Source organism: Ranitomeya variabilis, chromosome 1 (assembly GCF_051348905.1).
Source record: "Ranitomeya variabilis isolate aRanVar5 chromosome 1, aRanVar5.hap1, whole genome shotgun sequence".
Classification (NCBI taxonomy): Eukaryota; Metazoa; Chordata; class Amphibia; order Anura; family Dendrobatidae; genus Ranitomeya; species Ranitomeya variabilis.
The window spans coordinates 440,728,750-440,800,838 of NC_135232.1; the positions used below are offsets into that span (position 1 = coordinate 440,728,750).

General features: G+C 46.0%; 1 protein-coding gene across 4 annotated transcripts; it reads right to left on the reverse strand.

Moving 5' to 3' along the window:
- Positions 1-17,556: 17,556 nt before the first annotated feature.
- On the reverse strand, positions 17,557-53,126 carry LOC143764002 (uncharacterized). 4 transcript variants are annotated; one of them, XM_077249323.1, is made up of 3 exons: positions 52,914-53,126; positions 38,087-38,379; positions 17,557-18,972 (listed from the first exon to the last, which is right to left on the reverse strand). In XM_077249323.1, the coding sequence occupies exon 3, from the start codon at positions 18,950-18,952 to the stop codon at positions 17,693-17,695; it is 1,260 nt and encodes a 419-aa protein (XP_077105438.1). In that variant the 5' UTR covers positions 18,953-18,972; positions 38,087-38,379; positions 52,914-53,126; the 3' UTR covers positions 17,557-17,692. The 4 variants fall into 4 exon arrangements, with proteins under 4 accessions (XP_077105438.1, XP_077105439.1, XP_077105440.1 ...); XM_077249324.1 differs by lacking the exon at positions 52,914-53,126 and adding an exon at positions 50,707-50,884; XM_077249325.1 differs by lacking the exon at positions 52,914-53,126 and adding an exon at positions 50,198-50,327.
- Between the last annotated feature and the right edge of the window lie 18,963 nt (positions 53,127-72,089).

Sequence of the window (72,089 nt, forward strand, 5' to 3'; positions counted from 1 at the left end):
GATGCACTGCTGCACAAGGTCCGCCTAGAGTGTGCTCACTTGCGGCGTTCCAGCACGGCAAAAGCGCGCATTGCGGCTCTGCAGCGCCGACACCGCCTGCCGGAACATCGCATCATATGTGACCTACCTACCAGGTGGAATTCCACGTTACATATGTTGGAGCGGTTGTGTGAGCAGCAGCAAGCTGTAATGGAGTACCAGCTGTATCAGGCGCAAAAAAGTCGCAGTCAGCGCCGTACAGACTTCACAACCACAGAGTGGGCCACTATGAAGGATGTCTGCCAGGTTTTGCGTCCCTTTGATTATTCCACGCGGATGGCGAGTGCAGATGATGCACTAGTCAGCATGACTGTCCCCCTTATCTGCCTGCTTGAAAAATCACTGCAAGCGCTAAGGGATGATGTTGTGGAAGAGGTGGAGGATGAGGATTCACCACTTCCATCATCTTCTGGACAGTCAGCGCCACGTGGTTCCTCACAAACGCGTAGGCAGGGGACAGTTTGTGAGGAGGATGAGGAGGAGTCAATGGAGGAGGAAGACATCCGTCCAGAGGAGGGAGTTCCCGAATTGTCCAGTACTCAGTGTGTACAGCGAGGGTGGGGTGATGACGAGCGGGCAGAGATCACGCCTCCAGCTGGGGACAGCGTTTCTTGGGCAGTTGGCAGTCTGCAGCACATGGTGGATTACATGCTGCAGTGCCTGAGAAACGACCGCCGCATCGACCACATTCTCAACATGTCTGATTATTGGGTGTTCACCCTCCTCGATCCTCGCTACCGGGACAACGTAGAAAGCCTCATCACACCGTTGAACCGGGAGCGAAAAATGCGGGAGTACCAAGACACACTGGTCAGTTCCATCATCTTCTCCATTCCAACTGAGAGAAGTGCTGCTACTGCATTCCAAAGCAGCTCAGTGCGTCCAGGCAGTGGTGGAGGCTCTGCACAAAGAGGGAGCAGAAGCAGTGCCTCTGCCCAAGGCAAGACCAGTATGGCCCAACTGTGGCACAGTTTTGTGTGCCCCCCACAAAAGTCTACACCATCACAGACGGCTCCAGTCAGCAGGAGGCAACGGTTCCGTCAGATGGTGACAGACTACATGTCTTGCCCTCTTGCTGTACTCCCAGACGGCTCTTCCCCTTTCAAGTTTTGGGTCTCAAAGCTGGATACATGGCCAGAGCTAAGCCAGTATGCATTGGAGGTGCTGTCTTGCCCTGCGGCCAGTGTATTATCGGAACGTGTCTTTAGTGCTGCAGGTGGTGTACTAACTGACCGTCGCATGCGACTATCCTCCGATAACGTTGACCGGCTTACTTTCCTGAAAATGAACAAGGCCTGGATCTCGCAGGAATTTGCCACTCCTCCTCCTGATTAAATAATTAGGTCACTGTATACGTTATCCAGGTCTCCTGTTGTGTTCATCTTTCTACCACCTGAACTTAAATTCCTGGGCTCCAACACCGCCAGTTGAGGCTCAGACGTGCCGTCTGCACAGTCAAAACATACGACCCAGTGTTATTGGGTTTCAGTAACGTCAGCTGATCCCCAGCTGTGTAGCCGGCAATGTGTCATGCGACCGCCACGCTGACACAACAACTGAAATGTAAGGGAATCTGTCCCCCCCCCCCCAAGGCGTTTGTTACTGAAAGAGCCACCTTGTGCAGCAGTAATGCTGCACAAGGAAAAAGGTAGCTATTTTGGTTTTGCTCCTTGCACACGCAAAACTTAACACTTATAAAATGTGTCCACTGATACCGTAAAACCGTCCCGGAGGTGGGACTTTCCTTCGTAATATGACGCAGCACAGCCGTCATTCCTACCCCCCCGGCGCCGCGCCCCGGCTCCTCAGCGTTGTTTGATTCCGTCCCGGAGCCTGCGCTGTTATGTTATCCCGTGGCCAGGCACACTTAGCGCTGCCCGTCTTCTGGCATCATTTGGTGTCAGGCTGGCTGCGCCTGTGCGGCCACGCTGGCCGAGAGCCCACCTCGCAGTGTCTTCTGATTTAATCCCACTGGGGGCCTGGGATCTATGGACATGCGCAGTGCATATCTGAACCTCCACCTCTCACTCATCTCCCTATGGCTTCTTCAGACTGTTCGGTGTCAGCTGGTCCCTAATAGCATGCCACGGCCGTGACACCGCACAGTCTGGAAAAGAAGCCGTAGGGAGGGGAGTGAGAGGCGAGGATATGCACTGCGCATGGCCATGGATCCCAGGCCCCCAGTGGGATTACATCAGAAGACACTGCGAGGCGGGCTCTTGGCCAGCGCGGCCGCACAGGCGCAGCCAGCCTGACACCAAATGATGTCAGAAGACGGGCAGCGCTAAGTGTGCCTGGCCACGGGATAACATAACAGCGCAGGCTCCGGGACGGAATCAAACTACGCTGAGGAGCCGGGGCACGGCGGCGGGGGGGTAGTAATGATGGCTGTGCTGCGTCATATTACGAAGGAAAGTCCCACCTCCGGGACGGTTTCACGGCTTCAGGGGACACATTTTATAAGTGTTTAGTTCTGTGTTTGCAAGGAGCATGATGAAAAGAGCCACCTTTTCCTTTTGCATCTTTTGTGCTGCACAAGCTGGCTCTTTCAGCTACAAACGCCTTGGGGGGGGGTTAAAGGTTCCCTTTCGACTTTCTCAGGCTTCGGCCTACATTGTGTTCCTCTGCTTTTCCACCTGCCCCTGGGCTCCAACACCGCTAGTTGCCGTCCAGAAGTGCTGCACGCACAGTCAACAGTCGCTCCTCTGTTATTGGGGTTCAGTAACGTCAGCTGTTCCCCTGCTGTGTGTGTGGCAATCCCTCCTACCTCCTCCAACCTCCTCCAACCTCCTCCTCCTCCACCTGTCCCTGGGCTCCAACACCGCCAGTTGCCGTCCAGAAGTGCTGTACGCACAGTCAACAGTCCCTCCTCTGTTATTGGGGTTCAGTAACATCAGCTGTTCCCCTGCTGTGTGTGTGGCAATCCCTCCTACCTCCTCCAACCTCCTCCTCCTCCACCTGTCCCTGGGCTCCAACACCGCCAGTTGCCGTCCAGAAGTGCTGTACGCACAGTCAACAGTCCCTCCTCTGTTATTGGGGTTCAGTAACGTCAGCTGTTCCCCTGCTGTGTGTGTGGCAATCCCTCCTACCTCCTCCAACCTCCTCCAACCTCCTCCTCCTCCACCTGTCCCTGGGCTCCAACACCGCCAGTTGCCGTCCAGAAGTGCTGTACGCACAGTCAACAGTCCCTCCTCTGTTATTGGGGTTCAGTAACGTCAGCTGTTCCCCTGCTGTGTGTGGCAATCCCTCCTACGTCCTCCAACCTCCTCCTCCTCCACCTGTCCCTGGGCTCCAACACCGCCAGTTGCCGTCCAGAAGTGCTGTACGCACAGTCAACAGTCCCTCCTCTGTTATTGGGGTTCAGTAACGTCAGCTGTTCCCCTGCTGTGTGTGTGGCAATCCCTCCTACCTCCTCCAACCTCCTCCTCCTCCACCTGTCCCTGGGCTCCAACACCGCCAGTTGCCGTCCAGAAGTGCTGTACGCACAGTCAACAGTCCCTCCTCTGTTATTGGGGTTCAGTAACGTCAGCTGTTCCCCTGCTGTGTGTGTGGCAATCCCTCCTACCTCCTCCAACCTCCTCCAACCTCCTCCTCCTCCACGTGTCCCTGGGCTCCAACACCGCTAGTTGCCGTCCAGAAGTGCTGTACGCACAGAGCCAAACACCTCGCCAATGTGTTAGTGGGGTTCAGCACCGCCAGCTGTTCCCCTGCTGTGTATACGGCAACGTGTACTGCGACCGCCACGCAGACACAACAAGTTAAATGTAAGGGAACCTGACCCCCCCCCCCCCAGGCGTTTGTTACTGAAGGAGCCACCTTGTGCAGCAGTAATGATGCAAAGGGAAAAAGTGCCTCTTTTCGTGATGCTCCTTGCACATGCTGAACCTAACACTTATGAAATGTGTCCCCACACAGCGTTAAACCGTCCGGTAGGTGGAACTTTCCTTTGTCGTGTGACGCAGCACAGCCATCATTTTTACCCCCTTGGCGCCGTGCGCCCCCTCCTCAGCGTTGTTTGAATCTGTCCCGGAGCCTGCGCTGTTAGGTTAGCCCTTGGCCATGCACACATGTTGCGCTGCCCGTCTTCTGACCTCATTTGGTGTCAGGCTGGCTGCGCCTGTGCGGGTGCGCTGGCCGAGATCCCGCCTCGCAGTGTCGTCTAATGTAATCCCACCGCGGGCCTGTGATCCGTGCCCGTGCGCAGTGCATATCCTCTCCTCTCACTCCCCTCCCTACGGCTTCTTCAGACTGTGCGATGTCAGCTGGTCCCTAATAGCATGCCACGGCCGTGACACCGCACAGTCTGAAAAAGCCGTAGGGAGGGGAGTGAGAGGAGAGGATATGCACTGCGCACGGGCACGGATCACAGGCCCGCGGTGGGATTACATTAGACGACACTGCGAGGCGGGATCTCGGCCAGCGCACCCGCACAGGCGCAGCCAGCCTGACACCAAATGAGGTCAGAAGACGGGCAGCGCAACATGTGTGCATGGCCAAGGGCTAACCTAACAGCGCAGGCTCCGGGACAGATTCAAACAACGCTGAGGAGGCGGCGCACGGCGCCAAGGGGGTAAAAATGATGGCTGTGCTGCGTCACACGACAAAGGAAAGTTCCACCTACCGGACGGTTTAACGCTGTGAGGAGACACATTTCATAAATGTTAGGTTCCGCATGTACAAGGACCATAATTAAAAGAGCTAAGTTTACCTTTTCCAGCATTAGTGCTGTACACAATGGCTCTTTCAGCTACAAACGCCTGGGGGGGGGGGGGGGGGTTAAAGGTTTCCTTTCAACTTGCTCGAGTGCAGGCTTCGGCCTACACTCCGCTCCCCCTGCTCCTCCTGCTGACCCTGGGCTCTAACACCGCCAGTTTTTGCCCAGATGTGCTAGCTGCACAGAGAAAAACACCAGCCAATGTGTCAGTGGGGTTCAGCACCGCCAGCTGTTCCCCTGCTGTGTAGCCGGCAACGTGTCCTGCGACCGCCACGCAGACACAAGAACTGAAATTGAAGGGAACCTGTCCCCCCTCCCCCAGGTGTTTCTATGTTTTACAGCTACCTTGAACAGCAGTAATGCTGCATGTGTTCAAGGTGGCTCAGAAACTTATTCTCCTTGCCCATGTTGAAGTGAACACGTCTAAAATGTGTCCTCTGTGACCATTAAAACGTCCCTCAGGTGTGATTTGACTTTGTATTGACACACGCAACAAGCTCCTTGGTAACGCTGCCCGTCTTCTGGCATCATTGTTTGGCTGGCTGCGCCTCTGCGGCCGCCCTGACCCACACAACGCCCCTCGTTGTCTTATTTAATGGGACTGCGAGGGTGTGATTCATGGGCAGGATCAGTGCATCAGTTCGCCTGTCCCTCCTCTCCTTCCGCCTTCTTCGGACTGTGCGGCTTCATGGCCGTGGCATGCGATAAGGGATCAGATGACGCCGCACAGTCTGAAGCGGGTGTAAGGACCCGAGTGTGAGAGGCCAACATATGTGCTGCGCCAGGCCCTGAATCCCAGCCCCGCAGTGTTTTAACAATGTTAAGACACTGCGGGGCTGGGATTCATGGGCATCGCGAACCGCACCGGCCGACATTACATGATGCCAGAAGATGGGCAGCGCTAACGGCGCTAGGCCAGGGGATAACACGACAGCGCAGACTCCTGTACAGCAAATAACAACGCTCGGGAGGCTGCACCCAGCACCAAGGTGGGATTCTTGACACCTGTGCTGCGTCTCATTACAAAGGGAACTCTCGCCTCCATTACACAGTTTGACTGTATAAAGGGCTGAATGTTATACGTGTTCCATTCAGCGTGTGCAAGGAGAAAAATTACAAGAGCAACCTTTGACTTGCGCAGCACTGCTGCTGCATAAGCTGTGGCTCTTCTACTTTGTAACCCCTGAGGGGGGGTTAAAGGTGACTTTTGAAATCGGTTCAATTAGGCTTCGGCCTACACTCTGCTCCACCTGCAGAGCCCGGGCTCCAACAACGCTAGTTGCTGTCCGGAAGTGCTGGCTGCACAGAGCCAAACACCTCGCCAATGTGTCAGTGGGGTCCAGCACCGCCAGCTGTTCCCCTGCTGTGTAGCCGGCAACGTGTCCTGCAAAAGCCACGCAGACACAACAGACCCAAAGCTGCCGCCAGTGCAGGCTTCGGCCTACACTCCCCTCCCCCTGCTCCTCCTCCTCCTGCTCCTCCTCCTGCTGTCCCTGGGCTCTAACACACCGCCAGTTGGGGCCCAGATGTGCTAGCTGCACAGAGAAAAACACCAGCCAATGTGTCAGTGGGGTCCAGCACCGCCAGCTGTTCCCCTGCTGTGCAGCCGGCAACGTGTCCTGCAAAAGCCACGCAGACACAAGAACTGAAATTGAAGGGAACCTGTCCCCCCTCCCCCAGGCGTTTTTACGTTATCCAGCCACCTTGTACAGCGGTAATGCTGCATGTGTGCAAGGTGGCTCAGAAACGTATTCTCCTCGCACATGTGGAACTGAAAACACGTCTGAAATGTGTCCTCTGTGTGACCATTTAACCGTCCCGGTGGTGTGACTTTCCTTTGTAATGACACGCTGCAACCCCCTTGGTAGCGCTGCCCGTCTTCTGGCATCATTGTTTGGCTGCCTGCGCCTCTGCGGCCGCCCTGACCCACACAACGCCCCTCGGTGTCTTATTTATTGGGACTGCGAGGGTGTGATTCATGGGCAGGATCAGTGCATCAGTTCGCCTGTCCCTCCTCTCCTTCCGCCTTCTTCGGACTGTGCGGCTTCATGGCCGTGGCATGCGATAAGGGATCAGATGACGCCGCACAGTCTGAAGCGGGTGTAAGGACCCGAGTGTGAGAGGCCAACATATGTGCTGCGCCAGGCCCTGAATCCCAGCCCCGCAGTGTTTTAACAATGTTAAGACACTGCGGGGCTGGGATTCATGGGCATCGCGAACCGCACCGGCCGACATTACATGATGCCAGAAGATGGGCAGCGCTAACGGCGCTAGGCCAGGGGATAACACGACAGCGCAGACTCCTGTACAGCAAATAACAACGCTCGGGAGGCTGCACCCAGCACCAAGGTGGGATTCTTGACACCTGTGCTGCGTCTCATTACAAAGGGAACTCTCGCCTCCATTACACAGTTTGACTGTATAAAGGGCTGAATGTTATACGTGTTCCATTCAGCGTGTGCAAGGAGAAAAATTACAAGAGCAACCTTTGACTTGCGCAGCACTGCTGCTGCATAAGCTGTGGCTCTTCTACTTTGTAACCCCTGAGGGGGGGTTAAAGGTGACTTTTGAAATCGGTTCAATTAGGCTTCGGCCTACACTCTGCTCCACCTGCAGAGCCCGGGCTCCAACAACGCTAGTTGCTGTCCGGAAGTGCTGGCTGCACAGAGCCAAACACCTCGCCAATGTGTCAGTGGGGTCCAGCACCGCCAGCTGTTCCCCTGCTGTGTAGCCGGCAACGTGTCCTGCAAAAGCCACGCAGACACAACAGACCCAAAGCTGCCGCCAGTGCAGGCTTCGGCCTACACTCCCCTCCCCCTGCTCCTCCTCCTCCTGCTCCTCCTCCTGCTGTCCCTGGGCTCTAACACACCGCCAGTTGGGGCCCAGATGTGCTAGCTGCACAGAGAAAAACACCAGCCAATGTGTCAGTGGGGTCCAGCACCGCCAGCTGTTCCCCTGCTGTGCAGCCGGCAACGTGTCCTGCAAAAGCCACGCAGACACAAGAACTGAAATTGAAGGGAACCTGTCCCCCCTCCCCCAGGCGTTTTTACGTTATCCAGCCACCTTGTACAGCGGTAATGCTGCATGTGTGCAAGGTGGCTCAGAAACGTATTCTCCTCGCACATGTGGAACTGAAAACACGTCTGAAATGTGTCCTCTGTGTGACCATTTAACCGTCCCGGTGGTGTGACTTTCCTTTGTAATGACACGCTGCAACCCCCTTGGTAGCGCTGCCCGTCTTCTGGCATCATTGTTTGGCTGCCTGCGCCTCTGCGGCCGCCCTGACCCACACAACGCCCCTCGGTGTCTTATTTATTGGGACTGCGAGGGTGTGATTCATGGGCAGGATCAGTGCATCAGTTCGCCTGTCCCTCCTCTCCTTCCGCCTTCTTCGGACTGTGCGGCTTCATGGCCGTGGCATGCGATAAGGGATCAGATGACGCCGCACAGTCTGAAGCGGGTGTAAGGACCCGAGTGTGAGAGGCCAACATATGTGCTGCGCCAGGCCCTGAATCCCAGCCCCGCAGTGTTTTAACAATGTTAAGACACTGCGGGGCTGGGATTCATGGGCATCGCGAACCGCACCGGCCGACATTACATGATGCCAGAAGATGGGCAGCGCTAACGGCGCTAGGCCAGGGGATAACACGACAGCGCAGACTCCTGTACAGCAAATAACAACGCTCGGGAGGCTGCACCCAGCACCAAGGTGGGATTCTTGACATCTGTGCTGCGTCTCATTACAAAGGGAACTCGCGCCTCCAACACAGTTTGACTGTATAAAGGGCTAAATGTTATACGTGTTTCATTCAGCGTGTGCAAGGAGAAAAATTAAAAGAGCAACCTTTGACTTGTGCAGCACTACTGCTGCATAAGCTGTGGCTCTTCTACTTTCTAACCCCTGAGGGGGGGTTAAAGGTGACCTTTGAAATCGGTTCAAGTAGGCTTCAGCCTACATTCTGCTCCCCCTGCAGAGCCCGGGCTCCAACACCGATCGTTGCTGTCCGGAAGTGCTGGCTGCACAGAGCCAAACACCTCGCCAATGTGTCAGTGGGGTCCAGCACCGCCAGCTGTTCCCCTGCTGTGTAGCCGGCAACGTGTCCTGCAAAAGCCACGCAGACACAACAGACCCAAAGCTGCCGCCAGTGCAGGCTTCGGCCTACACTCCCCTCCCCCTGCTCCTCCTCCTCCTGCTCCTCCTCCTGCTGACCCTGGGCTCTAACAAACCGCCAGTTGGGGCCCAGATGTGCTAGCTGCACAGAGAAAAACACCTCGCCAATGTGTCAGTGGGGTCCAGCACCGCCAGCTGTTCCCCTGCTGTGCAGCCGGCATCGTGTCCTGCAAAAGCCACGCAGACACTTGCTCTTGTACCTTCTGCTCCCCATCCTGGTTCCAGTACCGTCAGCTGGTTCCGGGCAGAGCCTTTGGCTTAGGTGCCTCCCTCTGGGTATCCGAGTTCCACCAACGTCAGGTGGTCCTTGGTAGTGCTTTCAGGCACGGGTACCTCCTGCTTAGTAACCGGGTTCCAGTAACGTCAGCTGGTCCTCGGTAGTTCCATTGGCTCTTGGACCTTCGGCTACCCATCCGGGTTCCAGCACCGTCAGCTGGTTCTCGGCAGTGTCTTTTGCTCTTGTACCTTCTGCTCCCCATCCTGGTTCCAGTACCGTCAGCTGGTTCCGGGCAGAGCCTTTGGCTTAGGTGCCTCCCTCTGGGTATCCGAGTTCCACCAACGTCAGGTGGTCCTTGGTAGTGCTTTCAGCACAGGTACCTCCTGCTTAGTAACCGGGTTCCAGTAACGTCAGCTGGTCCTCGGTAGTTCCATTGGCTCTTGGACCTTCGGGTAGCCATCCGAGTTCCAGTTCCATCAGCTGGTTCTCGGCATTTTCTCAGCCTTCTTGTACCTTCTGCTACATTTCCAAGTTCAAGAGACTAAACACAATGACCCGGAAGACCACCCCTAAGATGACGACGACACCAGAGACGACAACCACCGTGATGACGACGACCCTGGAGACGATGACCCCGAAGACCACCCCGATGACGACGACCCCGGAGACGACGACCCTGAAGACCACCCCGATGACGACGACCCCGGAGACGACGACCCTGGAGACGACGACGACCTGGAAGACCGAGAAGCAGAAGAACAAGAGGCTGCAGAACAAAGAGCAGAAGGACATTAAGCATAACACAAAATATCAGAGCAAAAAATATTATGTAAATTATAAGCAGAAGAAGACTAAGCAGTGTATGGGGGTGAGTCCGTTCCTCCTCGTGGTGCCCCTGGATAAAGCCTGATGCTGCAGGCCAAACTGAACGCGGACAAATGTAACTGTTTTGTGACAGGCAGAACGGAAGGTGTAATCTTCAAACTTTTATAGATAACAACTACGGGAATGCCTGTCACAAATAAGAATATGATGAAGAAGTTGAATATGATGAAGATAATAGTAAAATAAAAAGAATATGAACAATGTAACCCAAAAAATAATAGGTAGAAGATGAAGAAGAAGATGAATAAGGTGAAGAAGTTGATGTCAAAGAAGCTGATGATGAGGATAATTAAGAAGAAAGCGTGGGAGAAGTAAAAAAGAAGGTGAAGGGCGTGGAAGTAGTGAAACATCAATATCTGACATAAAAAAATAAAAAAAAACATAGTCAAATTCTTTCTAACGCCGAACTTCATAAAAAAAAATAAAAAATCCTGCTATTCTATTACATTGGGCTAAACCTCTGTCCCTTTAATATCTCCGCCACGTCCCCCAATACATCCTACAATATTCTTAGTTGTTTTCCTTCATGTAGAATGAACCTACAAGTGTATAAAGGGTTTATTTTAATTCCGATATTTTCGTCCCATTGACTTGCATTGGGATCGGGTATCGGTATCGGATTGGATTCCGATACTGTGACGGTATCGGCCGATACTTTCCGATACCGATACTTTCCGATATCGGAAAGTATCGCTCAACACTAAGCGCCAGTAATTCAGGAGAGGTGCACGTGCGCAGAGAGGTGCTGGAGCGAGAAGTGCACCCGCGCACCCGCCGAGAACCAGGAAGAGGGCGTGCGCCAGCAGGAGGAGTGCGCCACTGTGGGTGAGTAGAAGCGGAGGAGACGGCGGTGGACCCGGCACCTGGAGGAACAGAAGGAGCGCGCCAGAGCAGGTAAGTATGGGCTGGAGCGGTGGTGGACCCGGTGGCAGATACGGCGAGAGGAGAGGCGGCCGTGACATAATCCCTGCAGCGTGATTGAGTCTCTAAAGTCTGCCAAAAATGGTGGGTGGAGACCTCACTTCCCACAGAGTAATTCCGGAAATGCTCAATGCTCGCCGAGTAGACCGAGCATAGTGATTCTCGGGCGAGTAAAGAGTAGTGGCGAGCACGTTCACTCATCACTAATTCTGACAGGACGCCTTGAGATTCTTTGTGGCAGGCAGATTAAGATGTTGGAACTGAAGCTTGTGTGTCTCGGTTTTCCATCAGCCTGGAGGAAGAGGTCCAGTTTTCTCGGAATAACGAGCAGAAGTTGAACCCAGTGAGGGTGTCTTCAATTCCCAGGTGGCCGGTTGATGTAGTTGTCAAAACGGAAGTTTCCAAGTCCCTGCTTTCCATCAACCTGGAAGAAGAGGTACAGGTCATTGTATCTTCTGTGGTGAGATCTGACTTCGTGGGGCACAGAGATTTGGCATTCCAAGATTCCTGATGTCACGCCTGCCCCTTTCTACCCGAAGGATGTCATGGTGGGCTGGACTGTGTGTGGCACTATACTTCTGCAGATCATCTTAGCGGGCTTGAAGAAGGGGGGGCGTAAAGGGGGGTACTGTAACATCCCTCCCGGCATCACTGCATGGCTTCCCATCTCCCTTCTTACTCACCACTCCAAGCCATGCTGTGAGTTCTGTCCTCTGCTGGCTCCATGCTCTGGGCCTCATGTCCTTGCTTGCTGAACACTTTCTCGCTGTATGTTTAGGGTGGCAGCCCCGGCACTTCCTGTTTCTTATAGAGACTGTGTGCACCTTCCTAAGGGTACCGTCACACAGTGCCATTTTCATTGCTACGACGGCACGATTCGTGACGTTCTAGCGATATCGTTACGATATCGTTGTGTCTGACAAGCTACTGCGATCAGACATCACGCTGAGAATCGTACGTCGTAGCAGATCGTTTGGAACTTTCTTTCGTCGCTTGATCACCCGCTGACATCGCTGGATCGTTGTGTGTGACACTGATCCAGCGATGTGTTCGCTTGTAACCAGGGTAAACATCGGGTAACTAAGCGCAGGGCCGCGCTTAGTAACCCGATGTTTACCCTGGTTACCAGCGTAAACGTAAAAAAAACAAACAGTACATACTTACATTCCGGTGTCTGTCCTCCGGCGTCTCAGCTTCTCTGCACTGTGAGCGCCTGCCGGCAGGAAAGCGAGCACGGCGGTGACGTCACCGCTCTTCTTTCCGGCTATGGTGCTTACACAGTGCAGAGAAGCAGAACGCCGGGGGACAGACACCGGAATGTGAGTATGTACTGTTTGTTTTTTTTACGTTTACGCTGGTAACCAGGGTAAACATCGGGTTACTAAGTGCGGCCCTGTGCTTAGTAACCCGATGTTTACCCTGGTTACCCGGGGACTTCGGCATCGCTCCAGCGCCGTGATTGCAAAGTGTGACCGCAGTCTACGACGCTGGAGCGATAATCATACGACGCTGCGACGTCACGGATCGTGCCGTCGTAGCGATGAAAATGGCACTGTGTGACGGTACCCTAAGGTGTCCCCAACCAATTGTCAAGAGGCCTCAGGTACTTAAGACTTCCCACCCCTAGGGGGATGCCTGAGCAACGCATTTACACAGTGTCTTGCTGCTGAGTTGCCAGGTCCTGTTTTGCTGTGTCTCGCATTTCAGCCACCCAGGGGGGCTTTATACCCTGGCCTGTACCTGTGTCTCTCGTTTCAGCCACCCAGTGGGGCTATGAACCCTGATCTGCATCCTTGTTTCTGTGCCTTGTCCCGTACCTGACCCTGTCTGAACTAAGTCCTATACCTGTGTCCATTTGCATCCCTTTCTGTTGCCTTTCCTATCCCGCTGTTTCCTTGTGTTCACCCCTTCTGCCCTTTGCTCCACATCCTGCGGCTCTGCTTTTTGCTCTGCAATCTTCGGCTCTGCCCTTTGCTCTGCAATCTGCAGCTCTACCCTTTGCTCTGCATCCTGTGGCTCTGCCCCTTGCTCCCCATCCTGTGGCTCTGCTCTTTGCTCCGCATTCTGCAGCTGTCCTTTGCTCTGCTCCTGCAGCTCTGCTCTTTGCCCTGAGTCCTGCAGCTCTGCTCTTGGCTGCACACCTTGCAGCACTTCTCTGCTCAGCCTCCTGCGGTTCTGTTCTACTCCGCCTCCTGCGGTTCTGCTCTGCTCCGCCTCCTGCCATTCTGCTTTGCACTGCTCCTGCTCCATGCCCTGTATGTCCTTTTCCTTCTAGTCTGTTCCTCCAATCTGTACTGGTACCTGCTCCCTTATCCTACTCATACCTGCCTGTGTTTCTGTGTCTTCTGAATCAGTTCCTGTCCCTCTAGTCTGAACTGGTTCCTATCTGTTCTCTACTCGTACCTGCCTGTGTTCCTGCCTTACCCGTTACCATCGTGATTCCTTCAATGTGTTCCATGCCCACCTGCCTGCCTAGAGTGCCAGCTGTGCCTGCTTGCCTAGAGTGCCAGCCATGCCTTCCTGTCTGCCAAGAGTGCCAGCCGTGCCCACCCACCTGCCTGCCTAGAGTGCCAGCCGTGCCCGCCTTCCTGCCAACAGTGCCAGCCACGTCTGCCTGCCTGCCAAGAGTGCCAGCCATGCCCACCTGCCTGCCAAGAGTGGCGGCCGTGCCTGCCTGCCAAGAGTGCCGGCCATGCCCGCCAGAGTACAAGTCTTGCTCATCTGTAGTTGCTTGCACCTGTTAATAGTGTTCAGTCCCTCAGTGGGATCAGCTGCTACAGCCAGACACCACCCTGGAGTGGTACCTGGCAGCTACTTGCCACACAAGCCTGACCTCACCGTCAGAGGCTCCAGTGAACACCAAGGTAGCTGCTTAGTCATGCCCCTTCCAGGGTAGTCTGGTTTGTGGCACAGTGGGGCCACAATCCCCTTGCTCGCGCCACCCAGTCAGAGTGTGAGCGTAACTTTAGCGCTGTGAGATTCCCACATTAAAGATTGTTGATCGCACATCTGCCAGTTCATGCATGTAGTTGTCAAATTATTGCAATTTTTGCCACTACCAAGTTTTCTTGCATTATATGCTATAAGGGGGCTGCATTATACTATATGAGGGCTACATTGTATTTTAGGATGGGTGCTGCATTATACTATATGAGGGGGCTACATTATATTCTATAGGAGGTTGCATTATATTCTATGAGGGGACTGCCTTATACCCTATGAGAGGGCTGCATTATATTCTATGAGGGGGGCTGCATTATATTCTATGAGGGGGACTACATTATATTCTATGAATGGGCTGCATTATCTTCTATGAGGGGGGCTACCCCACCCCCGGTTTATTTAATTGAGACGTGTGCTACCTTATATTATACCCTGATATTAGTGTGCTTAACCGCACAATTGGTGGTCTTGTATTTATTTCTATGTAGCTACATAGTGTACCCCAAGAATGATTTTCTCTGGTGGGCCCAAGGTGCTCAAGTCCGACGCTGGCTATCAGTCACCTGTCACTAAATGAACAATCACTATTTTCATAGATAGATGTAACAATGTTGTTTAGGCACACTAATGATTTTTAAGTGGAAATCTGACCTTCTGATTTGTCCCTGAAACACAGTTTTATCACAAACGATTTGGAGTAGCAAATAGTGCCTACAGAGACTGCCACAGTTTTTAAACAATCTAGTTAGATGCTGGAAGTTCGATTTCACACAGGACAGGATCCTATCTAGCAAACTGACAAGTTCACTTGCAGCACTATCAGGAGCGACTTGTCTGCACTATGACACTGAGCAAATGATGCCGGCAACACGATGTCCGCTTTTTATATTTTCACATGTGACACAGGCAACCAAGACTTCGGAATCAACACACAAAGTTAAAGGAAGAAAAAAAATGGCGCCCCATTCCTCTAACCTCTCCACCCCCCCTCATCAAACACGTAATCCTGCCCTCCCATCCCCCCCCGGCCCAATCATCATAAAGCGCCACTATCCTAGCCAAAGTAATAAAGCATTAGTGGAAACGCGATGATTTACCAAAGTTTTCCTAACAAGTTTGCTCATCTCTAGTGACTGCAACATACTGGGCACTGTAATGGCAGTTTGCAATTTTCACTCAGCAACATCCACTGCTGCTTGTTTCTGGAAAACACCCATAGAGTCAAAATCGTCACTACATCTGTAGAAAAATTCTCATAGACTACAATTTCCAAAATTGGGTAACTTGAGGGGGGATTCTACTCTTCTAGCACTTAGGGGCTCTGTATATTAAGTCTGCAAACTATTCTAGCAAAATCTGCTCTCCATGAGGCAACTAGCGCTCCATCCCTCCCGAGTCTCGCCGTGTGGCTAAGCAGTACTGTACAACCACATATGGGGTATTTGTACATTCAGCAGAAATTGTCAGACAAATTTTAAATGTGATGATACCCCATATGTGGTTAAAAACTTCTTTTTGGGCACATGGCAGTGCTAGGAAAGAAAGTGTGCTATTTGTCTTGAATAGATTGTGAATGTCATGTCGCGTTTGGAGAGCCCCTGATTTGTGAAAACAGCAGAAACCCCTCACAAATGATCCAATTTTGGAAACTAGACCCCCTCAAGATGGAAATATGATAGTTTAGTGGTACAACTGTAATTTTTGTATTTGCCAGGCACACAAGGGTGAAACTAGTCTCCATAATTTATTGTGCAATTTTTCCTGCGGTGCTGCTCCACATGTCATCAGAAATTACTGTTAGGCCACATGTTAGGCCTAAGAAGGAAGAAGCGCTATTTGGCTTTTGGAGCACAGATTTTGCAAGAATAGTTTGCGGGCGACATTTACAGAGACCGGAAGATGCCAAAGCAGCAGAAAAACCCCAAAAGTGATCACATTACAGAAATTGCACCTCTCACTTAATTCATCTACGGCTGCAGTGACTTTTATAACATCCACGCTGTACTTTTTTTCTGAAGAATTGCAAATATGCCAGTTTAGGGCCCATACATTGTGCCCCCATACAGTGTAGAGCCCTCGTATATTGTAGCACCCTGTACATTGTGCCCAGCTTGTGCTTTTGCCGATACGCACCCCATAAATTGTTACGTGCTCTCTCCTGACAACAATAATGTCAAATGTGTCCGCTTACTGTGGCTTAGGCACAGTTGGGCATTTGGATTTTGGAGTGCAGAATTCACTGGATTTTATTTTTTGGGGGGGACCATGTTGCTTTTCCTTTGTTCTACCAGTAACATGGGAACCCCATATAGTTCCAGTGACAGATGATGGACCTGACTGGGGGCTGGTTTTGTGTGGAATAAATTAGGGATTTTATTGGTAACTTTTTGGGGTACATAATATTTTTTGAGAATAAGTCTAGGATCACATTCTCGTGTTCCACGGTGAGCACTTAACTTGAGGTTTCCGTGTAAATCCCACAACAACGTGATTCAGACGGAACCATCCACTATAATGAGGCAGATGGAGACACTTTGGAGTGTTTGGTGTCTGATCTGGTTGAATCCTTCTTTTTAGGAGTGCACAGATCTGTGTTTGACCATAATTGTGTGCTAAAAAGACGCTTCAAATGATGGGACACCGCCGAAACACAGACCAGTCCAAGTTAACTCCATCTGCCTCAGAAGTGAGTAGTTCCATCTGGGGTTTTTTGTCTGAACTGTGTTTTGGGGCAATTTACACGGAAAGCTTGACATAAGCGCTCCACGGAGAGCGGGAGAGCGCTGGATAAATGTAAGCTGAGCATTATTCAGATTTTTGGAAGGTAGAATGAACAAAAAGGACAGTAGTACAGTTGACATCCGCTGGAATTGCATTTGCCGTGAGAAGATATACACTTATTCCTCAACGCTAAGGAATAAGGCCCCTTAACGGCAACCGTTAAATGGCGTATCAGAGATTGTGAATTAACCATATGTAAACACTAAATTTAATGTAAATACAACTGCTTTATTCATAAGGTATTAGCTTTTGGCATCTTATAGATTTTTACCGCGTCTTTGCTGCTATCGTCTTTCTTTTTAAATTTTAGATATAAAATAGTGGCTACTTCCAAGCAAAAGCCACCTGAAGAACGGTAAGGTTGCTTCTTTTGGCCACTTCATGACTTTTGAAGCCTGAAGCGATTGAAAGAAGTCGCAAAAGACTGAACCTGTGCAAAGCAGGCCATTTTGATCATTGCAGTGCATATAAAACCAAAAAACACAGGTAGCACAACTGTTAGTTTAAGTGTAATGTGTAGGTGCATCCTGGGGCCTTTAACAGACAAATATTACTAATTATTATTAAGTAAATAAGTAGTAAGGCCGGTTTCACATTTGTTTTCAGGAGGGCTGCGGATGGCTGTGTACTTCCTCCATGAAGCTCCGCCTACACAAATGTACCCTATGTTTTTCATATGTTACTACTTATTTACGTGCTGCAGTGTATCTACATATTTTTATTCTAGGTAGTATACTGCGGTGCCTATGTTAATTTCTTAATCCTTTTTTAGCACATTTTCAGGTGGAATCCACTTGAATGAGACACCATATACACATACCGATTGATGCAAATCACCAACAGCCAGATGCTATGCAGATCACAAACTTTTGAAATCTACTCTGGGAAAGGTAATCATAAATTTATTTTTTTATTATTGAAGGGATATTAAAACTTTGAATACAAACATATTTGCATAAAGCAACTTCAAACAAAAAAAATTACAACCTTTTTTTTTCACATACATTCTCTTGTATCCGAGCTAGTCCTTTGAGAAAAGTTTTTGAACAACATCATTAACTTTAGGCACCAAGGACCTATTGTATCTTAAAATGAAGTCATCTTTGATCCAATCTTTCTCTAGAATGTTCTTGTTTCTGGTATTTTTACAATGGAATACAGTAGCATCTCGTCTTAGAAAAAATGCTGAATATCCTTTAGCCTTTATAACAGAGTGGATTGAAGTGTGAATGACTTTTCGTGGATTCATGATCATTTTTGGTGCAGTTCTGGTCATGTTATTAATAGGTTCTCTATACAAATGTTGAAGAATATTATCTCCGGGGATATGATTCCATAAATTTAATCCAGATGATTGCTCTGAAGATAGAAAAATTTGGTTTTCAAAAATGAAGACATTTACATATGGATAACGTTTTTGCAGATTCCTCATTAAAGTTGGCCAGTCCCAATATTTTAATGGAATGATAATCTCATCAATGTCGTTTAGGAGAACATATTCACTTTTAAACATATTTCTGTACATGCAGTCATTCAAAGATGCAATTTGTCCATAGTAGCCAATTTCACTGTCGAGTCCTTTAACATATTTCCATTTTTTGGAGGTTTTCAGATATTTGTCTATTGGCCAGGGTACTACCTCTAAAACACCTTCTTGAATGTAATGTCTCAAAACCTTGTCCACATTGTCACCACAGCTCGTGTTATAGATGGTGACTCTAGAAGCTCCAAGTAATTTATACATTTCAATAGCCTGAATCATTTGCAAAGCGTTATCATATTTCCCATAAAAGGCAGAGATACAAACAGTAAAATTGGCAGAAAATGGCCCTATTGGATCTTTTGAGATCTCAAACACTGGAATTTTGCTTAGGTCTTTTGTGCGGTTTGTGTAAACAGAGATGTAGTTAAAATCACAATCAGGTGGAATTTTACATAGGAGATTTGCGGTCTCATAAGGGAATCCAAAGCTGTCTCGAACAATATCAATTTCTGCCGTAACATGCACATAACCAAACTGCTTACAGTAGTACAGACAGAAAAAGTTGTTTACTGTGTGATGGACTATAGCAAGTATTCTTATTAAACTGGATTCTCTGGGATCATAATACGGAGCAATGATGAGGGTCTTGTTATCCTCTAATGGTATTAAGGGCCCGATGGCAATGTTGGAAATGTAGCTTATTTTAGCATCCTGGGGTTGTAGCAGATAAAAGAGCAAGATGAAAAAGAGCACCAATAAATTGCATGCAATGAACTTCTGTTTTAATGAGCAGGACATCTTTTCATCACGAATACCGACTGTAAAAAAAAAAAAATAAAGTATAAAACATTATGTTATTGCACTGATAAAACATAAAACATCCTCTTATGAGTCAGACAGTTTTGCAGAATTTCATATTGCAGATAATCTGCTCACAAACTGAAACAATTTGGTATAACAATGTTCTTCAAGGTCGTTACTGACCACATACCATAGAGGCAGGCAGTGAATGGGTTCCTTGAAGACCAAGGACATAGGATGGTGGGTCCATTCCCATTGTCTACTGAGCTGTAAGAACCATAATAGGGAGCCCATTTTGATATTGATTATGGGACCATTTTGACACTTGCACCACCCTTATAAATATCAGTTTGAAATAAAATACTATACTTTTTCTCCAGATTTTGGTTAAATACAAAGTACATTTTTTTCTAGTTTAGCACTAACATTCAAATGTCTGGAAATATCTTAAATGTCATCAATATTATGATGGTAAATATAGAGAAAAGTTAGGGAAGAAATGGAAAAAAAATCAAAAAGATGTTAAATAATTAAAAATCAGCAAATTGATTTGATGTTAATTGAGCTCATGCTGAATTTTATAAAATGTGCAAGTCGCAGTCAATTCAAACACTTGATTTGCACAAATCATCAAAATCAATTCTTACAAAGTGTGAGTGTCCAAAACAATTTTCCTTTTTTTTCACATACATAAGACACCGATACAGCGCTCTGTTGCAGATGCTGGCTTTTTGGAAGTATAGCTACTGCCTACCTAGAAATTCTTATTATGTCATTGATCGGAAGTGGGTTAAATTTTCTTAAAAAAAACTTCTAGAAAAAAAAGGTTTACATATAACTGCATGTCTTATTGCACACCTGTTTTACTAGTCTAATTTGGCATCTGTACACAGCACAACTATACTCGGCCACATTTAGCATTTCTTATTTCATGACTGTTGGTATAGGTTGAATAAATTACTCAATAGATTGGATTTTGACTATTAGGTCTTGCTCCCACTTGCGATGAAATCTGATGAGTGCAATCCAATAAAAAAAATAAAATCACTTTGCAGTCGCTGAATGTTAACCCATGGGGACAGCTTACATCTGCAATTACTTTCTCATGTAGATTCGGCATGCAAAAACAATCGCAGCATGCTTCGATTGCATCCATGAATCAGATCGCACGCACCCATATAAATCTATAGGTGCATGTGAAACATGACACTGCACTCAGATATCATCCGAGTGCAGTGATATTCCTGCGGACGCCTTCAATGGAAGAGATGAAGAAATTAATTTATCCGTCTCCTCCGCATCTGTGCTCCGATTCTCTCATGCGAGAGGATCGGAGCACAGAGCATGAACACTAAGGCTCCCGCTCGAGGCAGAGCAGGAGCCGAGTGTCATTAACATATCACATCCAATGCTCTCGCATCGGATGGGATACTCTAGTGTGTCTCTGGCCTTATAGTGTTGTATAAAATATATATTAAAAGAAAAGGTTGTAATGCCATTAGACACAAGTGTAAAAGAAAAAAAGATAAAAACAAGCGTATTAGTGGGGCAGAAGTGAATACCATCATGAAACATATATGTCATATCAGTCTTCTTCGCACTTGGATGATGCCACTTCTGTCAGCGACATCGTCAGTTTCAATCAGTGCTCGTCACAGACCACAAATGACTAAGAGGGTTAACTTTTTTTTAGTTTTTTTTTTTTTTTAATTTAAACATGATAAGCCCCTCAGTCTATTTTTACATAGGATGTTATTTCTAGGTTACCTTAATTTTCTGCTTTGAGGTCAGGTAAAGTCCTAGGAGACCGCCAAAAGCTAAGCCTCATTCACACATCAAAATGTTTGCATCAGTGCTTGCATGCCAAAGCCAGGAGTGGATTGACACCTGTTCTGTATTTAGGAGATACTTCTGGTTTTGACATACAGATACTGATGAAATGCTGATGCAAAAATACTGACATGTGAATGAGACCTTAAACACATTTTGAATTTTTGTGATTCAAAGCAAATTGATTTACTGCAAGTCAAATATTTTGGAAAAATTCATCAAATCTGGTAAATTCAAGTTTCAGAAGATTATCTATAATGGAATTAACTAATGCAATAAAGAGTAGATTTTGAACACAGGATAAAGGTTTTGACAAGTATAAGTAGCATAAAGATAGATGAAATGTTGGAGAATGTGTTACACTCATGGTCAAAAATAGTTTTTATATATGGAAAGATAAACATTAACTATAATAACTCTACAGAAGCTGGATATTTAACATCGTCTTGTCTTTGCATGGTTTGCTCTTGATGATGGCCTCATTAAAAGGGATTGTCTATGGCTTTCTACAGAATTTCTGTTTGGACCTAGGTTTCTGAATGCTGACAGTTTGTAATATACTCACTATTAGCATCTGCATCATTGCCTAGATGCCAAACTTGGCATGTGACCAGCCTCACTCCTGATTCTGGAGAAGTTGGTCGCACCCCGACTAGAGTTTTCCTGTTCAGAGACCAGACATTATGCCTAGTCTCCTGAAGGCCTTCCTCCTTCCACTTTGCTTCTACTGCGCAAGTGCTGGAAGTGATTCTAGCACTTGTGCAGAAAGCTGTCCAGCTGTGAGGAGGAGGGACATTTCAAGTATATTCACAATCAGCTGATTGGACAGCTCAGTCCAATCAATGTTGGCACCTCCTTTATAGGAGCTAGCGTTGTGTCAGGGTTGGTATAATGGCTTTGGCAGGGAGGCATTTGCTTTGGACCAGAATGGCTAATTTCCATATGTCACCGACAACCTCACCAGATTTCCAGCAGAGCTCCCAGTGTCTACCACACTCAGCCAAGAATAGGAGCAAGGAAAGTGCAAAAAACAGTGAGAGGAGGTGGAAGGGGCTAGGGCACTGAGCACTGATCTACTCCTCCCATTGCAGCTATCATTCCTCCCTCTGTTGTAATGTTACCAGGAGCTTAGCAGGAGTCAAGAAAGTTAGGGAGGATCAGTGCTGAGACAATGCAAGACTAGCAGCAGGACAGAATGGCTCAGGCCTGCATATACAATCCCTTCTGTCCTCATACCTCTCCCACTCCCTCTTCAACCACTTACAATCTGGCTTCAGATTTACCTCTCTAGACCAAATATCACCTCCTTACTAACCAGAATCCCACAATGTCATCTTTCTTCTCTGCTAGATTTCTAAAACTTAACATGGATAAAATAAAATTAATCATATTTCTCTATCTCACTCAACCACTTCCAACAGATTTATCCATCAAAGTCAATGGCTGCTCACTCTCCCCAGTTCCTGAAGCTCCCTGCCTCAAGTTAACCCTTGACTGTGATCTCCCCTTTAAACCACATATCCAAGCCCTTTCCACTTCATGCCGACTCCAACTCAAAAATATGTCTAGCGTGAGACTGGCGAGCGACTGGCTTGAATGCACCTAGCGCCCACTAAATCCGTCCCATCAGTTTCAGTGCTGGCATAGCACTGTATAAATGCATAAATTCTGTAGAAGGATTGAAATTTCAAGTATTATCACTGCACTGGCTCCCATGCAGGGGATGCCATCTCTGAAACAGTTCATTGCCCCTTAACTAACGCCAAAACATTTTTTTACGGCAGCCGTTAAGCGACCTTATTCCTCATCGCCGCTTTTTCATGCCAGAGAAGTAAATGTATAGCTCCTCCAGTGGGCAAAAATCCAGGGGATGAGAGCTGCATATGACAGTGGTCGCTGGTGTAATTACATTGCTGCTTAGTCTGCTGGTGTGAGTGGTGACCACTCCCACCATCCTTCAAAAGGTCACCTGATGCATCAGCTGACTGTTGGTTATACAGGTCCTTCTGGAGACCAACCTAGCCGGAGAAGGAGCTTGCTGAGTGATGTGGTTCTTCAGCTGAATACTGATATCTGGTGCCTTACTCTGCTGTGTGGTGTATTGCAGCAGAGAAAGCCAAGTGTCGTGTTTATTGTTTCTTTGTCCCTTTGTTGTCTGTAACTTTCCCCTGTGTTGTATTAGTGCAGCGGTGGGACCAGTGCTCTCACCTGCCAGTTCCCTACTTAGGGATAGGAGCAGGGCAAGTGAGGGATTAGGTATCCTGCTCAGTGATGGGGTGAAAGAACCCATATAAGGGATGATAGTAAGAGCAGGGCACATCCTCAGGTGAGTGCAGGAGGTGTCCAATTCCCCGTTCCCTACTGACAGGGCCCACCATTGTTAAAGTGTCCCTGGTGTACCCTTGTGTGTTTCGCCGTTTTGTGACCGTCCCCTCGTCGGGTAGGGTCACGCTAGAACAATCACTTCATGACAGCAGCATTGGCCCAGTCCAATTTTTGAAATGATCGAGCCTGTTTAATGTCTTAAATGATGCTGTCAATCGCAACAGCAGCATCTAAGTGGTTAAAGGGGGTTAAAACATCTCTAGCACTACTGGACCCCCGCAATCATACTCGCAGGTGCCGATAGTGGCCATCGCATCTCGAGGTCATCTGATGACCTCAGGGTACGGTGGCCTGTTACATTTCATGCACTGCAATGCATAAGACCAGCAACCAAAGTGAAAAATATTCATGTCACACAGTGAGACTAAGTGAAAAAAAAAGAAGGTAAAATATGTAAAACAAAGTAATTAAAACACATAAAAAGGAACACTTCACGAAAAGACAATTAGTAAAAATGCAGCTTTTCTTTTAAAACCAAAAAAAGTACACATTTGGTGTTGGCTTCAAAACTGTCATGTTATCAAATCCACGTGGTAAACACCGTAAAAAAAAAGAAAAGAAAAAAGCGATTAAAAAAAGAGGTAGAAATGAAAATTACAAATTGTCCCACAAAAAAGCAAGCACCAATATGGCTCATTCAGCAGAAAAATATAAATAAGTTACATCTCTCAGAATATGGCAACAAACAATTATTTTACTGTGCGATTGCAGCAAAACATGAAAAAATTAAAATAAATAAAATCTGGTATCACTATAAACTCACTGACCCAAAAATAAATCAGTTTTATAACTTACAACGCAAGAAAAACCAGCATAAAAATAAATAGCATTACAAGTAGTGATGAGAGAGCACTAAAATGCTCGGGTCGAGCAAATTGGAATACTCGGGGACTTGGCCAGACCAACGAGCCCAATGTAAGTCTATGGGAGACCCGAGTATTTTTACCGCGATCCCCCCCCCCCCCCGTGGGTCCTTTTAAGGTCTAAAGACGTCTGCAAAATGATGGAAACACTGCTCAAATGACACAGGGACATCCTGGGGATCGCCCCTGGAAGCATTCCTGACTCCTAGTTCACAGCTTTAATAATTTTTTTCTGAGATTCATGCCATTTTTCCCGGTGCCACAAAAGACACATTATAACAAAACCAAACCGGGTTTTGCTTGGAAATATGTGAAGGTACATCCTTTGCAGGTTAATGACTTGCCTGTAAGGTCAAATATTTAACCCCAGACCAAAAATTTCCTCTCCCACTTAGGCTTAGTTCAGACGCTACGTTTTTGAAGCGTTTTTCAACTTTAACATTGCTTTCAACCACTACAAATGCATTCACTGGGAAATGTCATTGTAACATTTAACAACCCTAGCTGGCCATGTGGTGGTGACACATAAGCAGACCCATCTTGCTTCATTTATGAAGGAGGGACTCTTAAAGTCACAGAGCCTATTTTTACTGGTGCATCAGGCGGCATTAATCTTCTTAAAGGGCCACTATGAAACAGTGGGTCTTATATAGTGATTTACACTATGTAATAACTCTAGGTTCACCCACACCTTCAAGTGGCCACTTTTCAAGGTTGGATGAAACTGAGATATCATGGACTCATCAGACAAGGGGCCATAAACCCCTAGAAAATAAAAGCCACAAGGATTTAGATCAAACCACCACAGGCAGAGTTTCAGTAAACCTTAGGCTGCCATCACACTAGCAGTATTTGGTCAGTATTTTACAAGAGTATTTGTAAGCCAAAACCAGAAGTGGAACAAATAGAGGAAAAGTATAATAGAAACATATGCACCACTTCTGCATTTATCACCCACTCCTGGTTTTGGCTTACAAATACTGATGTAAAATACTCACCAAATACTGCTAGTGTGATGGCAGCCTTAATGTTTTACAATGACAAACAGCAAACATATAGAGGTTTCGAACTGTTTGTGAAGTGAATAAACAAACATTTATCAAGATTGTGTCATTATGAGCACTGTCTGTCACATCTGTAAATGTTTTACAAGACATGCAGCTATGTGATCTACTGGCAGGTACAGGACAGATTGCAGGAGACCAAGTTAAGAAGTAGGTCCAATGTACTGTCATGCCCGATTCCCCAATGTGTTGTCCTTATTTTAAAAAAATAGAAGACTGCCATCACAGCCCCCTTGGCCAACATGCACCGTACAGAGCACGTTCACCCTGGTGATCTTCTGGCAGGTACAGGACAGATTGCAGGAGACCGAGTTAAAAAGTAGGCCCAATGTAATGTCATGCCCAATTCCCCAATGTGTTGTCATTTTTGTAAAAAATAAGAGTGCCATCACAGCTTCCTTGGCCAAAATGCACCATACAGACCACCCTGGTGATGTAGTTGTTCTGGATGAGGAGGATGAGGATAAGGAGGAGAAGAACAAACAGACCAAATCTGGAAGCATATACACATGTGTGGTTGTGAAGAGGTGCATGAGAATACACCTCCCCAAAAGAGAGAATGTATTCAAGGTTATGTTTCGCTGTTTTCACTTGGTGGTGTACAGAAGTCTTTCCCAATCCAGGCCTTGTTCATTTTTATAAGAGTCAGCCTGTCAGCTTTTTCAGTTGACAGGTGGATGTGCTTATCTGTTATAATTCCACCAGCGGCACTAAAAACCCTCTCTGACAGAACGCTAGCAGCAGGGCAGGCCAGGACCTTAAAGGCGTAGAGAGCCGGTTCATGCCACGTGTCCAGCTTGGATACCCAATAATTAAAAGGCAGAGAGGAATCACGGAGGACGTTTGTACGATCTGTAAGGTACTCCATCACCATCTTCTCAAACATTGCACTTCTTGTGACAGCACCCCTTGCCTCTGTGCCGCCACGATGGGAGGGTCTGAGAAAACTGTCCCAGAACTTGGCCATTGTTCCCTTGCCTGAGCTGGATTGTACTTCTGTCTCTCTCGCTTGGAGTCCTTGGTTGTACAACAAACTTTGACATCTGCAGCCTGCGTTCTCACATGGGAATTTTCTAAATTATTCCGCTACAAGGGCCCTGTGGTACTGCAACATTTCTGTACACATCTCTGCCTCAGACAGAAGAGATTGAAAGTTCTCCTTGTAGCGTGGGTCTAGAAGTGTCACCAACCAGTAATGAGTGTCACCCAAAATTTTGATAATCGGAGGGTCATGTGAAATGCAGCGCAACATAAAGTCAGCCATGCGTGCCAGACTGCTAAGAGGCAAGACTTCCGTGTCCTCACCAACAGGATGACTGACCATGCTGTCCTCCTCATCCTCATCCTCCCTGCCCTCTGGCCATCCCCGCTGAACAGAAGCTAATACAGATGTGTTTGTAGTACCGTCTATAGCGCATGAAAATAGATCCTGTTCTTCCTCCTTCTCCTCATTGCTTACCAATCCACGTTGAGAAGACATGAGGCTGGGCTGAGTGTAATCCCCCTGTATGTTTCCTTGCTCCATTTCCTCATGCTCCGCCTGCAATGCATACTCTTTGATTGTGAGCAGAGAGTTTTTCAGAATGCTGAGAAGCGGGATGGTGGTGCTAATTATGGCATCATCGCTCCTCACCATCTTGTTGCAGTCCTCAAAGTTTTGGAGGATGTTACATATGTCTGACATCCATGTCCACTCCTGAGGTCTTATATGTAGAGTCTGACCTGAAATTCGATGGCCTTGTTGATGTTGGTAGTCAACAACAGCCCTCTTCTGCTCACAAATCCTTTCCAACATATGCAGCGTAGAGTTCCAGTGCGTGGGGACATCACACAACAGTCGGTGAGCTGGAAGCTGAAAATGCTGCTGAAGCATGGCAAGGGCGCTGAAGCTGTAGCTGACTTTCTAAAATGGGCAGACAGACAGCGTACTTTCACTAGCAGATCCGGCAGCTACGGGTAGCTTTTCAGAAAACGTTGAACCACAAGGTTAAGCACATGGGCCAAGCAAGGTACGTGTGTGAGTTCACCTTGCCTTTAGAGCCGCCACCAGGTTACGGCCATTGTCACACATGACCATGCCTGGCTGTAGGTTCAGCGGTGTCATCCAAACATCTGATTGCTCTTTCAGCGCTGTCCACAACTCTTCTACATTGTGCAGTTTGTCACCTATGCAGATTAGCTTCAGCACAGCCTGTTGCCGCTTGGCTGAGGCAGTGCTGCAGTGCTTCCAGCTTCTGACTGATGTGTTGATTTCAGAGATGGAGGATGAAGAAGAGGAGGAGGAGGTGCAGGAGCTGTAGACTGGGGGCAACCCTGATTGACGTAGGGCCAGCAATCCTCGGTGTGGGGAGGATGTGTTCCATCCCAAGGTCTGACTGGGTCCCGGCTTCCACTATGTTAACTCAGTGTGCCGTCATTGAGATGTACCGTCCCTGCCCACAACCATTTGTCCACGTGTCTGTGGTTAGGTGGACTTTCCCGGTGACAGCATTGTTGAGGGCACGGGTAATGTTGTGGGACACATGCAGGTGTAATGCCGATACGGCACACTGGGAAAAATAGTGGCGACTGGGGACCGAGTACCGAGTACCTTGGGAAGGCCGCCGCTGTCAGGTTGCAGAAAGCTTCCCTCTCAACATGCCTAAAAGGCAGCATTTCTAGCGCAAGCAGAAGATAAATATTAGAATTGAGGACTGTGGCCTGTGAGGCATTGGCTGGGAATTTCCACTTGCATTCCAACGACTGGGTTATAGACAACTGAATGCTCTGCTGGGAAAAACACATGGACGGGCTTGCTGATGGTGCTGCTTGACTGTGGGCCACAACAGGTGCAGGGCTAGAGGCATCTTAACATGCACGGTGTACTGGGGATAGGCTTCTAAGCAAAACAGTGGAAGAAGCAGTGGTGTGACCAGCAGGCAGTGGTCCTGGAGCCTGGGGTTCAGCCCACAATATTCGGGTGCTTTGCTTGCATGTGCCTGATCATGCTGTTGGTGGTCAGGCTGGTTGTTTTGCTACCCCTGCTGATATGGGCATGGCAGGTGCTGCAAATGGCCTGTTTTGGGTTATCGGCAGAGTCTTTAAAAAATAGCCAGACTAAGGAAGATCTCACAGGTGGAATGGCAATTTCACTCATGTTGGTGTTACTGGGAATGGATGCACGCCTTCTGTCTGTGGCCACCACACTGCTTCTTCCTGACTGTTGGGGGGATATGCCTCCTTCCCCATTTGTGCTGCTGTCCTCACTATGCATGTCCTCCTGCCAGGTTGGGTCAGTCACTATGTCATCCACCACCTCGTCTTCCACATCTGCACCCTGATCCTCCTCCTGACTTTCTGGCAATTGTGCTCATCATCATCCACCTCTTGTGACACTTTCCCACCATCGCCTTCGTGTGACCGGGGCTGGTCAAAGCTTTGGGCAGCTCTACATGCAATCTCATCTTTCCCCACTTTAAGTTGACCAGCAGATATTTCTGAACCTTGAAATGGAAAACTGAACAGCTCTTCAGAGTGTCCAAGTGTGGGATCAGTTGTCTCAGGGCACTCGGCATGGTGGGAGGAAGGAGGATCAGTGTGAGGAATATCCTGGCCACACTCACAGCTACTCAGACTTGACCGTGTGGAAGACAAGGTGGTGGTGGTGGCTAAGTGACTGGAAGCATTATCCGCTATCTAACCAACAACCGTTTCACACTGCTCTGGCTTCAATAGTGGTGTGCTGCAGTCCCCTAGAAACTGGGACAGGAAGGTCAAGCGAGAAGATGTGGGTCTTTGTTGTTGCCCACTATCACCTTGCTCACGGCCTCATCCTCTGGATGCACCATCAGCATCATGTCCACTTCCCCGTCCCTTGCTTTAACCATTTTAAATGGACTACTGCACTATTTCAAATGCTCAACACAAATGTCTTTATTACTAGCGAAATAATATGTGATCAGTATGCCTGCAAATCTACGATTTTTCAAACCCAAACACCAGGCAGGCCTCAGCCTGACCTAGCAGACTCTATTAATTTTTTTTTTTGTTTTGTTTTTTAAAGTTAATTTATGTGAAATAGTGCTGTATAGAATTTGAGTATCACACAGCCAAAAAATAAGTACGCCGGCCTCCAATGCCCAAACTTGGAGCACAGAGATATATGACGGCTGTAACGGAAATACTACACTGGCAAATCTGTGGCCTTTGAATTTTTTTTATGCGAAATAGCGCTGTATAGAATTTGAGTATCACACAGCCAAAAAATAAGTACACCGGCCTCCAATGCCCAAACTTGGAGCAAAGAGATATATGACAGCTGTAACGGAAATACCACACTGGCAAATCTGTGGCCTTTCAATTTTTTTTATGCTAAATAGCGCTGTATAGAATTTGAGTATCACACAGCCAAAAAATAAGTACCGTACATAGGCCTCCAATGCCCAAACTTGGAGCACAGAGATATATGACGGCTGTAACGGAAATACCACACTGGCAAATCTGTGGCCTTTGAATTTTTTTTAATGCAAAATAGTGCTGTATAGAATTTGAGTATCAAACAGCCAAAAAATAAGTACACCGGCCTCCAATGCCCAAACTTGGAGCAAAGAGATATATGACGGCTGTAACGGAAATACCACACTGGCAAATCTGTGGCCTTTCAATTTTTTTTATGCTAAATAGCGCTGTATAGAATTTGAGTATCACACAGCCAAAAAATAAGTACACCGGGCTCCAATGACCAAAACTTGGAGCACGCAGATATATGAGGCCTTTTTCGGTGAATTTAAAGCACCAAAAAAAAAAGGGGGCACAAGGGTAGCACACACAACTATGCTACGTATGCCTGACAAACTATAACTTTTCAACAGGCCTCAGTCTGACAGAACAGACTGTATATTTTTTGGGGGGGGAATGTTTGGAAAAAAAAAGGTATATAGACAGTAAATAAGCTGCAGCAGCAGCAGGCAGTTATGGAGCTTTGGGAAGGATGCAGTGGGACCAATGAACGCACATACAGTGCCTGCAGACCTTGCCCTGATGTGGATATGCTGTGCCCTGCCAACCTAGCGCTGCAATATTGGGACCCACAAATTAGCCCTAAAAAGGACTTTTAGTTTCTGAGGAGTTGTGGATGTAAGAGTTGCAGACCTACACTAACTATAAAACCACAATTCTGACCCTATCTCGGCAGCAGCTCTCCCTACTCTCGCTGAAACAGGAACAGAATGCGGCGAACAGGTCCAGGTTCCAGGTCTCTTATACTCGGGATGATGCTGTACGGCCCAGCCAATCACTGCACGACCACAACAAAGATGGCTGCGGAATTTCATGGCCTGGCAGACAATCCCTGCACCGTGATTGGGTCTCTAAAGTCTGCCAAAACTGGTGTGTGGAGACTGCAGTTACCGCCAAATAATACCGAAAATGCTCGCTGCTTGCCGGGTACGCCGAGCATAGCGATACTCGGGCGAGTAACGAGTAGTGGTGAGCACGTTCGCTCATCACTAATTACAAGCATAGTTTTTATTTGTTGATTCCACCTCACAAAAATTACAGTAAGGCTTGGTTCACATTTATCCTGTGCTCTCCGCTGAGTGCCTACTTTGTGGTTTCCGCGTAAATCCCAAAAACCACTATTCAGAAAAAACCCCAATGGAACCACTCAGTATAATGAGACAGATGAGACAGATGGAGCTACTCTGGACTCAGTCTGGTCTATGTTCCAGTGGTGCCACGTTATTTTAGACGTCTTTAGTGCACAAGTGTGGTCGAACTGTGAATGCCTCAAAGATGGATACCACTGGAATAGACTCCAAATGAAGTCGAAAGTGTCTCCATCTGCCTCATTAGGCTATGTGCACACGTTCAGGAATTCTTGCAGAAAATTCCTGAGAAAAACCTGAAATTTTCTGCAAGAAATCTGCATGCGTTTTTTACGCGTTTTTGATGTGGTTTTGATGCGTTTTTTTCCGGACATTTCCCAATGCATTTTTAGTGGGAAATCCGCAAAAAAACCCGCAAAATTAATGAACATGCATTTTTTACCGCGATGCGTTTTTTAGCGGTAAAAAAAAACACATCATGTGCACAAAACATGTGGAATTCATTCTAAATGATGGGATGCATATTGTATGCTGGTTTTTTGCCGTTTTATAGCGTTTTTATAGGGAAAAAACGCGAGAAAAAAGCGAAAAATCAGCAACGTGTGCACACAGCCTTAGAGTGAGTGGTTCTGCAGCGCCCCAGAGTCCTGGTCGTTGCAGTAGCATGGTTCAGCCACTAAGGGGGGCCATGCTGCGTTCGATGGCACGGAAGGAGTTCTCTGAGCAGGTATCACAGTCACCAAGACATTTCACAGCTGGGCCTCCGGGGGGAGCTAAGGGTGCTATTCATTAGGCCACTCCCCACCATAGTGGGTAAACTGGGGGTCAGGCAGGAAGTTAGAGAGAACGCTGACGGGATTGAACAGAGCAACACCTGGTGGCAGAGGGTGTTGTGAAGGGAGAGACTGTAGGGTCTCTGCCAGGGGTGGGATCCTGGCAGAGGCTTGGCATGGAAAGAACGTAAAGGGACCGTGCCTGCTCAGCATAGCGGCGGTGCCCAAGGAAGGACTAAGAAGCGAGATAGATTGTGCTGAGTGAGAAACGAAATCAAGCGAAAGGAGATACCAGTGAGGGTTGTGCTGAAAGAGGCAGCACCTTACTGAGGCGCACTACCGGTGGCCGGAACGCCGAGGAGGTAAAGAGTTTCAAGCCATACCTCAGACCTACGGCAGGGCAGTTAGCTTGAGGCGGACTGTCTCACGCATCACCCAGGAAGGCAAAGGGGGGTACCAACAGGAGAGGGGCGCAGATAGAGTCCCGGAAGATCTCCGAGCCTCCCCGTCATACGGGTGCGTTCCTACCATAGTATCTGGAGGGACGAGGAAGATCATTGCGAATTAAGTTGTTGTGAGGGAACACGAGAAACAGACACAACAGTTGTGGGGTACTTTCCGTAAGCACAGCAGGGAAGGACTACAACACATAGCGCTAGAAGGAAGGCACCGATTTCCACCTGCAAGGAGAGCTCTGGAAGTGCCATTGGACCGGCCGGACTTGCGCAGCCTGGTGAGCCGTATTCCGGACTGAGGACCCAGAGAGCTTCAGTAAAGAGGTAAAGAGACTGCAACCTGGTGTCCTCGTTATTTACCGCGACCTGCACCCCACAGCTACATCGCTACCATTACTACCACCTATTGCACCGGACGTCCCCCACTGACGGACAGGGCCACGGACCGGGTCTAGCCACCGTGACAACCCCGAGACTGAGACCCAGAGGCCCGGCTCCGGGTACCCCTCGGCCCTGCGGCGGTGTGGGGGCGCGCCGCAGACTTGGCGTCACGAACAGGATCTACTTAAGCCTGAAGAATCAGGTCATGTGTGCCTTGGAACTGTGATTTATAGTGCTTGGACTGTACTTTATTAGAAGGGCCGTGTATTGCCGCTTGTCGCCAGAAGTTCCCGCCAAAACCGCCGCCATTACAGCGCTAAGGAGAGCGCAGGAGAAGAAGAAGGGCGTGGAAGTGGGCGTGAACAAGCTGAAGAGCGCGAAAGACAATGGCCGCCCAGTCTAAATATCTCGGCCCCTTGAGGATGTGTCCGTCAGCAGCCGAGATCCGCCTCCTGATCCTTAATGGTGGGCAGAGACAACGAAAACGAAACCGCCCACGAAGAAGAGAGCGGGAAAAGGACCAGGAAGAAGGAGCGAGCGACATGGAGGACGCCATGGCGAGCCGCCCGGAGCCGGAGCGTGGGGTCGGAGCAGAGGACTCCCCCAGCCACCCGGAGGGGCACCGCAACCAGGCCTCCACCGCTGATGCTGAATTCCTGCAGGCCGGAGTGGACGAGCTCAGCGACCGACCCCGGCGGACGCAGCTGAGCACTGAGGCCGGGTGGAAGAAGGCCATCATCAGGAGCCTCACCGGACATCTGTCGGCAGCCTCATCTGGTCCGGAGCAGGGAAGAAGTCCCAGCGCTCCGAAGCTGGAAAGCAAGGCCCTGCCGGAAAGGGGTATGCTGCAAGCAGAGATGACAATGTCGCAGCACAAGGCCTCGCAACCAGCGTTCCAGACCCCAGCGGAGGCAGAGCAGACCGGCACCGGAGGGACCGCATCTGAAGCAGGTATGAAAGATGACCCTGCCCTGACGACCGACACCACTCCAGTGACTGCTAGTGCCACAGCTGCTGACTCCGTTCCAGTGACTGATCTTGCAGCAGCCGCTACCTCTGCTGCAGCAAATGCCCCTACTCAAGCTGCGCAGACCTCCATCGCTGCGCATGATTTAATCGTACATGAAAGACGGATTAACGGCGTTTGTCCAGCACTGGGTGTAACCCTGGACCTCACTTTGCCCAGGCCAAGAAGGGTTAAGTGCCAGGTGCAGCCCTGGAAGCCGTTCAACTAAGCCTCGGAAACCTGAAAATGTAAATAGTTACTGTTTGTTCTTTTGTTCCTGTTGCTGCTAAACCCGTTCAGGGTAAACTTTAAAAGGTGACCCCTTTGTTGACCCGGGGTCACTATTGTTGTTTTCCAGAAGTTTGCACAAAGTTACACAAACTGCAGTAATCATGGACTGTGCATGATTCGAACTTTCTTTTGTAAATAGTTTGCACCTTCTTAAAGGTGCTCCCTACTGGTTTTAGCCAAAGACACTTTGCGAAGATATTTGCCCTATTGGTTTGAGCCAAAGACACTTTGTGAAGATACCTTTCCTACCGGTTCTAGTTAAAGACACTTTGCGAAGATACCATACCGGAACCTTTGCGTGGGCTGGTAGGCTGAGAAGACGAGCTACCTCAGAAAGACTTGGTCCCCTCTTAAAGGGGATGTGTGAAATTGAACTTGAGAAAGATACCGTTGCAGAACAGTAATGTGATAATGCAGCTTGAAAAAGAAATGTAACTGTTTTACATGCAAAGTTAAATGTGTTCAATTTGTTTGAAATGTGAAACCTGAATAATGTTTTGAAAGGTGCAGAGAGCCCGTAGGGGTAGATGTAGAGATCTGCATAGCTGAAAGTAAAGAAGTAATGATGAAGGTGAGGATAGAAGGTAAACCCTGCGTCCCCATAGAAAGTTACTTTGTTACTAAGGACAGAAAGTGAACCCGTAGGGGTTAGAGAGTGAGTCCTTAAAGGAGCCGAGTAGAGCGGGCTCAGAGTTCTTGAAACGAAAGGAATGTTATGTCTATACTATGTATAGTAGCGAAAGGCAGTAGGCCCTGGCTGAACGGGGCGGTCCTGTAAAAGAAAGGAGAGGCAGTAGGTCTGGTGCCGTAGGGACAGGCGGTCCTGCAGGTTCACAAGAAGGAGAATGTAAAGTTGAAATGCCTTATAATGTGATTATAGGAAGGCCTTTGATAGACTAAGAGTGTGAGTTTCTTAAAGGCAATGTTAAGTTATTATTTCAAAAATTGCACTAAATAGAATACCCGGTTGGGTAACAGAAGTTATTTATACTCTGTAAATTATAAGGTTAATTATGTTGTAACGTTACAAGTGTCCTCACCTCCCATAAAGGGAAGCCTACTTAAGTATACTTATTGTTATTTGCACTCAACAAAATTGTATGTCTTTTTGCTAACCTGTATTGTTGTTTTTCTTCCCAGTCCCGGAGTACTGTGTTTAACCAGGGGGGAGTGCAGCGCCCCAGAGTCCTGGTCATTGCAGTAGCATGGTTCAGCCACTAAGGGGGGCCATGCTGCGTTCGATGGCACGGAAGGAGTTCTCTGAGCAGGTATCACAGTCACCAAGACATTTCACAGCTGGGCCTCCGGGGGGAGCTAAGGGTGCTATTCATTAGGCCACTCCCCACCATAGTGGGTAAACTGGGGGTCAGGCAGGAAGTTAGAGAGAACGCTGACGGGATTGAACGGAGCAACACCTGGTGGCAGAGGGTGTTGTGAAGGGAGAGACTGTAGGGTCTCTGCCAGGGGTGGGATCCTGGCAGAGGCTTGGCATGGAAAGAACGTAAAGGGACCGTGCCTGCTCAGCATAGCGGCGGTGCCCAAGGAAGGACTAAGAAGCGAGATAGATTGTGCTGAGTGAGAAACGAAATCAAGCGAAAGGAGATACCAGTGAGGGTTGTGCTGAAAGAGGCAGCACCTTACTGAGGCGCACTACCGGTGGCCGGAACACCGAGGAGGTAAAGAGTTTCAAGCCATACCTCAGACCTACGGCAGGGCAGTTAGCTTGAGGCGGACTGTCTCACGCATCACCCAGGAAGGCAAAGGGGGGTACCAACAGGAGAGGGGCGCAGATAGAGTCCCGGAAGATCTCCGAGCCTCCCCGTCATACGGGTGCGTTCCTACCATAGTATCTGGAGGGACGAGGAAGATCATTGCGAATTAAGTTGTTGTGAGGGAACACGAGAAACAGACACAACAGTTGTGGGGTACTTTCCGTAAGCACAGCAGGGAAGGACTACAACACATAGCGCTAGAAGGAAGGCACCGATTTCCACCTGCAAGGAGAGCTCTGGAAGTGCCATTGGACCGGCCGGACTTGCGCAGCCTGGTGAGCCGTATTCCGGACTGAGGACCCAGAGAGCTTCAGTAAAGAGGTAAAGAGACTGCAACCTGGTGTCCTCGTTATTTACCGCGACCTGCACCCCACAGCTACATCGCTACCATTACTACCACCTATTGCACCGGACGTCCCCCACTGACGGACAGGGCCACGGACCGGGTCTAGCCACCGTGACAACCCCGAGACTGAGACCCAGAGGCCCGGCTCCGGGTACCCCTCGGCCCTGCGGCGGTGTGGGGGCGCGCCGCAGTTCCATCAGGAGTTTTCTATGAATTGCATTTTTTTAAATATATACAGAAACCAAAGTAGAACACAAAAATATGATCCTAGTCTTATATTGAAAGCGATCAAAACATGTTATGTACCTGGGCGGTAGACCAGATTGCCCCTATCATGATTTGCTTATGCGCGCAGCGCACAGAATGACGATTTTCCTTTGTTGCCAGTGACACAGAGCGATCATGTGACTGCAAGTATACGATAGCTGTACACCCGGCCACATTCCGACTAGACGCATGCAGGCTCAGTAAATACACCACCGGAGAATCTTCACACCATGCGTTACACCTAATTTGATATTTTGTGGTACTAGGCATGTGCGGATTTTCATTTTTTTATGCGTTTACACACAGAAACGCAGTAAAACCACATGTGCCTTTTTTTTTTTTACTTGCAGATCTTCTGCATCTAATATAAGTCTATGGGAAAAATCTGCACATAAAATTTTGAGTACCTGTAAGGCTACGTCCCCACGGTCAGTAATCGGCAGCGCTTTGGACATAGCACATGTCCGCTCCATCCAAAGTGCTACCGGCTTTTGAACGCAGGTGATTCCGCATGTGTTAATTGAACCATGCGGAATCACTGCATTCAATATATTGGACTGGTGATATTGATCTTGCGGAGACTGAGTGTCTCCGCAAGATAATTAGACATGCTGCTGTCTGTCTCCGCAGGTGAAACACGGGTGTAGGTGCATGCGTAGTGGAGATGGGATTTCTTGAAATCCCATCCACTATGCTGTAACATTTGCCCGCTGCGGGTTGGATGCTGCTAAGGTACGCAGCGTCCAACCCGCAGTGTTTACTGACCATGGGAACATACCCTAAGAGAAATGGTCATGTTGCGGATTTGAAACACGCACCTCTGGTCAGTTTTCACGTACCGGAGACACTGACACACGTAGACACATTAAAATCAATGTGTCTCTGCACATGTCAGCGTGTTTTCGCGGACCGTGTGTGCAAAACACGGAGACATGTCAGTGTTCGTGGGAGCGCACGGATCACACGGACCCATTAAAGTCAATGGGTCCGTGTGAAACACGTACCGCACACGGATGCTGTCCGTGTGCCGTGCAGGAGACAGCGCTACAGTAAGCACTGTCCCCCCAACGTGGTGCTGAAGCCGCCATTCATATCTTCCCTCCAGCAGCGTTCGCTGGAGAGAAGATATGAAAAATCCTTTTTTTTTTTTTTTTCGTGTTTAAAATAAAGATCCCTGTCCTCACCCCCCTCCCACCCCTGTGCGCCCCCCCCCCCGCTGTTAATAAAATACTCACCCGGCTCCCTCGAAGCGTCCTCTCCACGCCGCAGCTTCTCCAGTATGAGCGGTCACGTGTGCCACACGGATGGCCTACGTGAGCTCACGGACACACGGACACGGATAACTCCGGTACTGATTTTTCCGGTACCGGAATTATCTGGACGTGTGGGACAGGCCTTAAGTTCTCATTGCGTTTTAGTGTGAGCGCTAACAGAGTTGCATGGCGAAATTCATGCCGTGCAACGCATCCGTTAGCGCTCCCATTGCCAGCAATGTTAATGCGCATTGCTAGCGCGTGCCATTTTCGGCTCGCGCTAGCGATGTGCCGTTCTTTTGTAGCGCGCCTCGGACGCGGCTTGCAGCGTCCACGGCGCACCCGAGGTCCATTCCCCGCTCTGGCAGATTGGGAATCTGCACTAGCGGGGATGTTTAACGCGACCCCGAAAAAGACATTGCGTTAGCGCAATCCGCTAGCGCTTAGCGATATCGGATTGCCCTAACGCAATCTGAACCTTAGTGTGACCAGCCAACCATCTGATGTTTATGTGAGATCCCAGACAAATGTTGTCGGAGGAGATACGGATCAGGCAGATGGAATTTCATCTGCAACTCATTTTGCCTTCAAAGAGATGGACTGCTGTCAGCGAAGAGCAGCAGAGCTTTCTCCCCTTTACACATACAGTATGTTCAGCTAAGCCAAGTGACCAGAGAAACTGCTGTATGCAGAACAAACGTGTATGGCCAACCTTAGCTGGACCAAGAACAGTGGAATGTTTAACAAATTTTCTCAGCCAAGAAGAATCAACCAAAAACCTAATTCATGGATAATAGCATAAGAAGGACTGATTTTGGTGCAAGCACAATGTAAGAACATTTTATGTTAGACATACTCACCAGGCCCCAGAAAACTTTAAATTTGAGTTTTTCTACTAGCCGCCGTCAATTTACATGCACAAAGCTTATTCGATTTAGAGAAAGACAATCTTGAAAAGTTCTTTGCTGATGGAGTTTTCAATCTTCCCAAAGTAAATTCTTAAATTGTATGTGATTTTTACACTGTATATAACGTAAAAGGTCCACAGTAAAAGTCCATAGGCCAGGTTCAGGAAAGACAGGAGGCATTAAATCAAGCTCTTCTCAACAGTTGGACATGCTGTTCATTTGTCAGTCAATAAATTGAAAAAGTCCTGAAACCAAGCAAGTTATTGTTAGCTTTTAACTCTTAAATTCTCAAGAGTGAATTAATAATGAGTAGCGATAAAGAAAATAATCAATATAGCTATTATAATCTATAAGTTCACAACATTGCTTAGTAACAACTTGTCAGCACAATTTTGTAATGTAAAGTAAAGACATAGCTGTAATGTTGCTGTAATACTGATTGCATTAAGGCTATGTGCACACGTTCAGGATTTTTCGTGTTTTTTCCGTGTTTTTTTTGGCAGTTTTCCGCTATAAAAACGACAAAGAAAGCTTACATTAAGCATCCTATTAGAATGCAATCCACAATTTTTGTGCACATGTTGCGTTTTTTTCCGCAAAAAAAAAAAACGCATTGCGGGAAAAAAACGCAGCATGTTCATTAATTTTGCGGAAAATCTCCGGATTTGCCACTATATAATATAGTAGTGGAAAGGTCCGGAAAAATCTGCATAAAAAATGCGAAAAAAACGAGATAAAAACGCGAGCGGATTTATTGCAGAAAAAGTCTGGTTTTGGTCAAGAAAATTCTGCAAAGAATCCTGACGTGTGCACATAGCCTAATACTTTTGGTGATGAAATCCGCTCTGGTGTTCTTTTGTTAAGTTCCATTTGAAGTTTTCTGCTAATTAGACTTTGGTGCACAGGTGCCGGACTTTACACTGGGCCGTCTCTCTGTCTTAGGCCGGCGTCAAGGCGTCACACTACCGTAGAATATGGGTGAGTGCTATGTGAAAAAACATCGCATAGCACTCGGACCAGTGTTAATCTAAGGGGCAGCTCACATCACCATATTTTTTCTCCGGCGTATTCTACGTGCGTGTAAAATCGCAGCATGCTGTGATTTTCACCAAGACTATGCAAGCCTATGGGTGCGAGAAAAAAAAATAAAATTGCACAGCATTCGGACCATGCGAGTGTTGTCTGAGTTTTTTTTTTAAAAGCCGGCAAATCATGTGCCGCATACAGTAAAATCACACTGACAGGTTAATAGAATAGGTATATACACATAGAATACATATATACTGTATATATTTATATATAGTCAGTGACACACAAGTATATATGTATATATATTACATAGATAGATTGATAGATAGAAGAAAAGCCGGTAATTCATCTGCCGTGTTCTGTAAAATCACTGCAGGAGCTGACAGGATAGAAGAGATGGATTACATACAGTAAATACAATTGTAATATGTAGATATATAGATGTCAGTGACAAAATATAATAAATTAGTATAGTGTGTGCAAATTACCGGACATGTATTTAATTAATAAAAGATAATTTTTGGGAAAAAAAAATGGTGTGGGCTCCCGCTCAATTTTTGCAACCAGCAGAGGGAAAGCCGACAACTGGGAGAGAGGTTTATAGCTTGGGAATGGGGTAATACCCATGGAGCTTCCCAGGCTATTAATATCAGCTCACAGATGTATAATTAGCCTTCACTGGCTATTAAAATGGGGGACCCCCAAAAAGTGACGTAGGGTTCCCCTATAATACCCAGCAAAAGCTATGCAGACAGCTGCGGGCTGATATTAATAGTTTATGGGGTTAGTAATGGGGGCATCTTGTTGACGCCTCTCCATTACTAACCTCGGGGGTTGATTTCACCTGACGTTGATATCAACCCCCCCCCCCAAATATTACCCCAGTTGCCACCACTACAGGGCAAGTGGGAAGAGCGAGGCTAAGTGCCAGAATTGGCGCATCTTAGAGATGCACCTTTTCTGGGGCAGCTGAGAGCTGATGTTTTTAGCCCTGGGGAGGGGGACATTATCCGTGGCCTCTTTCTAGGCTATTAATATCAGCCCGCAACTGACAGATTACTGCTGTTTCAGTGACCGGCCTCCTCTGTCTGATATCTCCTCTTCATCAAAACAGATTTCTGCAATTTAATCAATACTAAAGCTACAGCCATGTCCTTACTTTTTATTACAGTATTGTGCTGACAGGTTCTTTTTTAAAGGGAATCTGTCAGAATGAGCTACCCTTCCAAACTTAAATGATAAGCATGAAGGGGATAGAATCAGGATCATTATACAGGTCCTTCTCAAAAAATTAGCATATAGTGTTAAATTTCATTATTTACCATAATGTAATGATTACAATTAAACTTTCATATATTATAGATTCATTATCCACCAACTGAAATTTGTCAGGTCTTTTATTGTTTTAATACTGATGATTTTGGCATACAACTCCTGATAACCCAAAAAACCTGTCTCAATAAATTAGCATATCAAGAAAAGGTCCTCTAAACGACCTATTACCCTAATCTTCTGAATCAACTAATTAACTCTAAACACATGCAAAAGATACCTGAGGCTTTTAAAAACTCCCTGCCTGGTTCATTACTCAAAACCCCCATCATGGGTAAGACTAGCGACCTGACAGATGTCAAGAAGGCCATCATTGACACCCTCAAGCAAGAGGGTAAGACCCAAAAAGAAATTTCTCAACAAATAGGCTGTTCCCAGAGTGCTGTATCAAGGCACCTCAATGGTAAGTCTGTTGGAAGGAAACAATGTGGCAGAAAACGCTGTACAACGAGAAGAGGTGACCGGACCCTGAGGAAGATTGTGGAGAAGGACCGATTCCAGACCTTGGGGAACCTGAGGAAGCAGTGGACTGAGTCTGGTGTGGAAACATCCAGAGCCACCGTGCATTCCCCAGGTAAAGCCACTTTTGAACCATAAACAGCGGCAGAAGCGCCTGACCTGGGCTACAGAGAAGCAGCACTGGACTGTTGCTAAGTGGTCCCAAGTACTTTTTTCTGATGAAAGCAAATTTTGCATGTCATTCGGAAATCAAGGTGCCAGAGTCTGGAGGAAGACTGGGGAGAAGGAAATGCCAAAATGCCTGAAGTCCAGTGTCAAGTACCCACAATCAGTGATGGTGTGGGGTGCCATGTCAGCTGCTGGTGTTGGTCCACTGTGTTTCATCAAGGGCAGGGTCAATGCAGCTAGCTATCAGGAGATTTTGGAGCACTTCATGCTTCCATCGGCTGAAATGCTTTATGGAGATGAAGATTTCATTTTTCAGCACGACCTGGCACCTGCTCACAGTGCCAAAACCACTGGTAAATGGTTTACTGACCATGGTATTACTGTGCTCAATTGGCCTGCCAACTCTCCTGACCTGAACCCCATAGAGAATCTGTGGGATATTGTGAAGAGAAAGTTGAGAGACGCAAGACCCAACACTCTGGATGAGCTTAAGGCCACTATTGAAGCATCCTGGGCCTCCATAACATCTCAGCAGTGTCACAGGCTGATTGCCTCCATGCCACGCCGCATTGAAGCAGTCATTTCTGCCAAAGGATTCCCGACCAAGTATTGAGTGCATAACTGAACATTATTATTTGATTGTTTTTTTGTTTGTTATTAAAAAACACTTTTATTTGATTGGACGGGTGAAATATGCTAATTTATTGAGACAGGTTTTTTGGGTTATCAGGAGTTGTATGCCAAAATCATCAGTATTAAAACAATAAAAGACCTGACAAATTTCAGTTGGTGGATAATGAATCTATAATATATGAAAGTTTAATTGTAATCATTACATTATGGTAAATAATGAAATTTAACACTATATGCTAATTTTTTGAGAAGGACCTGTATGTGTACGGAGGTCACAATAGGAGACATTGTGAACATATGAGAGGCAATAATGGTAACATTATATTAGGCCAGAATGGGAGATTCACTGAAAATATATATATATATATATATATATATATATATATATATATATATATATATATATATATATATATATATATATATGTATACTCAATTATCCCTCGATTAGAAGATTAACTGACATAATGATTGAAATCTAGCAATGGCATGATAAACTCATATCATTAGCAGCCTCTATCTAATAGCAATGCTGCAGTTGGTTAGGGAATGAGTGCAATATCATGATAAAGACTAGGGATATGTGCAATTATAATGTTTGAGAGATCAGTGTAACTAATTAATATGAATATGGAAATTATTTTTGGAGTAGGTAAAGGGAACCTGTCAGTAGGATTGTGCACAGTAACCTACAGACAGTGTCAGTTTGGCGCCGTTATACTGATTAAAATGATACATGTGGTGATGAACTCTGTCTTGTGGTTGCTGTTTAATCTGTATTTCCAATTAAGCTCGTACTCTGGGGTGGGCCTGTGGACAGGGTGGGAGGGTCTGTTGTGAATTCTGCTCTTGGGCTCCCTCCAGTGGTTGTTAGTGGTAGTGCAGTTGCCTTGGGGTTGTAATCCAGGCAGGTGGGAGGGATTGCTTCTCTCTCTGGTTCCTCATGCTCTGCTGCCAATTCAGCTAAGATAAGTGTCTGTTTTTTTGTCTCTGTGCACACATGCAGTGTGCTTGTAATTCAGTGCAATTTATTTGTGTTTTTGTCCAGCTTAGACTTTGTTTGTATTTTTTAGTCATGCTGGATTCTCAGGAGTTGCAGATATACTTGCTATGTCTTTAGTTAGATGTAGTATATTTGTATTTTCTGCTGTGGATATTTTTAGGATTTTAATACTGACCGCTTAGAATTCTGTCCTATCCTTTTCTATTTAGCTAGAAGTGCCTCTTTTGCTAAATTCAGTTTTTCTGCCTGCGTGTGTCTTTCCTCTTATGCTCACAGTCAATATTTGTGGGGGGCTGTCTATCCTTTGGGGCTCTGCTCTGAGGCAAGATAGAATTCCCATTTCCACCTATAGGGGTATTTAGTCCTCTGGCTGTGTCGAGGTGTCTAGGATGGGTTAGGCACACCCCACGGCTACTTCTAGTTGCGGTGTCAGTTTAGGGTTTGCGGTCAGTACAGATACCACTACTCCTGAGAAAGTCTCTCATGCGGCTCCTAGGTCACCGAATCATAATAGGGGTCATTATGTGGTACTCTGCTTAGCTATTCATACTGATGCCTTATAACAGACAGGTCACTGATCCCTCAGTGACTTGCCCCCCTATTTTACATACTGAATATTATATGTATTTAAAAAAAACAAACACATTCAGCAGGCAGGCGCCAGTGGCCATCTTGGAGGAGGAATTTATTTTATTCTCCAGTAAGATGGCGCCACCGACGCATGCGCAGTAGCAGCTATCGGATCAGCGCTAGATACCGATAGCAGCTACTGTGCAGGTGCCATTTTCAAATTGATTTTTTTCCCCTCTAGCTGAATAACCTGAATAAAATGTATTATTGGCACAGTAAACATGCGCTTTTGCTGCATAGCAGGTGCCACGGCTGGCACCTGCCTGCAGAAGTGTTTTTTTAAAGCATATACAGATATTCATTATGCAAACTTGAGGGCAGGTTTAAACAGAGGCCTTAAAGAAGTGCCAAAGTGAGTTTCTACAGAAGTTTGGGAGGTCGAAATCCACCGTCCAAACCGTCTGTAATTGGTAAGGATAGGTATAATAGAGGACATCTGAAAATGTTTGAGCAAGTAATTTAAGAAGTGAAACAGAGACTTCTGGCATCCCCACGTAAATCGTTTCACTGGCTTTCTCAGGGCACAAGCATATCATATTCCACATGTCCACCAGTGGCCAAGAAAGGTCGTGATTGCCAGAGCAGAGTCACTGTATTAATTTAAAACACAGGATTTTTTCCTTTGGGGCTATTTGAAATATCGGTTGTACAGTAACAAGCCACAAACATTACATCTGGTGATTTATGTGATTATTGCTGTTCTGTATTAGGGACCCCCAAGAATTCAAGGACAACAAGGCTTATTCCATCGTGGCAACTCGTGTTAACCGCAATCAGGACATGGACATTTCCTCATCGGATTTTTCAGACTCCGAAGTGAGAACAAATAACGGGAGAAGGAAAACAAGAGGAAGAGGAGGCAATTGTGGAGGGAGGGATGGTATTAGGAGATCACCACAGCATGAGAATTTTTTAGACCTAAATTACCCCCTTAGGAGTTGGACAAACCCCAGGAACCCCCAGTGAAGATAATTAACCTCTCCTCTCTAGCTCTCACTAATGAGATGTGTGTCCTTAGTAAAGGTACCTTCACACTAAACGATATCGCTAGCAATCCGTGACGTTGCAGCGTCCTGGCTAGCGATATCGTTGAGTTTGACATGCAGCAGCGATCAGGATCCTGCTGTGATATCGCTGGTCGTTGGTTAAAGTTCAGAACTTTATTTGGTCGTCAGATCGCCGTGTATCGTTGTGTTTGACAGCAAAAGCAACGATGCCAGCGATGTTTTACAATGGTAACCAGGCTAAATATCGGGTTACTAAGCGCAGGGCCGTACTTAGTAACCTGATGTTTACCCTGGTTACCATCGTAAAAGTAAGAAACCAAACAGTACATACTCACCTTCTGCTGTCTGTCACACGTCCCTCGCCGTCCGCTTCCTGCACTGACTGTGAGCGCCGTAAAGTAAAAGTACAGCACAGCGGTGACGTCACCGCTCTGCTGTTAGGGCCGGCGCTCAGTCAGTGCAGGGAAGCGGCCGCCGGGGGACGCGAAGGTGAGTATGTACTGTTTGTTTTTTTACATTTTACACTGGTAACCAGGGTAAACATCGGGTTACTAAGCGCGGCCCTGTGCTTAGCAACCCGATGTTTACCCTGGTTACCCGGGGACCTCGGCATCGTTGGTCGCTGGAGAGCTGTCTGTGTGACAGCTCTCCAGCGACCAAACAGCGACGCTGCAGCGATCGGCATCGTTGCCTGTATCGCTGCGGCGTCGCTTAGTGTGAAGCTACCTTAAGAGTTTAAGCTTTGTACCCACCACAGAGTTCGACTACTTCAAAGCTTTCAAGGACCGTCACCATTTTGTCAGAAGGTTAAAATGGAAAAAATATTTATTTAGGGAGGACAAAAAGAGCAACACGGAATTGGGCATTGCGGATGATCTACTTCAGGATGTAAGATTACTCTTTCACCTTGGGGACCCTGACCCAAATCTTAGAGGGGAAGTTCCCTTTAGATTACATAAAAACAAGAGTGTTAGAATGCCACTGCCAGTAAGACACCTCTGTTCCATTGATGATTTTCTCAATTTGGTCTCAAAAGATCTCATGAGTCTATCGGAGCATAAGTCCTTTGGCCGTCACAACCTCTCAAAAAGGGAAATGGAATTTCTATGTAACTTAGAAAAAAAATTGTCATAAAAGCATCTGATAAAGGTGGTAACTTGGTGATAATGGACAAAGAGAAATATCTAAAACTTTGTCATTCTCTATTGCATGGGGACATGGGATACCAAAAACTAACACAGAATCCCCTCAAACTATTCCTTGAAGAATTAAAGATCTTGGTCAATTGTGGTTATGAGCAGAGGGTAATTGACATAAATGAGAGGGACTTCTTAATCACACAACATCCAGCCTTAGCCACCATTTATTGTATGCGCAAAGTACACAAAGGGTTAGACACCTTAAAGACAGACTCGTTATATCGGGGGTGGACAGTCTCACTCAAAATCTGGGGGTTTATGTTGATAGGATTTTGAGACCCTTTGTTGTGTCACTTAATTCATATGTGTGTGACACGGTGGATTTCCTTGGCAAGTTGGACTCTGGGACTTTGGAACCAGACATGATTCTGGGGTCAATTGATGTTAAAGCTCTCTATTCTTCTATCCCCCATGAAAAGGGTTTGCAAACTGTGTACTATTTCCTAAAAACTAGGGGTCATCATTTTGCTGCACACAATGACTTTCAAATCAGAGTACTTGAATTTTGCTTGACAATAACTATTATCTTTTCAACAGGGAGTACTTACACCATCTCGGGGGCACAGCTATGGGGAGGCCATGCACCCCCTCTTATGCCAATCTTCTCCTTGGTTGGTGAGAGGAAACCATTGTCTTTGGGGGACTCACCTTGGAAGTGCAGTGACAAGGTGATTCTATGGCTCCGTTACATCGATGATGTTTATGTGATATGGAAGGGCAGTGAAATTGAATTTGCAAATTTTGTCAGAAGTCTCAATATGAATAACTTGGCACTCCACTTTACCTTTGAGGCTAATGCATCTAAATTATCGTTTCTATTCATTGCAATCCAAAAAAATGAGGTTGGTGAACTATCAACAAAATTCTCTCCTAAGATGGGAATGAAACCACCCTGCCCCTCTTAGGAGGAGTATCCCGAAAGGCCAGTATTTGCGAATTTGCAGGAATTGTTGTGACCCAAGTAGCAAGCTGATGACCTCAGAAGATTCCCTGAAAGGGGGTATCCAGATATGGTGCTTAGAGAGGCCTATAGGGACTCATTAAGGAGAGATCGCACACAGCTACTCGATCCCATTCAAAAGGTAGATGATGAAGAAAACATCCTACGTTTCATAACAAGATACTCCAAAAGGTCCAAGGAAGTAAGGGATATTTTCAAGAGACACTGGCCTATCCTTTTAATGGACGAAGTCGTAAAGGACAGCATTTCAGTGACACCACAATAACATATAGAAGAGGAAGGTCCCCGGAGGAGAGGCTGGTCCACAGCTTTTACCAGCCAACAACTAATTAGCTGGGCAACCCACCAAAAGGTTGCTTCAGGTGCAGTAGCTGTAAGTTCTGTGGAGCTATCGCACTTGGAAAAACATTTTGCAGTACTACAACAGGGGCAACATTTCTCATTCGCAACTTCATCAATTGCTGTTCAAAAGGGGTCACATATAAGGCCACATGTGAATGTGGTTTGGAGTACGTGGGTAAGACCAGGAAAGAACTGCAAAGAAGGTTGGATGAGCATCTGCGAGACACTATAAAGAAAAGGGACACACCTATAGCCAATCACCTCAATCATGTACATGGAAGGAATACAGAGAAAACTAAATTTATGGGGATAGACAAAATCACCCCACACTCCAGAGGAGGCGATTGGGATAGAAGTATACTACAAAAAGAAACCCAATGGATGTTTCACCTTAAAACTGCCTATCCTACAGGTCTGAATGAACATTTGAACATTTATCCTTTTCCTCTTTCCTTTGATAGGACATATGAGGGATTCCATCCAGGGGCAGCCGCCGTCGAGTGGGGGCGCCAAAGCACAGGATTCCTAGGGTGCCCACCTCCGCGCCAGGTAAGGTTAGTATAATTTAGAATAATTGCAGGGATATTATCCACTCCCTTTCTTCATTCCCTTACCACCCCTACCTCTCTTCTACAGCCACCTGTGCTGATGGAAATCCGCCGTGTCACATACCCTTTCAACATAGCCATAAATTTGTTTTCAATTGCATTTCTTTTTCTCTGTGAATCTGTCTGTACTTCTTCGGCTGGGTTCACACTGCGTTAGTGTGACCCGTTTAACGGACTACGTTACACCACGGCATAACGCGGTGTAACGTAGTCCGTTAACGCCGCCATTGAATGCAATGGCGGAAGCATCGCTAGCGCATGCCCACAATGGGCGTGCGCTAGCGATGTGCCATCATTGAGTGACGGACCCTGAGACGCTTCCTGCAGCGTTTCCGGGTCCGTCACTGCTAGCGCAGATAGAGCGGGATGCAAACGCCGGCACTTGCGCTAGCAGCAGCCCATTAGCGTATGTGCTGAATGGGCTACTGCTAACACAGTGTGAACTTAGCCTTCCATTGGTGACTGTTTATCAGATATCACCTGTTATGGATATGGTACTAAGCCATATAGGCTATAAACAGAGTATATTTTCCTCTAACTCTGTTCACTACTACGGTAGACCCTCTTTGGTGACTCACTTAAGGAGCAGGTCTAAATAATGTAACAGAACTATTTATCCGGGATAATTATAAGCATCATAGCTGAGAATGTTATGTGCCGGAAGTGACGCATGCGAGTCAGTGCTCTTATGTGTTCCAGTGACCGGAAGTACGAGCTCAATCACGGTCATGCGTTCCATTCACCAGAACCTAGCTACACGCTTCCTCTCAGGGTGTGCATTTATAAATGGAAACAGCTCTCTGCAGCATCCCCATTAGCCCTACATACATATGTATGCCCTGGTGTGGCTCCCTTGATGAGTCGTAGATGACAAAATGCATTGGGAGGCTATGACTAGGATTTCCACTTGATCCCATCCCTTGTAGATTGTGAGCCTTCGCGGGCAGGGTCCTCTCTCCTCCTGTACCAGTTATGACTTGTATTGTTTAAGATTATTGTACTTGTTTTTATTATGTATACCCCTCCTCACATGTAAAGCGCCATGGAATAAATGTCGTTATAACAATAAATAATAATAATAATAATACTGAGTAGGGAACAGTGTCATATAAACAAACCCTTACACCTGGGGAAAACGTTCCTTTAACTACTATTTTGACTGCAAGAATTATGGGTCATTTTTTGTAGTTTTATGCATTTCATTCTGCTGCATGTATCTATAAATGAAGGGACACCAGTTCATTTATGTTTCTGGATGCCCTATGTTGATGTATTTGTGGTCTCCTGTTGTATGAGGACTGTATTGCTTTAATGTGTTTTTTTTTTCACTACACCTTCAATCTGGGACTTCAGTGGCATGATCTGCAACGGTTCATGTCTATGCTGACAATAGGTCTGATACCATTAGCAGTAGTGATGAGCGAGTGCACTCCTTGCTTGGGTTTTCCCAAGCACCCTCGGGTGACCTCTGAGTATTTGTTATTGCTCGGAGATAGAGTTTTCATCACCTCAGTTGCATGATTTACAGCTTCCAGATACACTGAATATATGTGAGGAATGCCTGTTTGCTAGGGAATTCCCATATGTATTCAGCGTACCTGGAAGCCGTAAATTGTGCAACTGAGGCGATGAAAATATATATCTCCAAGCAATCACAAATACTCGGAGGTCACGTGACATGGCATCCGCAAATTGTTCCAGCAAATTTTGCATTCAAAAAGTCAAATGGCGATCCTTCCCTTCCGAACCCTGCCATGCACGCAAACAGTAGTTTTCTCTCTCATATGGGGCATCGGCATGCTCAGGAGGAATTACACAATACATTTTGGGGTCCATTTCTTCCTGTTACCCTTGTCAAAATAAAAAAAAATGATCTGAAATCAATTTTGTGAAAAAAAGTTAAATGCTAATTTTTTTTTTTTTTTTAATTTCCTGTGAAGCACCTAAGGGTTAATAAACTTCTTGAATGTGGTTTTGAGCACCTTGAAGGGTGCAGTTTTTAGAATGGTGTCACTTTTGGGTATCTTCTATCATATAGACCCCTCAAAGTGACTTCAAATGTGATGTGGTCCCTAAAAAAATTGATTTTGTACATTTTGCTGGAAAAATGAAGAATCGCTGGTCAACTTTTAATCCTTGTAACTTCCAAGAATTGTGCTGATGTAAAGTAGACATGTGAGAAATGTTATTTATTAACTATTTTGTGTGACATATCTCTGATTTAAGGGCATGAGAATTCAAAGGTGGAAAATTGCAAAATTTTCCAAATTTTGGCCAAATTTCCATTTTTTTAACAAATAAATGCTAGTCATACTGAAGAAATGTTATCACTATCATAAAGTACAACATGTCATGAAAAAAACAATCTCCAAATCACTGGGATCCATTGAAGTGTTCCAGAGTTATTACCTCATAAACTGACAATGGTCAGAATTGTAAAATTTGGCTTGATCATTAATGTGAAAACCTCTTTCGGGGGTAAAGGAGTTGTCCAATTTTTTATTCTTACTTAAATGCATGCAGTTGGGGCTAAAAATCATTTTTGCAATTTAGTTAATTACAAATTTGCACCATTTGCCTCCAAAAGCCAATGGATTACATTGTATTTTGCTGGCTACAGAATGAGTTAACGGAGTTGACCATATTTTTATGTTAACAGATTTTTGGGGGGACATGATTATGTGGCACTTACTATTATACGTCAGGATCCTCCTGTTCTTGGTGGAGGGAGCTTTCCTCACAGACTGCACAGCGCTACAGTCCATAAAATGGCATGAGAAAACTGCTTTTCTGTTAAAGGAGACTGATGGACAGGCCTGGTCACATGCTCCTGCACCAGCAGCCATTGTATGGACACAGCTGTGCAGAGTGTGAGGAAAGCCGCACTAACAAGAGAAAATCCTGTCATACCTAAATAATAGTGACACAAAATCATGTCTCCAAGACAGGTAAAATAAAGATAATTTGGCCAAACTAATAATTCATTCTCCAGCCACTAATAGACAGTGTAATAGGGTGAATATAGAGTGAACATTTTGAATGAAACCCATTTGAAAAATAATGATTTATTTATTTTAGCCAAAATTGCATGTATTTAAAAATAATGTCCACAAAGGAGGACAATCCGTTTAAGTCCACTCAATGTCCACCCATTGTCAATACCTTTACAAATCACCAGCAAATCCAGTATAAACTACGTACCAATAATGATTTACAAGGCAGTCAGTGATCAGTCTTCTTCATACTAATCTCCCGATATCTTCCCACACAATCTCTGGTCCTCACAAAACTCCTTCTTTCCTCTCATATGTTCCTCACTAAATAGCTTCCAAGATTTTTCTAGAACATTTGCCATCCAAAGGCATTTAGTGCCTCAATATGTCTGTTTGTCCCTCACATTTGGAGGTCATCTCTTCAGGAAAAACTAGAGCTTGCAATAACCTTACTACCACTGGAGCTGCTGCAACCCCCCAACCTACAGTCTCCTTCCCCATCCCCCCTTTAGATTGTAAGGTCACAAGGGCAGGGCTCTCTCCCCCTCTGTACTAGTCTATCATTGTTAGTTTGTTCATTGTAACTTACTTGTATTTTGACTGAAAACATTTCTCACTGACACAGAACCATGAGATCTATGGTGCTCTAAAAATAAATAAAATACATTAGTGATATAGAAGGCTTTACTATTGTAGGGTTTTATGTAAACTTTAACAACTAAAACTCATCGAAGGCTCTAAGTTTCTGAAAATTATCCATTACAAATATACCTTCTGTTATTTTTGTGAACTGTGTAGGAGTCCTAGGTCTCCCTATACTTTAACGGGAGTTGAATATTTCACCAAATTTTTCTAAATCTTTATCTACTGTAAGTATACTTGAGTGAAGGACACTGAATAGAGACAACCATTCCATGCTCTGCTTTGGTAGTCACTTTTTCAGTCCACCCCCAATCTTCCCTAACCCATTCCCTCCCCCAGATGAGGAGCAGCTGCACTCATTTCACAAGAATTTTACACCCTTGTAGGCCAATTCCACAAGGTCAGTATTTCAAATCAGTATGGCTACTTTCACACTAGCATCGTGCACTGCACGTCGCAATGCGACGTGCCGACGCAACAACGCTAGCACAATGAAAGCGCCGCACAATGGGGGCAGCGGATGCAGTTTTTCAACGCATCCGCTGCCCCATTGTGAGGTGCGGGGAGGCGGGGGCGGAGTTCCAGCCGCGCATTCGCGGTCGGAAAAGACGGTAACGACGCACCAAAAAACGTTACATGCAACGTTTTTTGGTGGTGACGGAGCGACGCAACACGACGCAACCGTCGCACGACGGTTGCGATGTGTGGCAATCCATCGCGATCCATCGCTAATACAAGTCTATGGAGAAAAAACGCATCCTGCAAGCACTTTTGCAGGATGCGTTTTTTCTGCAAAACGACGCATAGCGACGTGCAGTGCACGACGCTAGTGTGAAAGTAGCCTAAGGCTAGGTTCAGATTGCGTTAGTGCAATCCGTTTAGCGCGAGCGCTAGCGGATTGCGCTAACGTAATGTCTTTTTCAGGGCCGCGTTCAGGGGGCGCGTTAACGTCCCCGCTCTCGCAGATCCCCGATCTGCGAGAGCGGGGAACGGACCTCTGGCGCGCCGCGGACGCTGCAAGCAGCGTCCGAGGCGCGCTACAAAAGACCGGCACATCGCTAGCGCGTGCCGAAAATGACACGCGCTAGCAATGCGCTCTAACATTGCCGGCAATGGGAGCGCTAACGGACGCGGTGCACGGCGTTAATTTCGCCGTGCAACGCTGTCCGTTAGCGCTATCCCATTAACGCAATGGGAACCTAGCCTAAGCCAAAACCAGGAGTGGGTGATAAATGCAGAAGTGGTGACATGTTTTTATTAGGGCATATTTACACTTTCAGTATTTGGTCAGTATTTGTTAGACAAAACCAGGAGTGGATCAGAGAAAAAGTATAATAGAAACATGTGTGCCACTTCATTTTTGACCCACTCCTGGTTTTGGCTTACAAATACTAACAAAACACTGAACGTTTGACTGTCGCCTGAGGAAAATAAAGTGAGTGTAGTAAAAGTATATTATTTGGTCATTGTGTCATCAGTGTTTTTCATGGATGGATAATAAAGTGAGAAAGCTTCTCCTATCCTCTGCAATGTCATATACAGACAGCACAGGACTGGGACACTGATGCTGTGTGATGTACGTATTTTCTTGCACCCACAGACTAAATATGCTACACGGTTATCTGAATAATGCCTTAGGGGTAACATGAGACTTGTATGGAGATGTAAACATAAAAACAGACATTATCAATGAACAATGCCCTGCTACACACAATAATTATAACACATACCAATTTCCTAAAACTTTAGTCGATTGTATTATATGATACTTACAAAACATTGTCCACAAGTAAGTTTCCACTGGTTGCCTCCTGAGCGGTGCTTGGGACTTGTTTAGTCCTCAGTTGCCTACAGCTGTATGATTCTCTCCTGCTTGCAGACAGCCAGTCTCACCTCTGTAATGGAGATTGGGCTTTCCTTCCTACAGCATGAATTAGCATATTATGGCATCCTTTATCACAGTCTATTGGTAAGGTGGAGACCTATTGTTCACAATCCTATTTAGCATATATAAGAGATTCTTGGGTTACTTAGTTGTAAAGGCCCCGTCTCACTTAGCGACGCTAAAGCGATCCCGACAACGATACGACCTGTCAGGGATCGTTGCTGCGTCGCTATGTGGTCGCTGGTGAGATGTCAAACAGTGAGATCTTCCAACGATCGCAGCTGCGATCTCACTGTTTGACATCTCACCAGCGACCTGTAGCGACCTGTACAACGATGTCACATGGGAGCTATTATGACGATTCAGTGTCTGAGTCGTCAACGAGGTCGTTGGTAAGGTGTCAAACACAGCGATGTGTGCTACCCAGCGGGACCTCAACGATCCAAAAAAGGTCCAGGCCATTCCGACACGACCAGCGATCTCACAGCAGGGGCCTGGTCGCTGCTACGTGTCACACATAGCGAGATCGCTACTGAGGTCGCTGTTGCGTCACAAAACTTGTGACTCAGCAGCGATCTCGCTAGCGATCTCGCTTAGTGAGACGGGGGCTTAAGAAGCTATGGAATCATTGAGTCATTGAGTGTTTTGCATACTGAACACCAAGGCTGCCACCAGGAATTTCATGGCAACATACTGTCAAAATATTCTGACCCCCTTGAGACTTTGCCCAGGCTCCACACCAGCTTCACCTCCATCCCTCAAACCTTCCACATTCCCAGTTTTTGTTTTGGCCAAAGAATTTTAAAGCTGCTACTACAACTAGGTAAAATCTTTTGGCCAGACTCTACTCTACTCTAACCTATTAAACATTTTTTAAAATATCCAATACTTTTTTAGGTGTATTTTATTTATTTTTCTTAAAGAGATTGCATCACGTACACTTTTTAAAATGACCAGTCACATATTACCACCGCATAGTGACCGAATAATACGACATACAAGAAACAAATACCGTCACACCATGACCAGATCACATATTACCACCACATAGTGACTGAATACTACAATACTGATCATTACTAAAAAAAAACACAATACTAATCTATTTACATAATTGCCTTGTAATGTTTTCATTTCCTGTTCTGTCCAGATGTCACCGCATCCCAGAATTCCAAGCAGAGGAACTTCATCGACAGCCATATTAGGACACCCAAGTGATGGGTGTCTCAATATGGAAACTCACACACTCACGCAGCCTCCTGCACGGTACAACCAGCAGAAAACACCTTCACGAACACGCCGCCGTCGGGATCAGCTGAATGATTCACTGACTGCCGCCATCTTTATACAGGAGGAGCGCATGCGCAGTTTTAAATGTGACCACCGCTATCTGTCTGCACAAAGATGGCGGCGGTCTGCGCGAATTACACGTAGGTGCAGTGAATCATTCGGCTGATCCCGGCGGCAGATGCGCGACGTCTCTACAGGGAGAGGAATCCGGTCACATTAAAGGGGTTTCCCCACGAACAAACGTTCATTTTAAAAATTTACTGTGTCTGACTGTGTACGGAGCATACCACATGTCCTGGGCAGAGGAGGAAGCAAAAGACAATACTGACATTACAGCAGGGGATCACAGTGGATTCATTTTGTGAGGTAAAATATTTTGCTGACTGTTTTTAAAAAATATTTTACCTCACAAAATGTATCCTCTGTGATCTCCTGCTGTAATGTCAGTATTGTCTTTTGCTTCCTCCCCTGCCCAGGCAGGAGCTCAATACATAATTTGCTGTCCCCTGTCCCTCATGCTCAATTCATCATTTGCCCAGCATCACTGGCTCTCCCCACCTCAATTCAACATTACTTGTGCTCCGGCACCCTCAATACATCAGAATTTGTTATTCCGCACCCTCATATATGGCGCCCTTCCTTTCCAGTCCAAGATGCTTTGTCACCATTATTGCGGGTTTCTAGGTTGCAACAGTGACACATACTGTATGTGACCTGGCGTTAGTGAGAAATGCCTCTATACAATGACCGGATGGTTAGGTATGCATGAAAGCTTTTTTGGAGAAAAAGCAGGAATGTCCACTTATAAAAACAATATCTTTTATTTCAGATCCATAAAAAACAGTTCTGTTAGCTCATCCAGACACCTCTGACCGCTCTTAGTCACAGAAATCTCCAAGACTAAGAGTGGCCAGCAACAACAGAAAGCATCCGTAATGTCTGTATGAGCCAACAGAACTGTTTTTGTGGATCTGAAATAAAGCATGTTGTTTTTATATCTAGAAAATAAAACAGTATAGGTATTTCGCGCTGGTATATACTATCACCTATACTGGTAAGTTTGGTTGTATAGTAAATTAGCTCAAAAGTGCACTAGAGTCATACACCTCCTAGATGGAGGAACAGTTGGAGTACTGCAACCCACAGTTCTGATAATGCAGCCTCAATAAAAAGTAGCAGTAAAGTCGTGCAGTCTGAATAAGAAAGTAGGTACCTTCAAAGTCAAGCTGGATCACTTTTCCATCGCTGTGGATCCTCAGAGTTCCTGAATAATGTGAGTGGAGTCTTTGCTGGAATATCTGTATCGGAGAGCTACCCCGGCCGGTGGCAGCTGCTCCGTGTACCGAGCTGAAGCTAGAGGCGGGAACACTCCGTCCAGGGCTGACAGCGCCGCACAGTGCGAGTATAGTGAGCGGCGCGTCTAGGACCTGTGTGACGCAGTGAAACAGGTGACCGCCCCACGTGACTACAACGTTCGGTACGGATCGCGGTAAGGACCAACACAGCCTACACGTTTCGAAAACTGCTGTTTTCTTCCTCAGGGCTGGTCCTTGCCCGACTTCTGGGTCCTTATATAGCATCCGCGATCTTTCTTTCAGTAAAAACCAAACAGCTCCACTCCATAGTTTAATCCCCTAGGGATTAGCGTATCTAATAAAAAAATCCATTTACTCTCAGTCCTGGACATGGATTTTATATAGTCGCCACCTCTCCAGTGCGGGTGTATGATTTCAATACCGGAGATTTCCATTGTTTGGACCCTTCCACCATGTACTTCTATAAAGTGCTTAGAAAGTGGGTGACCTGTAAAATTCTTTTTTATATTGCGCATGTGTTCATTAATTCTGATTTTTAAGGATCGTTTTGTACGCCCCACGTATAATTTATTGCATGGGCACTTGATCATGTAAATAACTCCTGTTGTTGAACACGTAATAAAGTCTCTTATTTTATAGTTCAGATCACCTTTTTCTATATTAGTAGTCTTATGTGTGTTAGTATGTTTACACATGGTGCACCTGCGACATGGAAAGAAGCCTTTTAATGAATTCTGGAAGTAGGAGTGATTGACAAGGAGTGGTCTATTCTGTACAGTGGGGGCAACCATATTTCCCAAATTCTGGACCTTCTTGTATATGAATCTGGGCCGGGTCGAAATTTTGTCCCCAATCACCTTGTCATCCTTCAGTAGATGCCAATGTTTATTCACTATTTTGCGTAAGAGGTGTGAGTTGGCGTTATACTGGGTGATTATGGGGATGCACTCATTGGTTGCCTTCTGCTTTCCAGTAGGGTTTATCAAGTCCTGACGTGGTTTTGTCAGGGCATTATCTCTAGATATTCCCAAAGTATCTTGTTTATACCCTTATTGTAAGAATTTTTTTGTCATTATTTCCGCCTCCCTACTGAAATCCTCATTTTTTGAACAATTCCGGTGGATTCTCATAAATTGGCTTTTAGGAATGTTCAGTAGCCAAACTGGGAGATGGCAACTGTCCAAGGGAATAAAACTATTGGTATCTGTGGGTTTGTAAAAAGTCCTCGTTTGAATGGCACTATTTTCAATAAAAATTTGTAAATCTAAAAAATTGATGACATTCGTGCTGATGTTAGATGTGAATTTTAAAAAGAACTCATTTTTATTTAAACCATTTAAAAATTTATTAAGAGTGTTAGGTCCGTCTGACCATATAAAAATGATGTCATCAATAAAACGCTGCCAGAGGACCAGGCCCGCCCTCAGTCGCCCCTCTGGGTAGATGGTAGTTTCCTCCCACCCCCCCACATAGAGGTTAGCGTAACTGGGCATCTGCATCCCATCTTGACTGAAAAAAAACCAGAAATGTAGTAATCTTTGCAAATGTATTAAAAAGAAAAACTGAAATATCACATAGTCATAAGTATTCAGACCCTTTGCTCAGTATTGAGTAGAAGCACCCTTTTAATAATAATGTTATTATTCTTTATTTTTATATAGAGCTAACATATTCTGCAGCGCTGACCCCAATGGGGCTCACAATCTAGAATCCCTATCAGTAGTATGTTTTTACATGGTCATAAGTATTCAGACCCTTTGCTCAGTATGGAGTAGAAGCACCCTTTTGAGCTAGTACAGCCATGAGTCTTCTTGGGAAAGATGCAACAAGTTTTTCACACCTGGATTTGGGAATCCTCTGCCATGCTTCCTTGCAGATCCTCTCCAGTTCCGTCAGGTTAAATGGTGAACGTTGGTGGACAGCCATTTTCTGGTCTCTCCAGAGATGCTCAGTTGGGTTTAAGTCAGGGCTCTGGCTCAGCCAGTTAAGAATGGTCACAGAGTTGTTCTGAAGCCACTTCTTTGTTATTTTAGCTGTGTGCTTAGGGTCATTGTCTTGTTGGAAGGTGAACCTTCGGCCAAGTCTGAGGTCCAGAGCACTCTGGAAGAGGTTTTCATCCAGGATATCTATGTACTTGGCCGCATTCATGTTTCCTTCAATGACAACCAGTTGTCCTGTCCCTGCAGCTGAAAAACACCCCCATAGCATGATGCTGCCACCACCATGTTTCACTGTTGGGATTGTATTGGTCAGGTGATGAGCAGTGCCTGCTTTTCTCCACACATACCGCTTAGATTTATCACCAAAAAGGTCTATCTTTGTCCCATCAGACCAGAGAATCTTATTTCTCATAGTCTGAGAGTCCTTCATGTGTTTTTTTTTAGCAAACTCTATGTGGACTTTCATATGTCTTGCACTGAGGAGAGGCTTCTGACAGGCCACACTGCCATAAATGCCTGACTGGTGGAGGGCTGCAGTGATAGTGGACTTTGTGGAATGTTCTCCCATCTCCCTACTGCATCTCTGGGGCTCAGCATCAGTGATCTGGGATTCTCTCTCACCAAGGCTCTTCTCCCACGATTGCCCAATTTGGCTGGACGGCCAGGTCTTTGAAGACTTCTGGTGGTCCCAAACTTCTTCCATTTAAGGATTATGGAGGCCACTGTGCTCTTAGGAACCTTGAGTACTGCAGAAATTCTGTTGTAATCTTCTCCATATCTGTGCCTTGCCACAATTCTGTCACTGAGCTCCTTGCTCATGATTCTCATTTGGTCTGACATGCACTGTGAGCTGTGAGGTCTTAGGCTACGTTCACATTTGCGGTCAGCGCCGCAGCGTCGGGCGCCGCAGCGGCGCCGCATGCGTCATGCGCCCCTATATTTAACATGGGGGCGCATGGACATGCGTTGTGCTGCGTTTTGCGCCGCATGGCCGCAAGCGTTGGACGCAAGAAACGCATCAAGTTGCATTTTTTTTTGCGTCCAACTTTCGGCCAAAAACGACGCATGCGGCGCAAAACGCAGCGTTTTAGCGTGTGTTTTGCCACGTTTTTGTTTGCGTTGTGCGCTGCGGCGCCGACGCTGCGGCGCACAACGCAAATGTGAACGCAGCCTTATTTTGACAGGTGTGTGCCTTTCCAAATAAAGTCCTGTCAGTTTAATTAAACACAGCTGGACTCCAATGAAGGAATAGAACAATCTCAAGGAGGATCACAAGGAAATGGACAGCATGTGACTTAAATATGAGTGTCAGAGCAAAGGGTCTGAATACTTATGACCATGTGATATTTCAGGTTTTCTTTTTTATTAAATTTGCAAAAATTTCTACATTTGTTTTTTTTCAGTCAAGATGTGATGCAGAGTGTACATTGATGTGAAAAAAAAATGAACTTTTTTGAATTTACCACATGGCTGCAATGAAACAAAGAGTTAAAAATGTAAAGGGGTCTGAATACTTTCTGTACCCACTGTACCTGATATGTACATATGATGAATGCATTGCTCAGGTCATTGGGTTTGAGGAGAAGCATACTTATAAAGTCTTCAGGAATATAAGGACTAATTAAGGTATATAAAAGAATTGTCCAGAGGAAAAAAGTGTAAGACCAGGGTCACACGAGTGACAATTCTCTCATACGAGAGAATCGGCCCAATCATGCTACTGACACTCGGCTCAAATCCAAGTGTCATCTTAGTGTGATACGATTCTCTTGGTTGAGAGAATAGGAGCACATTGAGAAGACAGAGAACTTAATTTCTCCATCGTCTCTATTGTCTGAGGCTGCGGCTGTTGGACTGCACTCAGATGGCAGCTGAGTGCAGGGCGATGTTTCACAATCATCCATAGACTTCAGTGGATGTGTGTGATCCGAATTCCAGAGCCACTTGCAGCATGCTGCAGATTATTTTTCCACAGACCAATTCACAAACAAAAATCACAAACCTGCACTGTCCCATAGTATAAAATTGTGCCGAGTGTTGTCCAATAAACCATCAGATACACTCGGCCGTGTCATACGCTCGTGTAAGTGAGGCCTAAGACCCTTTAGGGTATGTGCACACGTTGCGGATTTGCTGCGGATCAGAAACGCTGCAGATCCGCAATTGATTTACAGTGCAATGTAAATCAATGAGAAAAAAACGCTGTGCAGATGGTGCGGAAAAATCGGTGCGGAAACGCAGCAGATTACAAGAAGTAGCATGTCACTTCTTTTTTGCGGATCTGCAGTGTTTTTGTACCCATTTCATTATAGAAATCCGCAGGGGTAAAAAACGCTGGAAAACCGCAAAAAATCCACAGCAAAACCGCACAAAAAATGCTGCAGATCCGCACAAAAACCGCGACAAATCCGCAGCTGCGTTTTCTGCCAAGAGATGCAGAATCCGCACCAGAAATTCCTAAGGCTAATCCCCAACGTGTGCACATAGCCTTATTCAACCTGCAGATCTTCTCTAATTAACCTCTCTTGCTGGAGTCCAGCCTCAATTACTTTTCTATAAGGCCGGCGTCACACTCAGCGTAGGGAAAGACGGTCCGTATTTTACAGGCGTAATACGCAGAAATGATCCCAAAACAGTGTTCTGTATGTCATCCGTAGGCAGGGTGTGTCTGCGTATTTTACGCATGTTAACCTCCATATGTAATCCGTATGGCATCCATACTGCGTTTTTTCTCCCAACCTTGCAAAATGGACATATAATGGAACCATGGGCTCAAATATTCGTGAAAACATATCTACAGTATATTTATATATATATATATATATATATATATATATATATATATATATATATATATATATATATATATATATATATATACACACAGTACAGACCAAGAGTTTGGACACACCTTCTCATTTAAAGATCTTTCTGTATTTTCATGACTATGGAAATTGTACATTCACACTGAACTGAAGACATCAAAACTATGAATTAACACATGTGGAATTATATACTTAACAAAAACGTGTGAAACAACTGAAAATATGCCTTATATTCTAGGCTCTTCAAAGTAGCCAGCTTTTGCTTTGATGACTGCTTTGCACACTCTTGGCATTCTCTTGATGAGCTTCAAGAGGTAGTCACCGGCAATGGTTTTCACTTCACAGGTGTGCCCTCTCAGGTTTAATAAGTGGGATTTCTTGCCTTATAAATGGGGTTGGGACCATCAGTTGTGTTGTGCAGAAGTCTGGTGGATACACAGCTGATAGTCCTACTGAATAGACTGTTAGAATTTGTATTATGGCAAGAAAAAAAGCTGCAAAGTAAAGAAAAACGAGTGGCCATCATTACTTTTAGAAATGAAGGTCAGTCAGTTCGAAAAATTGGGAAAACTTTGAAAGTGTCCCCAAGTGCAGTGGCAAAAACCATCAAGCACTACAGAGATACTGGCTCACATGAGGACCGCCCCAGGAAAGGAAGACCAAGAGTCACCTCTGCTTCTGAGGATAAGTTTATCCGAGTCACCAGCCTCAGAAATCACAGGTTAACAGCAGCTCAGATTAGAGACCAGGTCAATGCCACACAGAGTTCTAGCAGCAGACACATCTCTACAACAACTGTTAAGAGGAGACTTTGTGCAGCAGGCCTTCATGGTAAAATAGCTGCTAGGAAACCACTGCTAAGAACAGGCAACCAGCAGAAGAGACTTGTTTGGGCTAAAGAACACAAGGAATGGACATTAGACCAGTGGAAATCTGTGCTTTGATCTGATGAGTCCAAATATGAGATCTTTGGTTCTCACCACCGTGTCTTAGTGCGACGCAGAAAAGGTGAACGGATGGACTCTACATGCCTGGTTCCCACCGTGAAGCATGGAGAAGGAGGTGTGATGGTGTGGGGGTGCTTTGCTGGTGAGACTGTTGGGGATTTATTCAAAATTGAAGGCATGTTGAACCAGCATGGCTATCACAGCATCTTGCAGCGGCATGCTATTCCATCCGGTTTGCTTTTAGTTGGACCATCATTTATTTTTCAACAGGACAATGACCCCAAACACATCTCCAGGCTGTGTAAGGGCTATTTGACCAAGAAGGAGAGTGATGGGGTGCTACGCCAGATGACCTGGCCTCCACAGTCACCAGACCTGAACCCAATCGAGATGGTTTGGGGTGAGCTGGACCGCAGAGTGAAGACAAAAGGGCCAACAAGTGCTAAGCATCTCTGGGAACTACTTCAAGATTGTTGGAAGACCGTTTCCAGTGACTACCTCTTGAAGCTCATCAAGAGAATGCCAAGAGTGTGCAAAGCAGTCATCAAAGCAAAAGGTGGCTACTTTGAAGAACCTAGAATATAAGACTTATTTTCAGTACGGCGATGTGTTTGACGGCGGGTGGCGCCTCCCATTGGCAGAGACACTTTTGCGTACTATGAGGGGCCCTGTGCCAGTGACGTCGCCAACGAGTATGCCCCCCCACCTGATGAAGGAACCTGCACTTTCATCTGCACCTTCCTCTTTGTCCCCGTGTAAGGTGGTATAGTATGCAAGAAGGGGAACCTGACTTTCAGCAGGGTCAGATTCTGGCTGTGTAGAGTGCAAGAGGAATGTAGTGGTCTGTGTCAATGTACCAGCAGACTCATCTAGCAGTGGCTGGGCAATGGGCAGGATAAGGAGGAAACACAGATATAGGCCCAAATAATAAAGTGGGCTAAATGCAGTTCAAAGTTCAAATGTGGTAACAGGACTAAACAGGCGGCATTGCTTTGTTCAGTGGAGGAAAACTGTAATGAGTGGCAGACACAGTTAGTAGGCCCAAATAATGAAGTGGGCTAAATGTCTGCCAAAAAATTGTTCATAAATAAACAGGCGACATTGCTTTGCTCAGTGTCAGAAAATTGTAATGAGTAGCAGACTAAGTTAGTAGGCCCAAATAATAAAGTGGGCTAAATGTCTGCCAAAAAATTGTTCATAAATAAACAGGTGGCATAGCTAGGTACAGGGATGGGCTCCTCTGCTGAGTCGCAGACAGTGGTAGTAGGCGCAAAGTATTAACTGGTCTAAATGGAGGCCAGGGCCCCTGTATATTTTAACTATCATCTATCATTTCAACAAATTTGTATTGGCAGTACCATTGAAGGATTTAACAGCACAGACTACACAATGGTGGAGCAGTGAGAGGTAATTTTGCAAGTGGTAGAGCACTGTTCGAGCTGGGGGAGAACAGTCTCTTGTGGGCGATGGTACTGGCACAGGGCCCCTCATATTACGACAGTGTGTCTGACATTGGTTGTGCACCACCACCGTCAGAGACACTTCATTGTACTATGAGGGACCCTGTGCCAGTGGCGTCGCCCAAGAGTGGGCCCACCCACCAGTCCAGGCAAACGGCACTCGCACGGGTGCTTGGGCCAGGTGGTGACCGCGGCCCTGTGGGGGAACGCAGCCCATTTAGGGAGGTATAAAAATGGCCTATGGTGGACATTCAGCAGCTGCAAATGGAGGAATTGGAGAAGTCAGTAAGAGGAGGCCAAAAGCAAGACATTTTTCAGGCAAGCTACGTGTCAGCAGGGGAAGGTGGGGCAAAATAATTTGAAATCCATGATTGGTTCATTTTAATGAAGGTTAGATCATCAACATTTCGGGTAGCCAGACGTGTCCTTTTTTCAGTCAGTATTGAACCAGCAGCACTGAAGACTCTCTTTCTGATAGCACACTAGCAGCAGGGCAAGCGAGCTCCTGTAATGCATATTCTGCCAATTCAGGCCAGGTGTCTATTTTAGATGCCCAGTAATCAAAGGGGAATGACCTGTGAGGGAGAACATCGATAAGGGAGGAAAAGTAGTTCGTAAACATACTGGACAAATGCTGTCTCCTGTCACTTGAAATCGATGCAGCAGTACCTGTCAAGTCAGCGGTCATTGCGAAATCACTCCACAACCTGGTCATAAAACCCCTCTGTCGAATGCCACTTCGGATTTGTGCACCTCTAACACCTCTGCCACGTTGCCCCCTATGGCTCGTGTGAGAACCATCACCGCCGCTGTGTGCTGGGAATGCCTGAACCAAACGGTCTACAAGAGTTGCTTGTTTGGTAGCCAATATTTGCTCAAGGTTCTGCATTAGCAGACTCCTGGTTGTAAAATTATTTAACCCCTTCAGATGGATTTACAGCGTGGGACGTGACTGAGCGCCGGAAAGGTATGGGATATTGTTGTTTTTTTATTTTTGTTCTTTTACAGAACGAGGGTCTTAAGGTGGATTAAGTGTATAATCAAGATTTTACAACCCCATGTGTCTATTTATTTCAATAAAATACTTCATTCATAATGTGTGTGTGTATTATTAACCCTTTAATATTATTGGATTAATAATGGATAGGTGTCTCATTGACACCTTTCCATTATTAACCAGGCTTAATGTCACCTTACAATAGCAAGGTGACATTAACCCTTTATTACACCATATCCCACCACTACAGGGGAGTGGAAAGAGAGAGGCTAAGTGCCAGAATAGGCACATCTTACAGATGAGCCTTTTCTGGGGTAGCTGGGGGCAGATGTTTTAGCCTGGGGGGGGGGGTAATGACCATGGTCCCTCTCTAGGCTATTAATATCTGCCCTCAGTCACTGGCTTTCCCACTCTGGCGGAGAAAATTGCACGGGAGCACACTTGTTGTGAAATTGGATTTTGGGCTCCCCCGGTGGCCACTGGTGGAATTGAACTTGTGTGCATCATCCCCTCTGTTCACCTGTTCCCATCAGGATGTGGGAGTCGCTATTTAACCTTGCTCCTCTGTCACTTCCATGCCGGTCAACATTGTAATCAGAAGCCTTTCTGTGCATGTTCCTGCTACCAGACAACTTCCAGCTAAGTCGGACTTTTGTCCTTGTTTGTTTTTTGCATTTTGTTCCAGTTCACAGCTGCAGTTTCGTTTCTGTGTCTGGAAAGCTCTTGTGATCTGAAATTGCCACTCTGATGTTATGAGTTAATACTAGAGTCTTAAAGTAATTTCAGGATGGTGTATTGATAGGGTTTTTAGCTGACCATGAAAGTACTCTTTCTGTCTTCCTGCTATCTAGTAAGCGGACCTCGATTTTGCTAAACCTATTTTCATACTACGTTTGTCATTTTCATCTTAAATCACCGCCAATATATGTGGGGGCCTCTGTCTGCCTTTCGGGGAAATTTCTCTAGAGGTGAGCCAGGACTATATTTTCCTCTGCCAGGATTAGTTAGTCCTCCGGCCGGCGCTGGGCGTCTAGGGATAAAACGCAGGCTACGCTACCCGGCTACTGTTAGTTGTGCGGCAGGTTTAGTTCATGGTCAGTTTAAGTTTCCATCCTTCCAAGAGCTAGTTCCTATGTATGCTGGGCTATGTTCTCTTGCCATTGAGAACCATAACAGTTTGACCGGCCCGCAAAGGGTTAAATTAATTGGCAAAGAAAGGAGAGAAAAAAGAAGTCTGCTGAAAAATTTTTTTTTTTTTTTTCCTTCAGTTCTGAGTGTGCTTTCAATTGAATCACTTGCAAGTCTGCCTATATTGCAGCCTTCCTCTCTCTCTCTCCTTCTAATCCTGGAATGGCTCTGTGTTCACCTGTTTAAAATGGATATTCAGAGTTTAGCTGCAGCTTTGAATAATCTCACCACGAAAGTTCAAAATTTACAAGATTTTGTTGTTCATGTTCCTATATCTGAACCTAGAATTCCTTTGCCTGAATTTTTCTCGGGGAATAGATCTTGCTTTCAAAATTTCAAAAATAATTGCAAGTTGTTTTTGTCCCTGAAATCTCGCTCTGCTGGAGATCCTGCTCAGCAGGTCAGGATTGTGATTTCCTTGCTCCGGGGCGACCCTCAAGATTGGGCTTTTGCATTGGCTCCAGGGGATCCTGCGTTGCTCAATGTGGATGCGTTTTTTCTGGCCTTGGGGTTGCTTTATGAGGAACCTCATTTAGAGCTTCAGGCGGAAAAAGCCTTGATGTCCCTATCTCAGGGGCAAGATGAAGTTGAAATATACTGCCAAAAATTCCGTAAATGGTCTGTGCTTACTCAGTGGAATGAGTGCGCCCTGGCGGCGAATTTCAGAGAGGGTCTCTCTGATGCCGTTAAGGATGTTATGGTGGGGTTCCCTGTGCCTGCGGGTCTGAATGAGTCCATGACAATGGCTATCCAGATCGATAGACGTCTGCGGGAGCGCAAACCTGTGCACCATTTGGCGGTGTCTACTGAGAAGACGCCAGAGAATATGCAATGTGATAGAATTCTGTCCAGAAGCGAACGGCAGAATTTTAGACGAAAAAATGGGTTGTGCTTTTATTGTGGTGATTCAACTCATGTTATATCAGCATGCTCTAAGCGTACTAAGAAGCTTGATAAGTCAGTTTCAATTGGCACTTTTCAGTCTAAGTTTATTCTATCTGTGACCCTGATTTGTTCTTTATCATCTATTACCGCGGATGCCTATGTCGACTCTGGCGCCGCTTTGAGTCTTATGGATTGGTCCTTTGCCAAACGCTGTGGGTATGATTTAGAGCCTCTTGAAACTCCTATACCTCTGAAGGGGATTGACTCCACCCCATTGGCTAGTAATAAACCACAATACTGGACACAAGTAACTATGCGAATTAATCCAGATCATCAGGAGATTATTCGCTTTCTTGTGCTGTATAATCTACATGATGTGTTGGTGCTTGGATTGCCATGGCTGCAATCTCATAACCCAGTCCTCGACTGGAACGCTATGTCTGTGTTAAGCTGGGGATGTATGGGGATGCATGGGGACGTACCTTTGGTTTCCATTTCGTCATCTATTCCCTCTGAGATTCCTGAATTCTTGTCTGATTATCGTGACGTTTTTGAAGAACCTAAGCTTGGTTCATTACCTCCGCACCGGGAGTGCGATTGTGCCATAGATTTGATTCCGGGTAGTAAATACCCTAAGGGTCGTTTATTTAATCTGTCTGTGCCTGAACATGCTGCTATGCGAGAATATATAAAGGAGTCCTTGGAAAAGGGACATATTCGTCCTTCGTCATCTCCCTTAGGAGCCGGTTTTTTCTTTGTGTCTAAGAAAGATGGCTCTTTGAGGCCGTGTATTGATTATCGGCTTTTGAATAAAATCACGGTTAAATATCAATATCCGTTGCCACTGCTTACTGATTTGTTTGCTCGCATAAAGGGGGCCAAGTGGTTCTCTAAGATAGATCTCCGTGGGGCGTATAATTTGGTGCGAATTAAGCAGGGGGATGAGTGGAAAACCGCATTTAATACGCCCGAGGGCCACTTTGAGTATTTGGTGATGCCTTTTGGCCTTTCAAATGCCCCTTCAGTCTTTCAGTCCTTTATGCATGACATTTTCCGTAATTATTTGGATAAATTTATGATCGTGTATCTGGATGATATTCTGATTTTTTCGGATGACTGGGACTCTCATGTCCAGCAGGTCAGGAGGGTTTTTCAGGTTTTGCGGTCTAATTCCTTGTGTGTGAAGGGTTCTAAGTGCGTTTTTGGGGTTCAAAAGATTTCCTTCTTGGGATACATTTTTTCCCCCTCTTCCATCGAGATGGATCCTGTCAAGGTTCGGGCTATTTGTGATTGGACGCAACCCTCTTCTCTTAAGAGTCTTCAGAAATTTTTGGGCTTTGCTAACTTTTATCGTCGATTTATTGCTGGTTTTTCTGATGTTGTTAAACCATTGACTGATTTGACTAAGAAGGGTGCTGATGTTGCTGATTGGTCCCCTGCTGCTGTGGAGGCCTTTCGGGAGCTTAAGCGCCGCTTTTCTTCCGCCCCTGTGTTGCGTCAGCCTGATGTTGCTCTTCCTTTTCAGGTTGAGGTCGACGCTTCTGAAATCGGAGCTGGGGCGGTTTTGTCGCAAAGAAGTTCCGACTGCTCCGTGATGAAACCTTGTGCTTTTTTTTCTCGTAAATTTTCGCCCGCCGAGCGGAATTATGATATTGGGAATCGGGAGCTTTTGGCCATGAAGTGGGCTTTTGAGGAGTGGCGTCATTGGCTTGAGGGGGCTAGACATCAGGTGGTGGTATTGACCGACCACAAAAATTTAATTTATCTTGAGTCCGCCAGACGCCTGAATCCTAGACAGGCGCGCTGGTCGTTGTTTTTCTCTCGGTTTAATTTTGTGGTGTCATACCTACCGGGTTCTAAGAATGTTAAGGCTGATGCCCTTTCTAGGAGTTTTGAGCCTGACTCCCCTGGTAATTCTGAACCTACAGGTATCCTTAAGGATGGAGTGATATTGTCTGCCGTTTCTCCAGACCTGCGGCGGGCCTTGCAGGATTCTCAGGCGGATAGACCTGATCGTTGCCCACCTGGTAGACTGTTTGTTCCTGATGATTGGACCAGTAAAGTCATTTCTGAGGTTCATTCTTCTGCGTTGGCAGGTCATCCTGGAATCTTTGGTACCAGGGATTTGGTGGCAAGGTCCTTCTGGTGGCCTTCCCTGTCACGAGATGTACGAGGCTTTGTGCAGTCTTGTGACGTTTGTGCTCGGGCCAAGCCTTGTTGTTCTCGGGCTAGTGGATTGTTGTTGCCCTTGCCTATCCCGAAGAGGCCTTGGACGCACATCTCGATGGATTTTATTTCGGATCTTCCTGTTTCTCAGAAGATGTCTGTCATCTGGGTGGTGTGTGACCGTTTCTCTAAGATGGTCCATTTGGTTCCCCTGCCTAAGTTGCCTTCTTCTTCCGAGTTGGTTCCTCTGTTTTTTCAAAATGTTCGTTTGCATGGTATTCCGGAGAATATCGTTTCTGACAGAGGAACCCAATTCGTGTCTAGATTTTGGCGGGCATTCTGTGCTAGGATGGGCATAGATTTGTCTTTCTCGTCTGCTTTCCATCCTCAGACTAATGGCCAGACCGAGCGGATGAATCAGACTTTGGAGACATATTTGAGGTGTTTTGTGTCTGCAGATCAGGATGATTGGGTTGCTTTTTTGCCTTTAGCGGAGTTTGCCCTCAATAATCGGGCCAGCTCTGCCACCTTGGTGTCTCCTTTTTTCTGTAATTCGGGGTTTCATCCTCGATTTTCCTCCGGTCAGGTGGAATCTTCGGATTGTCCTGGAGTGGATGCTGTGGTGGAGAGGTTGCATCAGATTTGGGGGCAGGTGGTGGACAATTTGAAGTTGTCCCAGGAGAAGACTCAGCTTTTTGCCAACCGCCGGCGTCGGGTTGGTCCTCGGCTTTGTGTCGGGGACTTGGTGTGGTTGTCTTCTCGTTTTGTCCCTATGAGGGTTTCTTCTCCTAAGTTTAAGCCTCGGTTCATCGGCCCGTACAAGATATTGGAGATTCTTAACCCTGTGTCCTTCCGTTTGGACCTCCCTGCATCTTTTTCTATTCATAATGTTTTTCATCGGTCATTGTTGCGCAGGTATGAGGTACCGGTTGTGCCTTCCGTTGAGCCTCCTGCTCCGGTGTTGGTTGAGGGCGAGTTGGAGTACGTTGTGGAAAAAATCTTGGACTCCCGTGTTTCCAGACGGAAACTCCAGTATCTGGTCAAATGGAAGGGATACGGTCAGGAGGATAATTCTTGGGTGACTGCCTCTGATGTTCATGCCTCCGATCTGGTCCGTGCCTTTCATAGGGCTCATCCTGATCGCCCTGGTGGTTCTGGTGAGGGTTCGGTGCCCCCTCCTTGAGGGGGGGGTACTGTTGTGAAATTGGATTTTGGGCTCCCCCGGTGGCCACTGGTGGAATTGAACTTGTGTGCATCATCCCCTCTGTTCACCTGTTCCCATCAGGATGTGGGAGTCGCTATTTAACCTTGCTCCTCTGTCACTTCCATGCCGGTCAACATTGTAATCAGAAGCCTTTCTGTGCATGTTCCTGCTACCAGACAACTTCCAGCTAAGTCGGACTTTTGTCCTTGTTTGTTTTTTGCATTTTGTTCCAGTTCACAGCTGCAGTTTCGTTTCTGTGTCTGGAAAGCTCTTGTGATCTGAAATTGCCACTCTGATGTTATGAGTTAATACTAGAGTCTTAAAGTAATTTCAGGATGGTGTATTGATAGGGTTTTTAGCTGACCATGAAAGTACTCTTTCTGTCTTCCTGCTATCTAGTAAGCGGACCTCGATTTTGCTAAACCTATTTTCATACTACGTTTGTCATTTTCATCTTAAATCACCGCCAATATATGTGGGGGCCTCTGTCTGCCTTTCGGGGAAATTTCTCTAGAGGTGAGCCAGGACTATATTTTCCTCTGCCAGGATTAGTTAGTCCTCCGGCCGGCGCTGGGCGTCTAGGGATAAAACGCAGGCTACGCTACCCGGCTACTGTTAGTTGTGCGGCAGGTTTAGTTCATGGTCAGTTTAAGTTTCCATCCTTCCAAGAGCTAGTTCCTATGTATGCTGGGCTATGTTCTCTTGCCATTGAGAACCATAACACACACTCCAGTTTTTTCCGTGATTTAACCCTTTATTTTAACAGCTAGAGCCCCCAAATTTTGCACACACAGACTCTACTAACATTATTAGTGAGGAATATGTAAAAATATAACAGATATGAAATGGTTTACTGTATGTAAACCATGTATCATATCCTATCAGGTTTGATAAGGAGATAGCAAAAGCCGGCAATTGAATCACCGGCTTTTCTGCTATCTAGCGCTGTATGAAATATAAATATATATATATGTCTTAAAGACATATGTACCTATACTATGTGTAAAATATTTAGAATTGAGAGTCCTCAGTGGTTGATACCTTTTAATGGCTAACTGAAAAGATGGTAACAAATTGCAAGCTTTCGAGACTACACAGGTCTCTTCATCAGGCAAAGACTAAAAGAAATTCTGAAGAATCACATATTTATGCACAACATAGCACAGAAAAAAAAAAAAACAACCATGGATAAGACAGGTGACGTGAAGTAGAATTACCATGAGTGATAAACAGTTATGTCCATAAATATTGGGCCAGTTCTTAGATAAGGAATGTTTTATTGTCCTCTGATTGGGGTTGGTTCTGTTGTGATGATCCCACATAGTCTAAGGGGCAAGTTCCTTAGTTCCTTAGTTGATGTAAAAAGACATAAATCCATGCGACACGTTCATTCCTGCACTAAGACTGTCAAGGGTCGTCATCAGTTTATATTCCCATACTCTTCTGTCTCTCTTAGATTTGAAGCTACCTTTTAATACAAGTAATTTCATGTCTATAATGTTATGATTTGGGAGACAAAAGGGTATTGCCACAGGTAGATTCATTCTTTTTTCTCTTATTGAGTAGCGGTGAGAATTCATTCTTGTTCTAAGCTTTTGCCCTGTGTCACCCACGTACAGACCCCCAGTTGGACATTTAGTACAAATAATTAGGTACACCACATTAGAAGTGACGAAGCTGAAAGTACCTGGTATCTTGTAGTCCTGATGTGAATTGGGGATCTTTATCTTGTCCGTGGTCATTATAAATGGACAGGTTTTACATTTTTTCTGATTGCAAGGAAAGATACCTGCAGCTATTGGAGAGGACAGGGAGCTTCTGAAAGAATGGATCTACCTGTGGCAATACATTGCACAGACTGCGGATTCCATTGCGGAATTTTCCGCAGCGGATTTGATAAATCCACAGTGCAAAACCGCTGCGTTTTTTCCTGCGGATTTATCACGGTTTCTATTGCGGTTTCCGCTGCGGGTTTACACCTGCAGTTTTCTATTGGAGCAGGTGTAAACCCGCAGCGGAATCCGCACAAAGAATTGACATGCTGCGGAATATAAACCGCTGCGTTTCCGTGCGTTTTTTTCCCCAGCATGTGCACTGCGGATTTCGTTTCCCATAGGTTTACATTGTACTGTAAACTCATGGGAAACCGCTGCGGACCCGCAGCTGCGGAAACGCTGCGGTTCCGCAGCAAAATCCGCAGCGTGTGCACATACCCTAAATATTTTTTTATCTACTGCCTAACACGGTATCAAGATATATATCTTTCCTATACTATGTGTAGACATTTATTTGATCTATTCTGTTCTAACCTGTCAGTGTGATTTTACTGTACACTGCACTGAATTGCCGGCTTTTCTATAGAACACCGCTGCGTATTTCTCGCAAGTCACACTGCTGGTCTGTGTGTAATCCGTATTTTTCTCGCCCCCATATAGTTTAATTGGCGGATTTTTTGCACAATACGCTGACAAACGCAGCATGCTGTGATTTTCTACGCCCATAAAAAACGGCCGAGAAATATACGGCATATAGGTGTTGCCCCATAGAAAATCATTGGTCTGTGTGCAATGCGTAGTTTTTGCGCCTCTCATGCGTCCGTAAAACTCTCTAGTGTGACGCCGGCATAATACTGTGGAATTTTCGCACACTTTAACATATACTGTGCTTGTGATATAGATAGATAGATAGATAGATAGATAGATAGATAGATAGATAGATAGGTAAATAGATAGATAGAAGGTAAATATATTTCTAAGCTATAAATTCTGATGATTCCCATAGTCCTATATATAGCAATAGCTAGAGTCACTCCATCATTACATCAAGTCTTTACATCATTACATCAT

Coding starts and splice junctions, on each gene's coding strand:
- LOC143764002 (XM_077249323.1), bottom strand. CDS start 18,952: ATGTCCTGCTCATTAAAACAGAAGTTCATTGCATGCAATTTATTGGTG.